The 72,089-nt window shown below is 41.0% G+C and overlaps 5 protein-coding genes and 1 long non-coding RNA gene across 8 annotated transcripts; 4 read left to right on the top strand and 2 right to left on the bottom strand.

Annotated features, from left to right (window-relative positions):
• Nucleotides 1-716: 716 nt before the first annotated feature.
• Nucleotides 717-8,262, top strand: LOC131232637 (maltose excess protein 1-like, chloroplastic). Its single transcript, XM_058229011.1, has 9 exons — nt 717-1,028; nt 1,401-1,565; nt 1,660-1,950; nt 2,053-2,142; nt 4,070-4,171; nt 4,269-4,387; nt 6,121-6,183; nt 6,294-6,355; nt 7,780-8,262. Exons 1-9 carry the CDS (start codon nt 786-788, stop codon nt 7,869-7,871), a joined length of 1,227 nt encoding a protein of 408 aa, XP_058084994.1. The 5' UTR covers nt 717-785; the 3' UTR covers nt 7,872-8,262.
• Nucleotides 8,263-9,493: 1,231 nt separating this feature from the next.
• On the bottom strand, nt 9,494-10,914 carry LOC131232638 (uncharacterized). The gene has a single exon (XM_058229012.1). The coding sequence runs from the start codon at nt 10,779-10,781 to the stop codon at nt 9,984-9,986; it is 798 nt and encodes a 265-aa protein (XP_058084995.1). The 5' UTR covers nt 10,782-10,914; the 3' UTR covers nt 9,494-9,983.
• A 6,474-nt stretch (nt 10,915-17,388) lies between these two features.
• LOC131233677 (aspartic proteinase CDR1-like) lies at nt 17,389-18,705 on the top strand. The gene has a single exon (XM_058230466.1). It carries the CDS (start codon nt 17,389-17,391, stop codon nt 18,703-18,705), a length of 1,317 nt encoding a protein of 438 aa, XP_058086449.1.
• Nucleotides 18,706-28,146: 9,441 nt separating this feature from the next.
• Nucleotides 28,147-29,460, top strand: LOC131233676 (aspartic proteinase CDR1-like). The gene has a single exon (XM_058230465.1). It carries the CDS (start codon nt 28,147-28,149, stop codon nt 29,458-29,460), a length of 1,314 nt encoding a protein of 437 aa, XP_058086448.1.
• An 11,112-nt stretch (nt 29,461-40,572) lies between these two features.
• Nucleotides 40,573-54,707, top strand: LOC131232823 (LRR receptor-like serine/threonine-protein kinase FEI 2). 3 transcript variants are annotated; one of them, XM_058229309.1, is made up of 15 exons: nt 40,573-40,761; nt 40,959-41,017; nt 42,093-42,326; nt 42,421-42,556; nt 43,167-43,238; nt 43,351-43,422; nt 44,498-44,569; nt 45,142-45,213; nt 45,326-45,397; nt 49,500-49,603; nt 51,004-51,177; nt 51,266-51,598; nt 52,776-53,021; nt 53,296-53,429; nt 53,922-54,707. In XM_058229309.1, exons 3-15 carry the CDS (start codon nt 42,230-42,232, stop codon nt 54,138-54,140), a joined length of 1,803 nt encoding a protein of 600 aa, XP_058085292.1. In that variant the 5' UTR covers nt 40,573-40,761; nt 40,959-41,017; nt 42,093-42,229; the 3' UTR covers nt 54,141-54,707. The 3 variants fall into 3 exon arrangements, with proteins under 3 accessions (XP_058085292.1, XP_058085290.1, XP_058085293.1); XM_058229307.1 differs by lacking the exon at nt 40,959-41,017; XM_058229310.1 differs by lacking the exon at nt 40,959-41,017 and having other exon boundaries at nt 40,575-40,761; nt 49,500-49,594.
• LOC131232824 (uncharacterized) lies at nt 41,681-42,328 on the bottom strand. Its single transcript, XR_009164953.1, has 2 exons — nt 42,167-42,328; nt 41,681-41,740 (listed from the first exon to the last, which is right to left on the bottom strand). It is a non-coding gene; the product is annotated as an uncharacterized LOC131232824 (long non-coding RNA).
• Nucleotides 54,708-72,089: the final 17,382 nt, after the last annotated feature.

The following is a 72,089-nucleotide window of genomic DNA, read 5'->3' as shown; positions in this document are numbered from 1 at the left end:
GATACGTCCATAACATCCAGCCGTCCACGTCCAACGCAGATCCGTCCAGCCACGTGTCGTCTCTAGATTCATTGGATTCGCTGCTGGCCCAAACTTCTGTCCCGAACCGGGGGAAGCGGGTTGGCTGGTGTACTACACAGCCGCTATATAGATGCTGTAGGTACGTGTCGTGCGAAGACGAGCACTGACACTCCTCGAGCTGCGAGTTGTACGAACGGTTCAAAGGAGATCAAAGTTACATGGCGCCACAGGGAGGTATTTATTATATCTACACCGTTCATCTATTTTTATAGATCATTTTAGAGCAGTAGTCAAAAAATGAACCATATCCAAAGCTCATATGGACCACACCACAAATAGTAGCGGAGATAATGATTTTCACCGTTAAACAATTCGAGGGCCCACCATAATGTTTATTTTCCATCCAATCTGTTTATAAGGTCACAAAGACCTAAATTAATAGGAAAAACAAATTTCATATCGATCGAAAACTTCTGTGATCCCAAAAAGGGTTTCAATGCTAGAAGTTCAATCTTCCACTGCTTTTTTCATTGTGGTCCAATTGATTGTTAGATCTTTCTTATTTTTCGTTTCAAGCCTTAAGACGAGATCACCAAATGTATGGACGGTTTGGATATAACACATACCACATGATCAGACCCACAGAGCTTGCTGACGTCAATACAGCAGCTTATATAGCGGGTGTGATGTACACTAGACAATCCGCTTCCCAAACCGGTCACCCAAATCTTCGGTTGTGTCAGTAGCTTCGTATCCTACCAGCAATGGTGGGTTCTGCTGCGCCCTCCCTTCGACCCTCCTTTTTCCCAAACTGCCCGTCAACGACCCTTTCCCCTCCTTTGCAGTTACGACCCTCCTTCCCTCTCTTATACCTCCCTCTTCCCAAACTACCCCTACAAAAAACCTCAAAATTCTACTTATCCTCTACCGCCTCTCCCTCCCTCCATCGCCGATCTAACTCAACTCGCCCCGCCCTTGAATCAGACGCTCCTCATCCTACCCACAAGGTGATGCTCCATCTTCCAACTGGGGGCCATAGTTCGGTTAATCCCGACCGTTGGTCCATCACGTCCCGCCGTGGATGGACTCACCCTCGAAAATCTCCTCGATGAGATGATCTTTAGCCTTTCGATTTGGGTCCTGTGTGTAGACGGTTACATAGAGACTTAGAAATGCTGTCCATATCCAAACGAAAATTGGCCGGTACCGGTTGCCGGGATCTTCCAATGTGAGAGGATTTCGGGGAACGGTCTATCCGACTTGAGACTCAACTGACCAATGGTCCAGATTACCGATCTGTGGGACCCACTTGTTCGAACTGAAATGGGCTGCATATCATACAGTGAATCACAATTGCATTTTCTCATTGCATTTTTTAGGGATTGAAGAAGGAGAAGACCTTGGTTGAATGGGATTCCTTAACGGCGAAATTCGCTGGGGCTTCAAACATTCCATTCCTGTTACTCCAGCTCCCTCAGATCACTCTCAATGCCCAAAATCTCATGGCGGGAAACAAAACCGCTCTCTTAGCTGTTCCATGGCTCGTGCGTAATTTCCTGTCTTTTTCCTCCTCTTTTTCAATATTTTCTGAAGGCATATAAGAACAGTGATGGAATGTGCGGTCTGGATCGCTCTCAGGGTATGCTGACCGGCTTGTTGGGGAACCTTTCACTGCTTTCGTACTTTGCTAAGAAGAAGGAGATGGAAGCCATTCTCGTCCAGACATTGGGAGTTGTGTCTATATATGTTGTAATAGTGCAGCTCGCTATGGCGGAAGCCATGCCTATTCCACAGTTCACGGCAGCCTCTGTTGTCGTGGCTTCCGGCCTTGTCCTGAATTTCCTGAACTATTTTAACTTGCTTGATGCCAGGATCTGGCGGTTTTGGGAAGATTTTATTACTGTCGGTGGCCTCTCTATTCTTCCTCAGGTGAATTTATAATGTCCTTTCATTGGGGATTTCATCAGTGGCAATTTCGTTAAAAAAAATTTATAGATTTTTTTTTTTTTTGAAATTTTTGTTGCATTGCAGGTTATGTGGTCGACCTTTGTTCCTTTCATTCCTAACAGCATTTTTCCAGGGACAATTGCTTTTATTGTGGCAGTTGTTGTTGTCGGTATGGTAAGCCTGGTTCTCTAGCTTTGATGTTTTATTCGATTATGATATCATATGTCGGGTCGCATTTAGAAGCACTATTGAATTGAAATGCAATTACGAATCTAATAAAGTGGGAACACCAACTTTCTGTTTCTTTTGCCATTCATAATTCATATATTTCAATTTGGGCTTAACAGAAAAACGATTTGGCTCCAGACACTAGGAAATATCATTAATTCATAGATTGCACTACTGAATGTTCGCAATTCAATTGACCATCCAAACACAGCCTAGATTATGTTGGGATCAAGTCTCATGGGCCATTGGTTGGGTTGTTAAATTCGAACATTGACATCATGGTTTCATTCCTAAGCCCACAAAAGAGAAGAAGATCATTTACGTAGTAACGGTGTATTTGGTTGCAATTTCATGATATTTGGTGCAACTAAATGCTCCTAAAGCATATTCTATGGAGTAATTCATGGAGCATTTCCAAAATTGAATCTGCAATTCTCTTGTTTGGTGTTTCTTTTGTGTCATTTGGCTGTGTAGACTGTTCTTCAGCTTTACACTTGACCAACATGTAGCAAACCCTCTGCTGTAGCATCTATATAGAAGTTCAGAAGGATATAAGGGTAGCAACTCTTAACTTGCAGATTATTAGTGAGTGAAAGATGTATTTGATGGGGAGATGCAAGACTCTCCCCTCTATGTGAATCAATTAGGAAATCAACAAACACAAGGGCTACAAGCAAAAGTATGCAAGCCAATATACATAAACACAACACTTGCTTGAGGAATTTAACAAAGGAAATAAGGAGACGAGCAAGAGAAGAGGGAAAACCTCTTAATCAAAGAGGGAAACACCATGGGGCTGCCGATCAAATCAACTATGCAAGAATGAGATTATGAGCGTTCTCAAGCCAACACTTGCTTGAGGATCACCTTCTTATGTATAAAAGAACTTTTCACTCAAGAAGATAAAGCAAGATCTCTAACTCTCTCAAAGGAATGATTAACTCTCTACACTTGGGTTTTCAGTTTCTAAGGCCACGCTCTCTTTCTTTACACCTTTCTCTTTGCACATTCCATAAAGGGGAAATGATAAGAATGAATGGTACATATGAGATATACTCACCCCCCACACATGTAAAAGAACTTTTTTTTTTTTTAAATGAAAGATATATGTAAAAGAACTTTTTAATCAATAAGAGAAAGCATTTCCCACTCTCTCAAAGGAATGAAGAACTCTCTACAGTCTATACTTGAGTTTTCAGGTTCTAGGGCTCTCTTTCTTTCTCTACACCTTTCTCTCTGTACATCTTATAAAGGAGAAAATAAGAATGAAGGGTACGTATGAGATACACTCACCCCCACATACATGTAAAGGCACATATGTGTGAACGCTACTCAAGACTTGGTCAAATACACCACTCCAGACAAATAAAGTAGGCCATAAACATGAGGATGGACCATCATACCCAATAGTATTCTTTTTATTGAGACAAATGACATACAAACAACTTGAACTTAATCAAGAGAAATGACCTTCTTATGTTGCACAGATGGGAAAAAGGACCAGTTATGATATAATGAGTCATGTTCAAGAAAAGGGTTTATTTTTTGCCTCATCCCCTAATTGCTATCTCAATTGTTCGGTCAGCTGTATGAGAATCAAAGAATTTATGTAATTGGGTTTGACAATTGAACTCTCTCTCTCTCTCTCTCTCTCTCTCTCTCTCTTAGTCTCTTCATCTTTTTTGATTGATACAACCCACCTTTTTTAAATCAACTGAAATTTCTATTTTCTCTATGAGCACAATCCATATTGAGTGTGGTTCTTTTCACAGCAGTCATCCTTTCTTTTTCTTTTTTCTCTGTGCATCTTTAAAGTAATAGGCATTTTGATTCCAGCAATCCTCATTAATTGTGCAGTCACTAAGACTTGCAGGCACGAGCTGGGCAACTTTCAGAGAAAGGCATCAAATTTGTTGGATCAATATCTGGGTGGACTGCCACACTACTTTTCATGTGGATGCCAATTGCGCAAATGGTATGTGTGAAATATGAATGCACCTGGACTTAGAAAATGTGAACTGCTATATCATATTTAATATCGACCTTATACCAAGAATTGTATTTATGTTCAGTGGACTAGTTTTCTCAATCCTGATAACATCAAAGGCTTGTCGGCTTTCTCAATGTTGCTGGCTATGATCGGAAACGGGCTTATGATCCCACGTGCGCTTTTTATTCGTGATCTGATGTGGTATTTCCTCTTTTCCTTGTGCTCTCTCTCTCTCTTACCCCCCCCCCCCCCCCCCCCCACACACACACACACATTCTATTGCAGGCCACTGAAAGAGTAAGATTAAACCTCTTATTTTTAGCATTTGGTCCTTCAATTTTTTTGGTTCCTTCGGTATTATGAAAGACTTCTTGGATCCAAAGACTAACAGAAAGAAAGAAATATGCATTTGAATAGTTTGGAAATCAAGATAAGCACCCCCTGTTTTTTTTTGGTAGGAAAGACTGCAGCTTTTAGAGGTTGGGCAAAACAATCATGGTTAATTTTGTGAGTAGAAGTCAGTGATCAGGTTTCTTACAATGGGTCATTTGGATGTGAGGATATCTCACTTAATACATCTATGTACATGTCCAGAAAATTGAATGTCGGTGTCCAAGCAGGAGGCAGGAATGTCTATCATGGCTACTTTTGTGAACTTTAGAAGTCAGTGATCAGGTATCTTACTATTAGTCGTTTGGATGTGCTGATTTCTCACTTAAAACATCTATCTCCGTGTCCAATCGCATTTGGATGATAGAGTTGTCCATTTGGACAGGGCAGTCCAAAATAAATTGGATATTGTTGTGTCCAAGGGGGAGGCAGGAATGTATTTGGCCAGGACAAAGACTTCTCCAAAAAGAGAAAAAGCTTTCTACTCTACATCTTTATTGCTGCAACTGGACTCCAACAGATGCAACCCAACATCACATGGGGCTCGAATCTTGCACATGCCATAGGTTGCCTCTTCATATATACTCCTGTTGCACATTCTTTAGGAAAAGGACATCCAGGAGGTGTCATCAAAATGAAAAACAGCAACATCCATAAACACTCACCCAAACACCATAGTATCCATGTCTTATATGAGAATGGCGACCTAAGTGTTTTGCACAGTTTCCCAAATTTGATGAGACTGTATGTTCAGAAATGATTGTGTGGAGATATTCGCATCCTTAGTAGTGGGGGAACCTCCGAAATGGTTATAGTCAATTCAATCTCTTAATGATATTAGTGTCCAAAATTTCTTGGCTTCATTGAACGTTTAACTTCCACTTTTTGCAGACCCATTTTTGGTATTGGCTTGGGCATTCTAACTATAATTGCATATGAATGGACATTTCCATTCATTCTCCTTTTTCTTTTTACCTGAACCATTAGAAGCTTTTCAACTAAAAGTTATTCTACTAGTTTTGCAAGCATGGTCGATAAGAAAATACTTTGGTATTGCACATTACCAAAATAAATCTTGTTTTTATTGAAGAAAGAAATAAGAAATAAGAAATAAGAAAAGAAAGAAAAAAAACTTTGATATTGAAATACTTGCACATTCTCAAAATAAATCTTATATGCAAAATACAAAAGATATCTTTTATTTATTGAAAAAAAAAAAAAAAAAACTCCAATATTGAAATACTCCACATCATTAGGTTTTGAAGGAGCCTTTATACCGTGAAGCAGACTCTCCTTACTGCTTCACCTTGGCACTTCAAACTCGTCAGAATGATTACTTGCTAGAATAAAGATCCAATGGACTTCATTTATACATGGATCTCTACCAACCATTCCCATGACAATATCTTCCAAGTTCTATAATGAACTTCTTTTTAATTTCTTTGAACTTGCACGAAGTGAAGTCCAATTAAAGAATCTATTTAGTGAGGTATCTCCATTTACATTAAGAAGGTTTGTCATTTAACCGAAATTTGAAAATGCAGGTTTACTGGTTCATCTTGGGCATCTTTTCTATATGGATGGGGGAACCTCATATGCATGTACTGGTAAGCTATCTCTTGTTTATAAAGCTATATCTGCAAAAACCCATCACACCAGATTCCTTTGAGCTCTGGCATTGTAATGAACTCATCGACACCTTGCATTGTCCTACCAGTTTCAACAACATTAGCAGAGAATTCTTTCTGTTGGCAACCATCAGCTTGTACACATGGACAGGTTATTATTCTATTCTTATATTTCATTGCAAGTTTTTGGAAATCTCCCTGATTTTGGAAATCTCCCTGATTTTGGAAATCTCTCTAGTTATCTAGTTTTCTGTAAATTTTGCATTATTACCATGGAAGCGTAGCCAGAATCTGCATCCTTAAGAAAATTGGTACACCATTATTGGAGTTTCAGATTGATGTGACAAGGGTTTGAGAAACACTGGGGTCGAGTGGGGTGGCCTGTGGGATGCGGGGGCACACTCGGGGTGTCAATTCAAGCTTTTAGAGCAAGTGGTTAGTTGTCCTGCATCAGTTTAATAAATGAGAATTTTGAAGGCTTGCATAACATGAGAAATCTGTGGTGATATGGAGGTTTCGGGCAACTCGTCTTGGCTTGATGATTCTGTTCCTGACCTTCCATTTTTCTGCTAGTCTCTGATGATACCAATTACAAGTCAATGTTACCCAGATACTGATGCTGATAAAAATGCAATATGTGAAGGGAGATACATCTCTCCACTTGTCACAGATCCAAGATACAAATATGGATATGGATATTGTACCCCATTTGTAACAATACATTCATATTTAGTTTTATGATGAAATATGTGACCGATTATATGCACTTTACTAAAAATGTTTTTCCTCCCTAATTTAACATTCTTAATATAATAAACTATTGATGATTACAATTTTACATCACATGTGCATATATCATGACAAGGATGTAAGAAAATTGACAAATTTTCAAATATAACAAATTAAATACAATAGGGTTCAGTTAAACATTTCGTACTAATATCCTAGAGTATCCATTACCAGTATTAGTATCCTACTGTACTGGACATGGTAGGCTGAGCATATGTAAGTATTTAAGGTATGCAAAACATAAGTACTTTACACCAGATGCTATACTAAAAGTGTCCATCATATGTACCCTGGTTCATCTTACAGTTCAATTTTTTGGTACAGGCCACGATAAATTTGAATTGGTAGTGCTTAGTTGGATATGTTTGTTTTCCTAATCTTACGACCATGCATTGGCCTTTGTTATGGTCATAGTGAAAAAGAACAAAGGAAAGAAAAACCGATTATTGTCTTAGCAATTCTTAAATCAACACTTCTAGGTTGAGAGATGACATGGGGAAGTGTCTTTGATTGTTAAAAGAAAAGTGCTGCAGGTGTCTATGATTGGCCCCACACAATGGGACTCTCCCATAAGTAAGCCAAACAAACTGATGTTATGTGGGTGGTCCTATTGTACAGGGTCATTCTGAGAAGGCTGTATAGTTATTTGTTTATTTATTTATAGCTTGTTGTCTCTCCGGAACATGTCACGTTTAGTTTAATGACAACTAAGGATTGTTGGAAAAAATATATGTATATTAGGCCATGGGGAAGTATTTGTAATTGGATTGTTACCTTCTCTAACAGGAATTGCTTTATGGAGAGACTCCAAAGCCTATGGATACAGTTCACCACTGTCATCTTTGAAGGAGTTATTTTTGGGCCCTGACTTCACCTGAGTATTTCTGATATCATGACCCTATTCCACTGGGCCAATTGATTGATGGATCTTGTTTTTGTGCGGTGCTGACGGAGAAAATTCATTCAATTCTAATGCTACAGGATGATGCTCAACCTAGCTTTCAGATATTAGTCATTGTATTGCTCCCAGGAAAGGTGCACAAAGCCAACTGACCACAAAGATTCAATCCCAAATAAGATTCTTCAATGGGAATTATTTACTCATTTCCCATAGTTAAAATTGTAGTACGAAGCACTGCGCTGTTAATAAAACTGTGTAATGCTGAATTATTTCAATTATTACTATTCATTTCCACAGATAACTTGGATTGAATTGTAAGGTGTCTCTATATATTTCTTACATATGCAGCTTTCAGTGGCAGATGGTTATGTCCATGGAGTTAATGGTGTGTGTTTGAGCAATTATTTGATTTTTCTGGAGGAACCATTCACATTCAGTTGTCTCATGTCACCAGCTAAAAGGCTCATAGGCATCGGGTAATCCAGTGGCCTTTAAATGTATAAATTAGTATCTATCTTGAAATGTAGGTTTCTCTCCCTTCTTCTCTACATGGATTCCAATAGCTAGATCTGGTAAAAAATGGATTCCTAATAATCCCTCATATCTCTTTATCCCTCTTCTCTACATGAGCATTGCAAGTGCCATACCCATTTGTATTGCATGACAACTCAATGTATTTGTTGGATATTTTGTGGCCTACTCAAGTTTATATTTGCCTCATTTTTTATCTGATGTTTTAACATGAGCTCGGCGCAATAAATGTACAGAATGGATGTCCAAAGCCATCATGGTGGCCCCCATAACGTTTGTTGCACAGGCTCCCTAGTACTATGTTATTGGTGCAGGCTAAACTCAAAGAGGAGATGGGGGGAGTGGGCTAGTGGCATGAATGAGTTAAAAACAACAAAAATGTCCTCCGATGAAGGACCAAACATGGGAGCAGCTTAGGTGTGGCCCTTACCAAGGTGCCCACCTTGATGTATGTCACACTGTCCATCCATTTTCGAGATCATTTTAGGGCATGATCCCAAAAATGAAGTGGATCCAAATCTCAGGTGGACCATACCATAGGAAATACTGGTGATTGACCATTAAAAACTTTTTGTGGACCACAAAAGCTTTGAATCAAGCTGATATTTGTTTTGTTTTGTTTTTTTGTTTTTTTTTTTTTTTTCCCATTAATCTAGGTTTGTGTGACCTTATCATTAGGATGACAAATAAACATCATGGCAACATTACGTCGGTCCCTAGGAAGTTTTTAATGGTGGGACTTTCAATCACCACTGTTTCCTATAGTTTGGTCCACCTGAGATTTGCATCTGCTTCATTTTTTGACTTGTACCCTAATATTATTTGGAAAAGTGGTGGACGCCGTGGATATAGAATGCATTCATCAAGGTGGGCCCCACGGTAACGGCCACACTGTCTTGGGTGAGGCCGTGGCCGCACCTAATCCCCTCCTGCCAAACACACCCCATCTTCCTTTTCAAAATCAAAAGTTTGTCCCTCCCTGCGACTAATTGCACAGGTAAGATTGGCCAAATGCTATTCATGTTATATATAACAGAAAATTTCTACAACAAAAATACCACAAAGGAGTAGGTAATAATTGAACCATTTATCCTTTATTGAAGAGCTGTTTTGGGATTTAAATCTTAAGACTAACCCATAAGCTTTATATTGGATCTGGCCTCCATAAGCCAAAATATACTTACATAATAATACATTCTTTTTTTTCTGTAAGCTGACATACAGTATTGTATATGGATTTTACTATACTTACCGTTTCTTAAATTTCAGCAAATCAACCACCCTAGTTGGATACATGCATGTAAATACATACCGCACAAATCACGGGCCCCATTGTGAATTTACCATATCCCAAGAGTCACTGATTGGGCAATCCTAACCACCCAATGGTTGCCCATCAAAGGAAGGTCTGGATTTAAGCACTCGTATGCCATGTCCAAGGATGATTGATGCAAACAGGAGTTTTTTCCCCGATGATATTAATGCAAGACTGAGAGTGACAGAGTAGAGCAGAGTTGAACCCCAGCAACCTTCTTTGCTGAGATTAAGAAGACATTCTTCACTTGAACTTTTCTTCATCGCTTGTCGGACTGTCGAGCATGGAAGCATCCATCCTAGCAGAGACCTGCTTCGCCCACTTCACCACCTTCTCAGCCTCCCGATTGACCTTCTCCTCCTCCTTCCACGCTTTCCTCAGTCTCCGCCGCTGCTCTTTCAGCGAGAATGCACTCAAATCTGATAACATCTCATCATCCTTTCCCCAAAATCCATCATCAAGATCAAAACCCGCCATTCCATCTTCCTTGCTCTTCTTTTTGTGGACCTTTTTGGGAGAACGCCAAAAGCAGCAGGTCAGTCGAGGCGGGGAAGAAGGTTCAGCAGACGAACAGGATGAAATCGAAGGTGAAAAAGTAGACCCAGTTCCTGATTTTGGATTTAGACCCTTTACATCTTCGGATTTCACAGGAATAGATGGAAAAGGGCTGCTTCCACATCGATCCAAGCTATCTAATTCGCTTTTCGGAGAAGGAAGTTCAGTGTCTTTGTGGGGAGACGAAGTGTCTTTGTGGGGAGACGAAGTGGGGGATTTTGTTGGTTGATTTTGGCATTTGGGTATCTTGGATTTCTCTGGACTGAGAGAGGGAGGATGGGTTTTGAGATTGGGAACAGATGCCGGAAATGATTTGAGCCTGTGGAATCTGGTTTCAAGGTGAGTAGGAAGAGCAGTATCTGAGGAATGGGGGGAATTGAGAGCTGCAATCTGTTCAAGAACAGAGAGATCTATGGCTTGGGATATTATGTTTTCAATAGCAGAATCGTCGCTTTCTGGAGAAGAGAGAGATGAGAAATCAGCCATGGCAGAAAGACGAGCAGAGAGAGAGAGGGAGAGAGAGTTGGCACTTGATTAGGCTCCAACGGCTACTTCATTCATTTATCCTGTAGAGATTTTTGACCGTTTTGATTATCAATGCTTTACGACTCCTTTTTCACTTTCGGCTCGACGTGAAATCCGGGACAACACCTGTTTTAGCCCGCGTATAAAACGTCCAACTCTTTGGGGTCCACCATGTTAAAATCCATTCCGTCCATCAGCTGCGCTCCTCGAATACAGGCCACTGAACCAAACATCAACCTGAACCAGAAATTACGTGGACCACAATGGGGATGCAACGCCACCTCTAGGTTCTTCTGTGAGGCCGTCATGGTGTGTATCTTTAATCAAACCCGTTCATCAGGTGTGACTCATCAGGATGAATGAGAGATACAAAAATCAGCCTGATCCAAAATTCAGGCGGGACACAGCGTTTGAAGTTAGAGGTTTTCGGTGCAGTTATACGTTACTCCTACTGGTGTGGCCCATCTGAATTTTTGTATTTAAGGTGAAATTTAAGGGTTACCACCCGATGGACGGAGCGGATTTCACATATACGTGGCCCCGAAGACCTTGGACGTTTTACAGTCTACATAAAACAGGTGCTGCAGACGAATCCGGTCCCTTTCGGCTCCACCGAAGAAATCTTCCTCGATGTGAGAAAGACAAGGAGGTGATATAGCGATTCGCGCGCGTCGAGGCATTGAACAGAAAATTTGTAGCACACGTGCAAACGTGCTACACTAGTGAGAGATCTGGTCCATGTACCGTGTTGGGATTGAATGAGCATTCCCTGCTCCAAAATTCCTGCTTATTCCCTTGTCAGATCTGACACACTTTTTAGAAATACGCAGCTGGTGATATTCTAACTGTCCATTAACATCAATGGCCAATATGATGAATGGTTCGGATTTATTTATGGGCTCGGATATTTTGGGCGGCTGTCCCACCAAATGGGCGGCTCGCACTCGACTCACCACTTCAATCTCTCCTCCCGAATAGCACTATTCTGTAATAATACATCTTCGCTTACAACACCTGTATTACTTTTACGTATCTTTTTTATGGAATGCCAGCACAAATCGATTAATTTCAAGAGGCCAATGCCCCGTAATTACAATAAACGGGCAGAACAGTCAAAACTATTTGAGACTAACATGTGAAATCCACTCCGTCCACGTGCAAAAGATATATGGACCACATTAATGAGAAAAAAAATTTAAAACTGCGCCTAGAACTGTCCTGTAACCCGTCTAAAATTTGGATCATACTGATTTTTGTATCTTCCCTTCATCCTTGTGATTCACACGTGATGAACGGCATTGATGAAAGATACCACGGTGGTCCCACACACAAACCTATAGTTGGCATCCCGTCTCTATTGTTCCCTGTGGTGTGTCCCACCTTATTTTTGGATCTTGCTATTTTTGGGCTACATTGCTTGTATCCAGAAGAGAACCTGATGGACGGAGTGGATCTGGTATATACAATGTAGTGAGCCCGAGAGAACTAGGGTATTCTAAGTACCTGGTAAAACAGGTGTTATGGACGATTTAGGTCCCTCCCTCTAGACGCTAAAACATAAGTGCCTGTGTGGGACGTAGAGCTGGGCAGAATTTGACCTGATTTGGTGAATCTGACCGAATCTGAAATGAACCGAAGGCCTGGATAGATGCAGATCGAGTAGGACTACTCAGATCCGATCGTACAATGGATTGAGTTCGGATCGTGGTTAATCCGGACCGATCTGATCCAAAATCTGAACGAACCTTAGCCTTTCTTTCTCTACCCGAAGGAGACGCCGCACTCACCCATCTCTCCTCCTTTCTTTCTCTCTTTCTCTCCCGATTTCCCTCCTCTCTTTCCTTCTCTCCTCCTCTCTCCATCTTTCTCTCCTCCTTTCTCTCCCTCTCTCTACCTAGACTCAATTCGATCCAACTCAATTTGGTTTCCAGAACGAGTCGGACTTGGTTCAGGTCAGGCAAGTAAGGATTCGAATCGGATCGAGTCAGCCTTGCTGGACTCGGTCCCAGATCGAATCAAGTTTGGGTCAGGTTCTTGAAAAATCAAATCAATGCCCACCTCTAGTGGGACGTGCGTAGGTCTGCCAATGGGCCAGGCTAAGTAGATCTCAGCCCGGATTTTGAATTGTTTTGGGCTGGGTCGTCAGGCTGAAGCTATTCAATATCCAGATTTGCCATTCCCGAGCCCGGCCCATTGACAACCCTAGACGTGCGTCGAAGATCCGCTGATCTGCGCTTTCACCAAGTGGGGATGATACATCCCTGGTCAAAACATGGGCCATCGAATGGATCCAATCTCGGACACCATGGAAATGGTATGCGTGTACTCATCTCAAACCGTCCAAATTGTGAACCAAACTTTAGATGGGGCTGATACATAAAGACAGACCGATTGGACGGTCCTAATTTCAGATCACTGGACATCTGTTTGTTGAAGCTGGTTCATTGGCTACATTCCAATTTAACCGTCCATTTCTTAGCCACCATGAAGAATTACGGAAAGTCTGTTCAACATATTCACAGGAGGCGCGATTTGAATAGTTTGGATTGGGGTACATGTATGTCACATGTATTGTATCTGTGTGCATGCGTATGAAGATTCACACTCTGTTAATGCATCGGATATGGAACCCTTATCTTTCTTTCAAGAATATTTGACGGACGATTCAAACTGTCCAGGATCATGGACCGTAGCCCAAACAAAAAAAAAGTCTTATTCGGAGATCTTAGCCATCTGATATTAGCAGTATGATGCAACCGTTGGACATTTTTATTTCAACTGTTCATTTGAGGGTCAGGATCGTCCTATTGGTGTAGTTATGGCAATTAGACTCGGACTAACGGCTATTTCCTTGTCATCTGTTCATTTGAAGGTTAGGATTGTCTCTTAAGTGCAACTTTTGGAATGTAGTCCAGACACGTCGGGTTTGGACGGTCTGGATTGTCGCTTGGATCATTGGCCTGTATACCCTGAAACATGATCTTAACTCTTTTATGCCAGTTATTGTCCTTGGTGGGCCCTTCATATTAATGGTCTAAATCTTATGGTGGGCCCATCACATGCATCCATACATGCCAAGGGAGCATGTGTAGGTTACATCATGGTCGTACATCAGTGGGCCCTACCATGTAGATGACCATGCCTTACAAAGATGGACGGTCCATGCGTGTTCACGCATGAATGTCCCCATGAATTGAAATGACCGATTACTCATCAATAAACACATATCAACGGGCCTGGATCTTGCATTGTTTGAATAACGCCCACGGAACTGGGCCTAATTTAGAAGCTAGATTGGCTTGGGCCGGGGCAACCCCAGTGTCAGCCCTGGAGGGTAGTGCACATCCAACCAACGGAATTTCCCCACCCACCTTTTCCTTTAGCGCGGCCCACTTGAGTCTTGGATCCTGCTCAATTTTCGCATCGTCTCCTGAAATGATCTCATAAAACAGATGGACAGGGTGGATTTCTCACAAACATCAGGGTGGTCCCCACCTAGATTTCAAGCACGGGAAATCCGTCGTCCTTCTGAATTGGCTACTGAGGTGACATTACCAAGTGAACTTGTGGGCCCACCATCATATGTGTTGGATCTAGAGTGTTCGTCCATTCTGAGACATCATTTTAGGGCATCACACAAAGAATGAGGCAGTTCCAAAAGTTCAAATGGACCCCACTCCAAAAAAACAGCCGGGATTGAATGACTACCATTAAAAACTTCCTTGGAGCTACAGAAGTTTTCGATCAAGCTTATATTTTTGTTTTTCCATGTTTGTGTTAACTTATGAACAGCTTGGATCTCAAATAAACATCATGATGGGCCTAAGAATGTTTCAATGGTGGGCATCACAATACTCACTGTTTTATGTGGTGGGTCTACTTAAGTTTTGGATCTGCCTTAGTGTTTGGCACGTGTCCTAAAATCATTTCTTTAAGTAGATGGACGGTGTCGATACAACACATACATCATGGTGGGTCCACAGAACTTGGTGACGTTACTTAGTAGCCAAATTGTGGCCCACAACATTAATTAATGTTTCTAATTATTTCCATATTCATGCAAAGGTTTACTACCGTACATCCGGACCCATTGTTTTCATTGGATCATAGCCGTTGGATATAGGGCCATGTTTCAGTTTTCCAAACAAGGATGGGGTTCGTGGGGATTAACCCCAATAACCAGAACAAAACTCACTTTGTAATATTTCAACCCTTTGATTGTTTAACTCTTTGGCCATTGATCAAAAGTTTAGAAATCCTTCAGTCCAAATACCTCCAAAAATATAACCATCAGCTCTTTATCTCATCAAATCAATGGTTTGGATCACTGAACACGAACACGACCACAGATCCAATGGCCATAAACGTCGTGTAAAAAACCAACAAGGTTACGTTAGAAGCTTTGCTAAACGCAAACACATGTGCAATAAATCTTAGGTACACGCCACACATGTGCCAGCATGGCACATAGGTGTGAGATCCAATCCATCCATCAAGTTGGTCTGACCTTGTACATGTTTTCCGAAAAATAAATCTCTCCTAGTAGACCTAATAATGGAAACAAATAGATAGCTTGGAAAACTTCACCCAAGTTTTCAGAGCCGTACCTTTGTTTTGGTAATTGTGGCCCACATTACCAAGATCTCAACTAAATTTTTGGGCTACAACATTAATACGGTAATTCTGTCATAATGGATGGATTGGATCTCGGACCCATAATTCCATTCTGGTACACGTACGAGTGCAATGAACTTTATTGCACACGCGTGTGCGCTTAGCAAAGCGCCTCAAGCAAACTTCCTTTTTGAATACCACAGGATCACATCCATGCGAGTAGCGCGCGCGTCAATGGCCTGGACAGGATGATCGAGGCAGAACAGAATAAAAGGCAAGATACAGAGAAGCTCGGGCTCATGCTTGACGGCTTTCATTAGATCTCTGTCGGACCTAAGTGTTGTGGTCCACTCGTCACTTCCATAAGCTGGTCCCTGGCCTGAGTTTTAGGCTCCATGGTCTAGCATTCTATCGGGCACAAATGATAAACGGTCAAAAACTCAGGCTTACAATGGCTCACCCATCAAAAGATTCATTAGAAATTGCCAACTCACGGTTACAAATTTGGTAATCGAAGAAATAAAATTTCTAATCATTCTCCATATATAGATTCTCAACCCTTCATCTTTGAAAGACTTTAAAGAAATAATTAATTAGGTTTGCTAAGAGCTCACGCGTGTGGAGCCACGCCCAGACATAAGCAGCACATGTTCCAAAGATGTAACTTTTGTGCAAGAATCTGGCCTTTCACTCTGGTGGGTCACCTTATTTATATATTCTCTTCCAAGAACCAGTAGATTTCGCTCATCAGTTTGGCCAGATGATCAGCTACCATCCGTCTGTTCTGTAAATTCTCACCCAACTGATCGAAGTCAGATGGCTTGAACTCGACGCCAGAATATCTAAAAATTGGGACCCACCTGATGGAATGCTCGCATCATGCACACGTGTAGCATATCACCATGCATGCCTGCCTGTCGTTGGGAAGGGGTCCACATGCATTTGGGATTAGCGAATTGAATGAGAAAAACTTTGATACTCGGGCGAAGCGTGACGGATGACACGCGGGCACTTAGAAATTACATACGTGGCATAAAAATAATTTTAAATTGAACTGTCAAGATTATAGATGAATCGCATACGAAAAATCATGCTTGTCATATCGGTTGACTATCCGATAGTGGACATTTATCCACAAGTTATAAATGAAAATATCCAACGGTCATACTTCAACATACATAAAAAAAAAAAAAAGTGTCCACTAATCAAAGGTTATGAGATCTCAAATAATATGATTTTGAGATTTTATTTAGCTACAGAGGAATTCACAAGGTAGTCGGTTTAATTTGAGCTAATGCATGACTTGTTTACAATTTCAAACTGACTGCGTATGAAGCTGCATACGCTGCCAGAGTATTAAATAACGCCATTACAAGGAAAGATTCGTTGCTGGAAGATTTCGCAGCCGTGAAAGTGGATACGCATCTCACCGTATTAACCAAAGAGATTTGCTGGAATACATCCCGACATACTACAATACGACACATGGTGACCATATCAGTTGGATCTGAGGCCGTTTTCGGTGATCTAAACCGTTTAAAAGATTGGAAACTCCAGATTTGAATATTTAAGAACTTTTTTATTTGATTTTTTTCATATAAAGAATACAGATCGCTACCTTGACCGTTTCTCAGTGGGCCATTGATATAAATGTCTAAGAATTTACTAATCTTAAATATTTTCAATTAAGCCAATTAGAGGGTCGTATTTCATCTGATCAACGGCTTGCATCACAAAGAAGGCCCCAGATCCAACGGATATAGTACCGACGTATTGTTTTGTTACAATACATCAGGATGCATTTGAGCAAACTTCTTTAAAAAACTCCATAAATCTTTTTCAAATCTAGTCATTCCATTCTCTATAAAAAGATATGCACCCAAACACTCCTCTCATTCACATCTCCTCTTTTCTTGTGTTGTTTTTTATTTACTTCTATCACATATATATAAGCATGGCTGTCGTCCATGCTTTCATCCTCGTCTCTTTAACCACCTTCTCCCTTCATTTCTTTCAAAATTCTTTCGTCGAAGCCGGCAGAGGCGGTTTCAGTGTCGATCTAATTCATCGAGATTCTCCTCAGAGTCCCTTCTACAACCCGTCCGATACCCTCTCAGACCGTGTATCGAAAGCAATCCGCCGTTCAAGTTCTCGGGTCGACTACTTCCGTTCTCTGTTGAAATCTTCTACCTCCATTAACACCACCTCCATCCAATCAGAGGTGCTCCCCAACGGTGGAGAGTATCTCATGTCGCTTTCCATCGGCACCCCTCCAGTCAAGCTCCTCGCCATCGCAGACACTGGAAGTGATCTTATCTGGACACAGTGCAAGCCCTGCGAACAATGCTATCATCAAACCACCCCCCTCTTCGATCCGTCTAAATCTTCTACTTACCGTGACCTCTCTTGCGAATCGAATACATGTGCAGCTCTTCCGCAAGCTTCATGCAGTGATAGTAGGAAGTGTGAGTACTCTTACAGCTATGGAGATAAGTCATATACTAATGGACTTCTTGCGGTAGAAACCCTCACGTTTGCCTCCAGTTCCAGAGCTAGATCCAGCATCAAAATTCCAAAGATCTCATTTGGGTGTGGCCACAACAATGATGGGACTTTCAATAGCCATGGAGCTGGATTGGTTGGACTCGGAGGTGGCCAGCTTTCTCTCATCTCTCAGTTGGGTTCTTCAATTAATGGGAAGTTCTCCTACTGCTTAGTGCCGCTACAGAAGACCACCTCCAGCAGCCAAATGATTTTTGGCGATAGTGCAACCGTCTCTATCTCTGGTGTCGTATCCACACCTTTGATTCCTAAGGAGCCAGATACATTTTACTATCTAAACTTGGAAGCTATCAGTATTGGGACGAAGAAGGTGGAGTTTCCGTCGGTGGATGAAGGCAACATCATCATCGACTCTGGCACGACTCTTACGTACCTTGAGACTAGTATTTTTAATAAATTGGAATCGGCATTGAAGGGAGTGATCACTCTTCCGCCGGCTGAGGACCCAACTAGGACGTTGGATGTTTGCTACCAGTTGGGATCTGATGCTGAATTACCTAATATGAAGTTCAGCTTCACCGGCGCCGACCTTGTCCTTCCTCCATTGAACACGTTCATTCAAGTTTCTGACGATGTGGTTTGTCTGGCTATTGTTGCTTCGGATAGCTTTTCCATCTTTGGCAACATAGCGCAGCAGAACATTGAGGTTGGATATGATCTTGTTGGGAAGACGGTCTCCTTCGCTAAAACTGACTGCACCAAGCATTAGGGTTTTTCAACAAGCTTTTTTTTTTTCCTCATATTATAAGAGAATATCTTGGATTGAATTCTTGGGTTTTTATTGAAGTGAATGAATGTTTGGTTTTTTCTATCGTTTGAATTATGTTTAGTATGAGATTTGAAAATTTTGGTCTTATGTGAATGATTATCTCTCAAGGATTGAGCGCTGAAGTATCCTTTGTTTATGGTAGAACTGATGAGTGCGGATAGTCTGTGCTGAAAGCACTGGAAATTCCAGTGCTGGCGCTTCTCATTCGTCCATGTCATTTTCCATGACTGCAGCTACAAAACACACGGAATTTCACGGACGCGGGTTTCCGGCGATAGCCTTCCGCACGAAGTTCCTGCGCCTGGGATGCTAGGTGGGGCCTACTGTGGTGTTAGGGAGAAATCCACCCCGTCCATCCGTTTTGCGTGATCATTTTATGACATGACCAAAAATTCTGCGGATCCAAAATTCAGTGTTCTACCTGAGAGAGTGGGGATTCAATGTGACAACCGTTGAAACATTCATGCTGCCAAAAAAATTGCCGTATTAGGGCTGAAAGTCAGGCGGGTTGGGCCGGGTTGGTGCTCAACCCTAACCCAACCCAAGGTTCCTATACCTCAATCCTAACCCAACCCAACCCAATCTCAAGTTGGGAATTCTCAACCCAAGCCCAACCCAAGGGGTCTCGGTCAGGTTGATCGGGTGTATACCTACTAATATTTTTATTATTACATTAGTTTATTATATTTTAATATAAGACTTATTTTTTGTATCTATAATTTTATTAATTATATATATATATATATGTGATTATTCATCATAAAGAACTTCTTTTTTTTCTTAAAAAAAACAAGCTAAAATATAGGACAACTACTCCTTTAAAAGTCATGTAGCATAGCACACAATCTATTTGGGAGAGAGAAATCCGGCATATCTTGTTGGCTTGAGTCCTTGGAAATGACGTGGGCAAATGAGACCCGACATCACTAGTGTGTCTTCGACACAAACGATCCACACTCAATTATAATTTATAAGTAACTAATATATTGATCGGGTTCGGGTTGGGTCGGACAACCCGAGACCTCAACCCCAGCCCAACCCAAGTTTTATCTAGTTGGTGTTTGTATAGCCCAAGCTTGAGATCGTACCCGATATATCATGCCCGAGCCCAACCCAATGTCGGGTTGGTCACGGCTCGGTCGGGTTGAACCCGCCCAACTTTCAGCCCTACTTCGTATCAAGCAAAGTTTTTATGATTTTACTTCATCCAAGTGGGAATGATCGGGTTCGGGTTGGGTCGGGCAACCTGAGACCTCAACCTGAGCCCAACCCAAGTTTATCGGGTTGGTGTTTGTATAGCCCAAGCTTGAGATCGGACCCGATATATCCTGCCCGAAACCAACCTAATGTCAGGTCGGTCACAACTCGGCCGGGTTGAACCCGCCCAACTTTCAGCCCTACTTCGTATCAAGCAAAGTTTTTATGATTTTACTTCATCCAAGTGGGAATGACCTTATAAATGGTTTTGATGGTATGTAAACATCACGGTGGAGCTCATTAAAGTTTCAATGGTAAGAAACTCTTTCCCCGGTTTTCCCTCTCATATGGCCCACTTGAGTTTTAGATTTGCATTATTTTTTATCACATGATCTACAATGATCTTGAAAAATAGATGGACGTGGTGGATTTCTCACAAACATCACGGTGGGTCCCACCTAGCATCCCAGCCTAGGAACATCCTGGGAAAGGCTTTAGCAGAAAACCGCGTCCGAATTTCACAACCTTCCGGCGCTTCTCATTGGTTCATGTTAATTTCCACTCTCCAGGCTCACCATGATTTTTTTATTAGAACCACACCGTCTATCAAATTTTCCAGATACTTTTAGATCATGAGCTCAAAAATGAGTTACATCCAAAGCTCAAGTGGATCTGTTTGAAATGGCAAACTTTTGATTTTCTCCAATGCAAATCCATGACTTTGAGAAGTCCATTCATTTACTAAAGTTCACATTTTCATTTCCATTTTCGCAAATTAGAAATGTCTAAACATTGTTATTTTTGGACCATTGACCAAATGCTATTGGAAGCATGAAATGAACGGTTTTGATTTGATCCAAGTGGGACATGCATTTAAAATGTCATGGAGGCCCGGATAATGTCTCCACACATGCTGCACCTTTTGACATGCGTATCCAGTTTTATGAGAGGAAAACTTTGATAATCTGGAAGAGTATCATTGATGATACACATGTATTTAGAAATTACTTAAAAATTCATATTAAGGATATGGGAAAGTATAATCAAATTGTTACAATCGTTGAGACACATATATATATATATATATGGGAAAAGGTACTATGCGCTCGACCTCACGATAAGCTCCCGTGAGGTCGAGCTGTGTGGGCCCCACCGTGATGTGTGTTGACCATCAACACCGTGCATTTGATGGGTCCCCTTTAAATTATGGGATATCCCAAAAATCAGCCGTATACGGAACTCAGGTGGGCCATACCATCTAAAATCATGTGAAGACACTGTTAAAACATACAAAAGCACTTGGTGGGGCCCACTTGAAATTTGCATGCATCTGAAACTTGGTCCGAACCCTTATCCAAGTGGGACACACATAATGGATGGGCTGGATTTGCAAACCACATCTCGGTGGGCCCAAAAAATGATTATGAATGTTTTAATGGTGCACGACCCCTCTCCACTTCTGTATGTGGTGTGGCCCACACAAGTCACGGATTGACTTGATTTTTGAGACCTAGGCCCACGATGGAATGGTGCATCTGACTGATGGGGTAGATGTTTGAAACGCATCACGGTGGGGCCCACACAGCTCGACCTCATGGGACGGACACATGAGGTCGAGCGCATAATTTTCATATATTCATATATATATATATATATATATATATATATTATAGACAAATACTTAAGCTTGTTTGATTATGCATTAGTGTACATATAATGAAGGGATGAAAATGAAAAATATCCAATCCTAATATTTCAATGAATCCGTGGTTAGCATTGCACAACTAACCTGATTTTAGGGGTAGAACTTAGGCTCTGTTTGTTAAATCTAAAGCCTAAAAAGCGAATCTAAAATATGAAGCCTAAATATGAAATCTAAAGCCTAAATCTGAAATCTGAAGTAAAAAAAAGTTGTTTGATAATTATGGCTAAAGTCTAAAAATTAAGTACTGAATCTGAAAGAAATTGTTTATTAACAAACATCTTAAACATCTGAAATATGTTAATTTGACACATTTGTCCTTATCTCTCCTTTGGAAATGTTTTACATTATAAAGAAATTATTTTTTATTAAATAAAAATAAAATCATTCTATTTAATTCAAATAAACTTAAATACTTAATAAAAAACTAAAATATCATCATAAGACCCTTAACTCCTCTTAGCAGGAAGATTGTCACTATGTGTTGTATAGGATTGAACACTAGCAGTAACAAAACCTTCAAATAAGCCCCACCTTATATTTATTTGCTATTCAAACCGTTTATAAGGTCATTTCCAATTGTATGAGGTGAAAACATATTCATCCAAACCTTCTGTAGCCTATTTAAGTTTATTTTCCATCCAATATGTTCATAAGGTCATAAATACTTGTATGAAGAGGGAAAAAAAATCATACTGATCCAAAACTTCTGTGACCCGAAAAAAGGTTTCAATGGTAAAAGTTCAATCCCCTATTGCTTTTTGTAGCTTATTTTTCGTCTCAAGTTTTAATACGAGCTCGCCAAATGGATGAATGGTTTGGATATAACACATACCTCATGATGGGAACCACAGAACTTACGTCAATATAGCAGCTACATAGCTGGTGTGAGGTACACCAACCAATCCACATCTTACTTGGACGCGGATTAGCTACTGATGGGTTGAATAGCGCTACCAAAGTGACGTCATCAGTTTACATGGGCCCACTATGATGTATGTGGGCCCACTATAATGTATATGCTTTATCTACACCGTCCATCTATTTGAAAATTTAATTTTAGAGCATGAATTAAAAAACAAGGCATATCCAAATATGTAGTTGACCCCACCATAAAAAACACTGGCGAGATTGATGCCTACCGTTAAAACCTTCCTAAGGCTCACTTCGATTTTTATTTGAAATCCAACCTATTCACAAGTTAACATGGACATAACAGAAGGGAAAAAACAAATAACAGCTTGATCAAAAACTTTTGTAGTAGTTGAAACACTAATTGATAAGAGTTTTGCACCAGCACTTATATGTTGCCGCTTTTCAAGTGCTTTTCATCTACTCTTTATTTTCATTACTCTTAGTTAGAGCTGGGCATCGGACCGAGTCGGATCGGATTCGGTCCAACCCGACCCTAATCGAAGTCTGCATAGCTTGACCCGAACTCGAACAGATCCGGTACCGGATTTGAGTCATCTAACTCAAACAGATCCGAATCCCTAGTAGTCTGAACCAATCCGATTCCGACTCGGTCAGAAAAACTTAGTCGGATCCGATTGGGCGAGGTTCGATCGTCCATTTTTTCAATGGTGTGGAAATTTAGCGTCAACCACTCAAATGATCTGAAAAAACTGATGGACGGTGTGGATAAACTAAAAAAAGATTTAAAACGGTCCCAAGTAGTTTACCAAATGGAATAAAAAATCTCACCGCAAAAGCTTCCTGAAGAAGCTTTACTTCATGACGGCAAGCAGATTGCCTAGTCTGTACAGTAAGCGTACTGAGTAAACTCAGTGGGCCCTAGTGACATTCATGCATTGTATCCACTCCGTCTATCTCTTTTGAAACGTAATTTGAGGGCATTATCCCAAAGTACAAACCTCAAATGGACCACACCACCAGAAACAGTGTGAATTGAACATCGACCGTTGAAAAATTCCATGAGGCCAAAGAAGTTCTAGATCAATCTGTTATTTGTGTTTTTCCTTCATCCATGTCTTTGTGATCTTATGAACAGGTTGGATGACAAATAAACATCATTGAGGGCCTTAAAAATTTTCAAAACGGTTGAAATCAATACTTCCACTTTTTCTAGTGGTATGGTGCACTTGAGCTTTGTATATACATCAATTTTGGGTTGAACCCATAAAATAATCTGGAAAAACGAATGGACGGCGTGGATGAACTACATGCATTCGCGGTGGGCCCAACCGAGTTTACTCAGTACGATAAGAGCGTACGAGTAACTCAGTACGCAAGTACTGCCTATGTTCTTAGCTCACGCTAGCTATATAATAGCTTTGGGTACGTGTTGTGCGAAGACGAGCACTGACGGTCATTGAGCTCCGTGTTGTACGAACGGTTCAAAGGAGATCAAAGTTACATGGCCCCACAGTGATGTATTTATTATATCTATACCGTTCATCTATTTTTAGAGATCATTTTAGGGCATTATCCAAAAAAATGAATCAGATCCAAAGATCATCTGGACCACACCATAAATAGCAGCAGAGATGATGATTTTCACCGTTAAACAATTTGTAGGCCCACCATAATGTTTATTTTCCATCCAATCTATTCATAAGGTCACAAAGACCTGAATGAAGTGGAAAAACAAATTTCATGTTGATCCAGAACTTCTGTGAACCCAACAAGGGTTTCAGTGGTAGACGTTCAAACCCCTGCGGCTTTCCGTAGTGTGGTCCACTTAATAGTTCATCTATCTTATTTTTGTCTTAAGCCTTAATAAAATATTGCCAAATGGATGGACGGTTTGGATATAACACATACCTCGTGATTAGACCCACAGAACTTGCTAACGCCCGCTTTCGTCTCTGAATCTGACCGTCACGCGTCTCTGAATCTGACCGTCACGCTTGTAAACACCGTATGCAAATCTTCTTCTTCTTCGACCAATCCCTGCTGCGTCGTTCTTTCTCTCTCTCTTCCGTAAACAGCTATCCACCGTATAGCAGTGTATATCTCTTCGACAGAGAATTCTCTGAAACTCAACTGCAGAAAAAAAGGTATTTAATCTACCGTAGGATATGTAAGTAGTTTTTTTCTTGCCTTAATCTTCAAGAGAAAGGGAGAGAGAGAGATAAACAGAGATAAAGCGAGATAGAGAAAGATAGAGTTTGGGGCTCAAGTGTATATTGAGCGGGTTTTTTTTGGCGCCAAATGAAAAGCCAAAGATACGGAGATATTTTGTAAAATAGAGGGCTATTGACATTCCGGGTCGGGTCGGGTCGGGTCGGGTCGGATCATTTCGGTCCGGATTTTCGGATCGGTTCTGTCCGGATACACCACTATCCGAATTCGACCCGAAAAATGATCGGATCTGGATGGACATACTCGATCAGGGCCGATCTAGGCCGTCGGTTCTGTTCGGAACGGTACGTGGTGAGGTCGACTGGAGCTTTGGATTTGGTACTCATTCTTTGGATCTTTACCTAAAATTATATTTCCAAATGAGTGGACGGTGTGGATACAAAACATGCATCATGATGGGGCCCACATAACTTGGTGACTTAACTTCGGTAGCGAGTCGAATCTTACTACTCAACCTATCAGTATCCAATCTGCGTCCGTGGAAACAGATCGGCTACTCCCCTGCCACCAGCCAATGGCTAATGGTCGGTGCTATGTGGGCCCTACCATGATGTATGTGTTTCGTCCATGCCATCCATCTATGTTTCTAGATCATTTTAAATATGAGACAAAAAATGAGGTATATCCCAATCTCAAGTGGACCATATTATAGGAAAAAAGTATTGAATGAATGTTGACCATTAAAAACTTTTTGGGGGCTATAAAAGTTTTGGATCAAGTTGATCTTTGTTTTTTTCATTCATCTAGGTCTATATGACCTAATCAACAAATTAGATGTCAAATAAACAGTACATTGGGTCTTGGGAGAATTTTAATGGTAGATATCCAATCACTATTGTTTTCCTGTGGTATCGTTCACTTGAGATTTGTATTCTTCTCATTTTTGGTATTAACCCCTAAAATGATCTTTAAAAATGGATAAATCACAAATATCATGGTGGGGCATAAAGAAGTTTCACAGGTTAAAAGTTATTTTGTATTGCACAAACAATTTAAAAAGAAAAAATTGCCGTTGTAACTTGAAAAAGGATAATTTTGGAAACAAAGTTTTTTGTTTAATGAAAAATTCATTGAGCGCATTCCGCATAAGGCAGACATTTATCACCGAAAGAATTCAGTAGAAAACTATCTTTCCTTCTTCCGCAACAGCGACGCATTAACAAACACCACTAACCACACAACATTTTCCCAATTCCATGTTAAGTGCAAAAATTCAGCATTAACAAACAAGCCCTCGGTGAGACATGTATCCACAAGTTAGTAGGTTTAATTAAGTTACTGTATGCCACGTGTACATTCGCTGAGTACCGTGTATCAAGCGTCATCCGTTGCCGGAGTAGCCCAGACTCTCTGCTAATGTTATAAAGTATTGGCATTTACGGAAGCAACATCATAAATCAACTTTATTAGGACAATGTAAAAGAGATTATATGGCACACGACATCCATTAAAATTTCTAATTATTGCAAAATTCATTCAAAGGTTGGCTATGGTACATCCGGACCCTATGGTTGTTATTGGATTATAGCCGTTGGATATGGGGCCAACTGCTTATATGAGGGCCTTCACTGGATGGGGTCCATGGGATAAACCCTTTGATTGTTTATAACTCTTTTACTTTGAACGTGGGCCATTGATCGAAAGTTTAAGATTTCCATAAGACTTTCAAGGCATCACCAGCAGCTCTTTATCTCGTCGTATCAATGGTTTGGATCACCACGGGTGTGTAATAAAGCTCATGTACATGCAGCAGATGTGTCGACAGCACTTCGATCTTTATTTATCACATTAATACGAGTAGGCCAGGTGGACACGTTAATGGCCTGGGCCAGGGTGAACGAGGCAGGCCAGATGTCGAGGCAAGATCTAAAGAGGCTCGGGCCCATGTTTGAGGACTTTCATTAGATCTCGGTCGGACCCATGTGTTCCGGTCCACTCATCTCTTCCACAAGCTGGTATTTGGCCTGAGATTAGGCTCCATATGGTCCGGAATAGTATCGGGTCCAAATGATAAACGGCGAAAACCTCGGGCTTACAAAGGCCCACCCTAACAATATATTTATTTAAGCTTGAAATTTGAAATCGCCAACTCAGTGCGGCTACAATTTTGGTATTTAAAAAAAGAAAAATCTAATCATCCCCCATATATAGATTCTCAGCCCTTCATCTTTGGAAACTTTAAAGAAGTAGGTTGGCTACGAGCTCACGCATGGTCAACGATAACGGTTCTGACGTCAGCATAAAAAAGGACAAATATTCTCTATAGACAAGGAAATTTTTTGAGACGTGATCTTCTGTGGGCCCTATCATGATGTGAGTGTAAGATCCACACCGTCTATCCATTTTTCCAGATTGGTCTAGGACATGAACCCGAAAAACAGGCAGATACATAACTATGTGGCCCGCAGGATCACGACGTTTATTTGACATCCAAACTGTTTTTGAAGTCGCACAGAACTCTGTGGCCCGCAGAAGTTTTCAACAATTACCACTTTTTACTTTTTTGTGGTTCACTTGGGCTTTGAATCTGCTTAGTTTTTGGGCTCATGGTTTAAAATGATCTAGAAATATGGATGGATGGTGTCGATCTAACACATAGATCATGGCGGGGCACAAACGAACGTTACACGCATTTAAACATATCTTTGTCATCGAATGCGTTTCTTCGCAATAACCTCGAAGGAGGGAAAGCTAAGGGGGCTGACCGTGATGTTTGTGAGAAATCCACTCCATCCATCCGTTTTTTCCAGATCGTGATAGGACAAGGGCCCAAAAATGATGTGGATCCAAAACTAAAGTGGGCCGTACAACAGGAAACAGTGAGGATTGAACGTCCACCTTTGAAACATTCGTGGGGCCACAAAAGTTTTGGATCAGGATAATAGTAATTTTTATTTTTCATTTCATCCTAGCTGAAATGATCTTATTAACGGTAAGGATGGCAGAAAAACAACACGGTGGACCCTAGGGAGGTTTCATCTTTAGGCATTTCCCAACCCACTTTTTCCTCAAGTGCGGCCCACTTGAGTCATGGATCTGCTTATATTTTGGGCTCATTCCCAAATATGATCTGGAAAAATCTGATGAACGTGGTGGATTTCTCACAAACATCACGTGGGCCCACTTAGCTTGCCGTTGCTCTACGTTAATGCGAAACGCATTCTCTCTCAATCCAGCGGAGGTTTCGGAGGGAAACGACGTCCATTGCGTTGGGAAGTAAGAAATTACGGACCTGTTTAGAGAGTTGAACTTCTACGGCACCATCTAAGCTGTTTCTTCCAATCCCTATAAATACAGCCAACCATACCCTTCTATCCTTCACAACTCCTCCTTTACTGTGTTGTCTTCTTTTCTCTTCTCTTCTGTTGCATATAATCATGGATACCGTTCATGCTCTCATCCTCCTCTCTTTCATCACCTTCCTTCATCTCTCTCAGAATCTTTTAGTTGAAGCCGCCAATGGTGGTTTCAGCGTCGATCTCATTCACCGCGATTCCCCTCAGAGTCCCTTCTACAACCCATCTGACACCATCTACGACCGCCTGTCGAAAACACTCCGCCGTTCGAGCTCTCGTATCAATTACTTCCGTTCTCTCTCCAAGTCATCTTCCTCTTTTAACACCACCTTCATTCGATCGGAGGTGATCCCCAATGGTGGAGAATATCTCATGTCGCTCTCCATCGGTACACCTCCAGTCAAGCTCCTCGCTATCGCTGACACTGGAAGTGATCTTATCTGGACACAGTGCAAGCCCTGCGAACAATGCTATCGTCAAACCACCCCTCTCTTCGATCCGTCCGAATCTTCTACTTACCGCGACCTCTCTTGCGAATCAAATCCATGCACAGCTCTTCCGCAAGCTTCATGCAGTGATAGTAGGAAGTGTGAGTACTCTTACAGCTATGGAGATAAGTCATACACTAATGGAGTTCTTGCAGTAGAAACACTCACCTTTGCCTCCAGTGCCAGAGCTAGATCGAGTGTTAAAATTCCCAAAATCTCATTTGGGTGTGGCCACAACAATGATGGGACTTTCGATAGCCATGGAGCTGGATTGATTGGACTTGGAGGCGGCCCACTTTCTCTCATCTCTCAATTGGGTTCTTCCATTGATGGGAAGTTCTCCTACTGCTTAGTGCCGCTACAGAAGACCACCTCCAGCAGCCAAATGGATTTTGGCGATAGTGCAACCGTCTCCACCCCTGGTGTCGTATCTACACCTTTGATTCCTAAGGACCCAGATACATTTTACTATCTAAACTTGGAATCTATCTCTGTTGGTGAGGAGAAGGTGGAGCTTCCATCGTTGGAAGAGGGTAACATCATCATCGACTCCGGCACGACTCTTACATTCCTTGAGACCAACACTTTCAGTCAATTGGAATCGGCATTGAGGGCAGTGATTAATCTTCCTCCGGCCGAGGACCCAACTGGGACTTTGCAGGTTTGCTACCAGTTGGGCTCTGATGCTGAACTACCTGAGCTGAAGTTCAGCTTCACCGACGCTGTTATCATCCTTCCTCCCTTGAACACTTTCATTCAAGTTTCTGATGATGTTGTTTGTCTGGCGATTATTGCTTCGGACAGCTTTTCCATCTTTGGCAACATAGCTCAACAGAACTTCAAGGTTGGATATGATCTTGTTGGGAAAAAGGTCTCCTTCGCTCAAACTGACTGCACCAAGAGTTAGGGTTTTGCAATGAGCTTTTTTTCGTATTATAAGATAATATGTTGGATTGAATTCTTGGATTTTAGTGAAGTGAATCTATCATTTGGTTTATGTTTTATGACGTTGTAATTCCATTTAATGAAATTAGTATGAGATTTGAAAACTTCTGTCTTATGTGAATGGTTATCCTTCACGGATTTAGTATTCAACTATAGCTTGTTTATGGTAGCATTGAGAAGATGAACCGTTCAAATCAGACCATCCGTTTGGCTAATATGGTTTATATTTTAAGCTTAACGGTATTTTCCTTGTGAAGATGGCGGAAGCGGATTGGCTGGTGTACCACACATCAGCTATATAGCTGATGTATTGAGGTCAGCAAGTTCTGTGGGTCCCATCATGAGGTATTTGTTATATCCAAACTGTCCATCCATTTTGCGAGTTCGTCTTAATGCTTGAGCCAAAAGCTAAGACAGATATAACGATGAAGTGGACCACACTGAAAAAAGAAGTGGGGGATTGAACGTATACCATTGAAACCCTTTTGGGATTCACAGAAGTTTTGGATCAATATGAAATTTGTTTTTCCTGTTAGTCTAGGTATTTGTGATCTTATGAACAGATTAGATGGAAACTAAACATTATGGTGGGCCTACAAAATTTTTAACGGTGAAAATCATTATCTCTGCTGCTATTTGTGGTGTGGTCCACTTGATCTTTGCATATTATTCATTTTTTTTATACTACTCTAGAATGATTTCTAAAATTGGATGAACGGTGTGGATATAATAAATACATCATTGTGGGCCCATGTAACATTGATATCCTTTGAACCGTTCGTGCAACTTCGCCTGGAGGAAGCGGATTGGCTTTTTTACCACACACCTAATTGGTGTGGTTACGTGTCGTGCGAAGCCGAGCGCTGACTCTCCTTGAGCTCTGAGTCATACGAGCAATTAAAAGGAGATCAAAGTTACATCGGCCTCACAATGATATATTTATCATATCTATACCGTTCATCCATTTTAAAGGTCATTTTAGATCTTTGTCCCGAAAATGAGTAATTTCCAAGCTTGATGTGGACCACACCACAAATAGAAGTGGGACAATGATTCTCACTGTTAAAACATTCGTAGGGCCCACCGTAACGTTTACTTTTCATCCAGTATATTCCTAAGGTTACACAGACCTTCACCACGATAAAAATGAAATCATAGTAATCCTAAATTTCTGTGACCCCAGAAGGGTTTCAATGGCAGACGTTCAATCTTTCACTGCCCTTTACTGTGTGGTCCACTTGATTTTTGGATCCGTCTTATTTTTTGGCACAAGCCTTACGACGAGATCACTACGTGGATGGACGGTTTGGATATAACTCATACCTCATGATGGGACCCACAGAACTTGGTGACGTCAACACACTAGCTAGGTTGCTGGTGTGTGGTACACCAGCCAATCCGCTTCCCATATTACAGTGGGACACATTCCAAACATAGCATCCGAATTGTTTGTTATTTGTGACGTGGCCCACTACCGGGATGGTTTGAATCATTTTGGGAGTTCCATGTGGAAAATTCAAAACTGCATATATACCATGATTATATGTGCACTTTTCGTTTCAAATCTTTTGGAGGATTTCACGGAATAGTGAACAACGACGAGCTTTGTCTTCACAGTCAGTGCTCACACAGTCACACGTGGGGATGTGAGATACGTGTGAGTGATCTGAGGTGATGATCATGTGGGACGTTTGTAGGTGGTCTGTTCTAAAGATAGGCTGGTCCCTCCAGGTGATTTCATTGGCCTCACAAATCACAAGGCTCGGGTTTTGGCCCACCACGTGATGATCCATACCGTTCACCTAGAAACTCTTGTGGTATATGGTCAATCTGTAAAGAGTCTCTGATCATAGATTATCGTGCTCGTGCCAAAGTCAGTTAGAATTGCTTTTTCTGGACCATTGTTTTTAAGTCAATTTCTGCGGATGAACAGATTTACGATGAGTGATCGTTTTCTTCCTGTACGAACCATACACGTTTTGTGTGGAATTAGAGGGTGGTTGGTTCCATTCCCCGATTGCTTCTTAAATGATGATCTGAACCGTTCATGGAGTACTGCCATCTATGCTACAGATGGCATAAATATAGTATCATTGCTTCGGTATGGTAATATTTAGAATATGAACGGTTCAGATCAATCTAAGGATCTCCAACGCAAGGTTTTCAGTTTTGACAAGTGGGGCCCAAGATTTGGCAATGCATGCCATTGGTCCGTTCAACCCACCACCATAGATATGCGTCGAAACTCGTAATTAACATTGTTTTAGATTCACGTTGAATTTAATGTTCCAGGCTCCGAATTTTAATGGCTCACCTCATCAAAAGATTCGGTTAACCTCGAAAAATGGAGATGGCCCTAAGTGTATCATCACTCACGGCTACAAAATTTGCTATTCAAAGATGGAAAATTTCCACCTATTATCCTTGTACGTACCGTACTAGATCGCACCTGCATATTTGCCATGTCTATCAACACGTGTCAATATCTCACGTGTGTGTGAGATCTGACCTTACCACAAGGTGGGTCACACTAGATCTCGTGGCCCAATTGTCAAGTGATTTGGTACTTCAGATGGACCACAGCGTTTACAACCAATAGATCGACTGAACTTCAGGTCAGAGGATATCCACACTGGCCCATCTGATGGAAAGGTGGGACCTTGCTCACGTGCGTCATAGGCAGTGTTCACGTGCGATTGGGTTAGCTAAACAAATACAATAAAGAGGCATGCTAATTCCCCACGTGTGATAGCCCTTCACATCACATGCGTGCCCATTTGCCGCGCACGGTTTGGCTAGTGACCTAACACCAGCCAGCTAGATGGTGTCAAAGCTCTTTGGGCCCACCGTGATGTATCTGTTCTATCAACACCGCCCTTCCAATTTTTTGAAGGATATCATTTTAGGGCATGAAATGAGGTAAATTCATATCTCAGGTGGCCCACACCACAGAAAACAGTGGATCCTTCCATTTTGCCAATCATTTTAGGGCATGAGCCCATAAATGAGGTAGATTCGTATCTCAGGTGTACCACATCACATAAAACAATGGTAATTGAATGCTCATTGTTGAAACTTTAATTGAGGGTCATAAAAGTTTTGAATCAAGTTGATATTTGTGTTTTTTTTGACCTTATCAATAAATTAGATGGCAAATAAACATTTGGTTGAACTCTGTAAAGATTTTAATGTGGACATTCCATCAATACTATTTTTATTTTCTATTTTCTTGTGATGTGGATGTGGTCCACCTGAGATCTGTCTGTATCTTAATTTTACACTTATGCCCTAAAAATGATATAAAAAATGGGCTTATCGACCACATTTTTGGATATTACAGATGCATCATGGTGGGGCCACAAAGCTTTGACACTAGCTAGCCGGCTGGCGTAGGGGCCACTGGCCAAACTGCGTCCCTATTTGCCTAAATGTGACGAGTGAGTGAGATTTCAGCTTTTCCACCAGGTGAACTGTGCGGACTAAAAACGTAGGCCACCCAGGGGAGCGGCTTTGGTGGATTCCTGATTGTGGGGGCCACCTTATGTATGTGCCTTACATTCACACTGTTCATTTATTTTGACAGCTAATTTTAAGGCAAAATCTAAAAAATTAAGCAGATCTAAATCTCAAGCAGATCATACAATAGGAAACAGTGATGATTGACTATTAAAAACTTCATGTGACCTTATCAACAGGTTGGGTGGCAAATAGACATTCCAGTGGCCCCCAAGAAGTTTAAATGGTGGGTATTCAACTACCACTATTTATTTTGGTATAGTCCACTTGAGCTTTGGATCTGCTTAATTTTTTGGATCATTTCCTAAAATGAGGTCTCATCAAAATGGTTCGATAGAATGGATGTAAGGCACATACATGACGATGGCCCCACAATCAAGATTCCACCAAATTCATGCGCAGCCACTCCACTCCTCGCATGGGCCATACCATATTAAAACAAATGAATGGCCACAAAAATAATAATAATAATAATAGAGACCATCCATTTTCTTTTTTTCATTGTAACTATTTGAGGACTGAAACTGCTGGATTTTTCAGGCAGAACATTTAGGCATAATTTTCTATATATGTTCAGAGCTTAGATCTTGCACACTTGTTTTATATCTGTACGTGTGACTTTGTATGCATGTGTATGGGTCTTCGCGCAGGTGTGTAATCAACAAACCCGTGAGAGAGTATTTTATTCATATATCATGTCATGATAACCAAAACGTACTCCTTCCATTCCATGTAAACACTATTGTAAAACATGATTTGGGAAAGAAGAGGCTTGTATGCTTAGAGCCGCACACAACCAGTATTTATACATGAATGGGGAGGATCTACAGAGATTACAAAGAAGAGATTAGGATCTACAGAGATTACAGAGAAGATTACATGATTATAGAGGAGAGATTTCTGCTGCAGATGAGCTGGCTGGACGCGTTCCTTCAACAAACATGGGCTCCTTCGCATTCCCTCTCTCCTCGTCTCCTTGTGATGTATTCACTTCATGGCTGCTCTCCTTCTCCCTTTAGCTATTTTCTTTCATCTACCTAACGAGTCTCTCGTAGAAGCAGGTAAAAACTGCTCCAACATCCATCTTGTCCACCATGATTCTGATTGAGATTCGAACATCATAATAAACTCAGATCAACCCTAAGTATATCTCATTCTGAATCTCAACTAGTCTCATGTTAGACAAGATGGATGCTAAAGTAATTTTCGCTAGCTTCTATAAGAGAGACTTGTTAGGTAAATGAAAGAAGATAGCTAAAGGGAGGATGAGAGCATGGACAATAGCCATGGAGTTAATACATCATAAGGAGATTGGGTACAAGCGGTTCAATTCCTACACGATAGAGATTAGGTATATTAACCGCGAGTATGATTACTGTGTATATTACATGGTACTTAAAGAGGAGTATACATTCTATTGATACTTTACGTTGATGATATATTAATTGCTACAAAGGACAAGAATGAAACACACTTGCTTAAGTCTCCATGTTAAGCTCGTACAACAAAGATAGAATAATTAAATAAAGTAAAATAACTAAGTAATAAAGCAATTAACAACAAAACACATATTTTACGTGAAGAACCTTGCAGAAAAAGTCACAACACAAAAACAACGATAAAGATCAACTATAATAAAAACCTTAGAGTTTATATACTTATCCTGTTCAATTACAGAAGCACCCGATCCCTCTTTACAATGCACAACCCATTGAGAAAAAACCTTTCAAAGTCTTTCCAAGTGTTTAGAAGCCCCCTCACATCGCAAACCCTTTTCCTTAGAAAGAAAACACTCATATTAACAAGCTTTAATAATGATCATACTTAAATACCCTAATTTGCACAAATCTACGTAACATGTTGATTGGATCGAATGGAACCTTTGGTTGGACCGAACCAATTCCAATAGCACTTTTCGCTTAAATTATAAATGTATGCAAAAAAATTCTTACACACACACACACACACACACACACAATTTTGAACCAAAAAAGTAGAAATTATCACAACATGCAACTTGAGAGTTCACCAATTTTCAGTTGAACCAAATCAGACTTTAGTTGAGCCGAACTAGGACATCTCTGCATGATAAATTGGCATAATCCAAGGCATTCTCTATAACAATTCCCCTTAGCCTTTGTCCTGGAACTTGGTGGACACCCTCTCTAACCGCATTTTAAAAGGGTCCACCGTAGAAGGTCCCCAGGTTGACTACTTCTTTTCTAAACTAAATCATTCTCTCGTCGTTTCCACCATGTCCATCGGATCGAGGGTGATCCACAGCTGTGGGGAGTATTTGTTTGCAGAGTATCTCATGGAGCTGTCCATCGAGATGCTTGCATTCAAGTTCCTCGCAATCGCCAACACTGGAAGTAATCTTATATGGATCTAGTGTCAGCCCTACGATGGATACTTTAAACAAAAGGACCCCCTCTTCGATCTCGCTAAATCTTCCACCTATGGAAACCTCTTATGCAAATTGAATACATGCCAAGATCTTCATCCGGACTTTTCTTGTAGCAAGAGTAAGAAGTGTGAGTACACTTAAACTAATGGCGGCTTGCAGCAGAGATACTTACATTCAACTCTGCCAAGAGATCAAGCGTTTAAATTCCAAAGATCTAATTTGGATGTCAACCCAATCACAATAGAATTTTCCATAACTAAGAGGCTGGACTAGTGGGCCTCGGATACAGTCCTCTTTCACTCCTCTCTCAAATGGGTTCTTCAGTTGATGCGATGTTCTTCTACTGCTTAGTGCCCTTTGAGATGACCACATAGAACCACACGCACAAGGATTTGAATCGGCATTGAAGGATGTAATTGATTTTCCGTTAACCAAGGCTTGGCTATTGAGAACATGTAACTTTGCTGCAAGGTCGGTTGTGATATAGATATCCTTGACTTGATGGCTTCGTCGATACCAAACTGGTTCGTCTTGTTGGGAGAACTGTGGAAGCACATGGAGATGAATCAAGGATAGCTATCCAAAAGCACCAGGCAAAAGGGAGAAGAACACAACGATTTAACATGAAAGAACTCTTTCGAGAAAAAACCACGACACAAAGCGACAAATGATCACTATGAAATTAGAATTATGAAGCGTAGAGCTTACCCGATTCGAACAACCTTGAATCTCATCTTTGCTACACTTTTTGAAATCTTTGGACGATTTGAAAACCCTAACACAATTACATACCCTCCCAATTTTGATTGCACTCCAATATATAACCTTTGGAGGAAACCCAATTAGAAAAGGAAATAAATCCCGCAAAATTACAACTTTGCGAAAATCTGCACTAATCGGTTTGATGGCATCGAACATCCTCCAATGTCATCGAAACTTATCCTTCGATGACATCAAAACTTATCATTCAATGACATCAAAGCCTGATCGATGACATCGAACTAACACCCAAACTGACTAGAGACAAAACCCGATTTTTGGAAATATCTCGATTGCATCGAGATATGTTCGATTTCATCAAAGGTGCAATTGAACACCCTTCGATGACATCGAAAAAATGCCCAGATAGGTCATCGACCAATTGTAGAAAATCCGAAAAAACTCAATGGGATTCAGCGTTGTTCGACAGTCTGTTGATGGCATTAATAGGCCTAGTAACATATTCAATTTAAGACATTTATTACAACACATCTTCCAGTTGACACATTCATTTGAATGTGGGATGGTGCTGTTTATCTTACCATGGCTCCTTAGAATTTGCATCTTACGATTTTTGGCAACATAGAGCTTAGTGGAACTTCCATGGTTGGATATGACCTTGTTGGGAAGGTCTCTTAATTTTGCTGCAGCTGACTTCACTAGCCATTAGGGTTTTGCAATGAGATTTATGTTCCAACTGAATGTTGGATTGTCGTGGGTGTCATTGAACTTAGGGTTCGGTCTGGGATCGTTTACTACCAGTTATGGCAAGTGCAACTAAAATACAGTGAGAGAGCTAGATAGGATACTAGTTATATATATATATATATATATATATATATATATATATATATATATATATATATATATATATATATATATATATATATAAGATCCCACTTGTTGCAATCTGATTGGACTGCATCATCACACAATTAATGCATTTAATGCACTAGTACTGAGATGACGTGGACCAATCAAGATGTAGGAAGACAGTATTCTCTGACTTGTGACAATAAGATGATTCAAATTCAAAAAGAAAAAAAATACAGGTTATCTACATATAAATAAATTTAAAAAAAAAAAAAAAAAAAAAACTGACTTAAAAAAAGTTGCTAGTTAGAGAAAGAAAGCAAGAAAAAGTACATGGTCCAATTTTAAAAAAAGAGAAAAAAAGGTGCTAGCTAAGAATGTGAATTACCTTGTATCACAGGTGAATCCTATGTAGCCTTATTATGGTTGAACGAAAGAGTACCACAAGCCATTTGTGTGCAGAGCTGCAAAGCAGGCACCAATTGCTTGTAACTATGGATCAAAGGAATCCCCTTATTCCTCTACAAGGCTGCTCAATGACGCACTGCAAGCACCTATCTAATGCAGGCTGCCGTGAAAAAAAAGAAAAAGAAAAAAAGAAAGAAGAAAAGCTTTCCAATATGGGTCCACATCTAACATGCGCGTGCGCGCTGTGCTTTTTCAATGGGTCAACCTTAATTAAAGGCAATTCATGTATGTGAAACGCAGATGTTTCCAAGAAGCATTAATGACCTTTTTCACCCTTATAGCCGTGAGCCCTCCGCATGAGGGTAATAGGAGATTTTTGTGAGTTATAGAAAGGGAAGGTGCGGGCTAGCTGTCGTAAGAGTGTCTCATAATGCCCTACCCAATAACAATTCAATATCACCATTTGTCTTTTGTTTTTATTTAGGAAAGCGGCACATATGGCTACTGTTGTTGCATTAGTGTGAATTTTGATTGCATTAGTGTGAATTTTGAACTATGTGCCATCCTCGTTAGGGCCCCACTACGAACGGTCTTGGTTGAACTTCCCCTTTGCCTCCTACTTGGGGAGGTAGGAGATTAGGTGCGGCCTCATATGTAGGGTTCGCTTTGATGCATGTATTCTATATTATTTTAGAGGATCTTTTTAGCTTTTCAGGGCATAAGCCAAAAATGAAGCAGATCAAAATAACAGTACTTATTAAATGCCCCGTCGTTAAAAGCTCCTGAAGGCCTACCTTAATATTTACATAATGCTTGTTCACCATCTAACTTGATAATAAGGTCATATAAACCTGGATGAAAGGGTAAAAATAAATATAATAATTAATCACCTCTGTTTCCTAAGGTATTGTTAACCTAAGATTTCTATCAACTTTATTTTTGGCTGAAAACAGAGAGAATCGGATGGATGGATGACATAGATATATATACAATAAATGCATCAAGGTGGGCTCCATAGTAAGAGCCGCACGTCTTGGGTGAGACCATGGCCACACCTAATCCGTTCCTCGAGTCCAACGGAAGCGAATTTCCTGCGAAGGCTTCTAGAAGTTCCTGCGCTAGGAGCTTAGGTGGGCCCTGTCCATGCGTTTTTTGAGATCATTTTAGAACTCAATATCAAAAGTGAGAAGGATCTAAGCTCAGGTGAGTAAAGAAATTCCTGCTGTTGAAACCTCCCTGGGTCAACAGTGATGTTTATATGGCATCCATACTGTTTATAACGTCATTCCTAATGGGATGAGCTGAAAACACGAATATTAGCCTGATTTAAAACTTCTATGGCCCCACAAATATTTCAACTGTGTACATTCAATCCGCATGTTTGCGGCCTACTTTAGTATCGGGTCCAGCTCATTTTTGGCCAAAGGCCCTAAAATGATATTAAAAAACGGCTGGACGTTGTGGATTTCTCACAAACATAATGGTGTGCCCACCTATGTTCCAAGCGCCGGAACTTCCTGGGAAAGGCTTCCGCGGGAGATCCGCTTCCCACGTCCAACACTGGATCACTCCACCGCAGCCAATGAAAATATTCGGAGTTGGGACATTTTAAATAAGGGGAGAATCTTCCAAGGGATTTGTCATTTCTTGATTTATTAGAGACATTCAAGTTTCTTTAAGACCGTGGGATGCTGGTGAACTCGAGTGCATGGCACGTGTGAGAGAGAGATCCAAGATACTCATCAGGTGTAGCTAAAGAAATATAATGGAAGCAGCAACCACTTTTTTTGCCGCCCGACGTGTCATATGTGTAGAACATCAGTTCCTGAAAATGGTGGGCCACACCAGGATATCAATTGGTACTGAAATCAGAGCCATCTACTTATTACTGGGTTGCACTAGCACACTAAGCTGTATAATCTGTGAATCATTTTGAAGTTGTATTACTTGAGCAGTTGGGTTGATTTTTGTTGGGAAAAAAATTGGACAAGTTGATCGAGTCGGCTTATGGAATAGACCAATTCTACTGACGTAGCATGAGCCCATCGGGCACCGAGCCTAAACAAGACTCATATATGTCCAGAGGGCGAAGCCTCTAAGGAGATCAATGCAACCTTAAGGACACTCAAAGAGCCCTTCAGTGACCATGTACTACTGACCTAGCCCTTAGATTGATTATAGGTCAATTATAGATCGACCATATCCCAAATTGACTTACCCCATAGGTTGGCAATAAGTTGGTAATGGGTCAATTATGGATCGACCATACCTCAGCCGATGAGCCTTCTAACTCAAACGATGCTCCTGACTTGATTGACGATCGAGAATAGTAAATGCTGATCTATCGGGCGAAGCAATACCAATTGTTTCTAGCAAAGCACCCGCCTTAAGATCCGACCTAGAGACAGCTATGAACTTCGGATGAATGTCTTTCGTCATCTCCAAAAGATAATAGTAGGTCCCAAGACTCGCGGAGAACTATAATCTTGGGATTATCTTGGATCAAGATAAATCATCAAAGTATCAAGAAAGGATCCCCATCTCATAGGACCCTTTCTCTTATAAATAGAAGAGATGCTAAATGTGAAAGGTACACAAATTCTCTCACTCAAACCTCCTAAACACCGTTAGACTCAGATTCTAGGCTTGATTTTGGCATCAGATGATCCCTTGCTTTAGCCAAATTCTCCTTAATCTTTTTCCTGTGCATGTACTTGAAAGTAGTGAAAGGAATGAGCCAAATTTTACGTCAACAATTTTTATACTGGACTACGGTCATGATATGGCCGACCTTCCGGGTAGATATCATATTCCACCCGAACACTTGTTAGCTATAAATAACTGATGACAATCAACAAGGACAGGAATTGCAATCCATCAAAAGCTTAGCAGACCACGACTCGAGGGAAAGTGAGAGAAACGGATTAACAATCACGTCCTGATTAATGTCCTCATCCTTCACACGCGCGCCTCCCCGTCCATGTCAGTGAGGAGCCACTGTTTTTAATTTTGTCTTCCACAGCTGTCAACACACGCCACATCATCATCGCCCGTGCATAAGTCGTGCTCGCTTGTTGCATCATCGCCCGTACATAAGTCGGTCGCACGTGCGGAATGTGGCACTCTCACGTGAGAAATTCCCTTCACTCCGATTGGTGGAAGCAATGACCTTTTGATACACTCCTGCCCCTCTTTCTTCACGCTTCTTCTCTCCCAAATCATTCGTCAGCTCTTTTTCTCCCTGCATTAGACACTCAAATCTCATCAATCGAAGGCGAATTTTTTTTTTTGTTTTCTTTTTCTTTCTTTTCTTCTCCTTTCACATACATTTCTTTGTAACTGCCCGTAGATCGAATCGTGGTACGCATGCTTCTTTTCTCAATCTGAATTTCCTCTTTTTCTCTGTATTTTTCTGCAGTTCATCAGTGAAATATCATGAAAATGCTAAAAGTGCTGTCATGTTTAGTATTCTTTCTACTTTAATTTAGTATCTAGCACTGATTACGCCGCACATTGGTCTAAATTGTCTGTAAATGCATGAAATCTGTTTATTGAAGCCCTTGAAGTGAAGATTCTGCAGTTTCGAGGTGGAATTTTGGGGAAAATTTTGGAAAAGGTGACAACCGATCATTCTTAGGGCTTTTTCTCCTTGAATTTCAGTTTTTTAGATAGAATCGCTCGGAAAATTTCAAAATAAGGATGGAATGCTCATTTATGAAATTTGAGTGATGGGGTTAGAAACCTGTGCTGTTTATCGGGTTGGACAGAACTCAGGAAGTGAAATTTGTTGAGAATGAGGCAGTGAGATGTGTGTATTAATCAGCCATGACTTTGGACGACATGGTTCACTCACTTACATAAGTTCATAAGTGACTAATAAATGAATAAGTACTTAAAATGATCGTCTTTACTGAAATATAGAACCTGCTGTGTGGAAAAGAAGCTCCCGACTCTGAACTATGGCCATTGAATTTGGAGGATTTTAAGATGTAATTGAGATAAACAGACAGGTATTTATGTTGCAGTGAAGTTGTGAGGCTATCATGTGATGGTGTGGACTGAAAAAGTGCCATTCTTTCCTTTATTTTTGCTATCCATATAAAAACCACTCTCCCCATGCAACTTTACATTTGGTACACATGCCAACCTGATTCATTTCTGGGACATCCGATCTGTGCACAATGTGAGCCTAGCTGCGAAGATTATTTGGAGCAAAAGCTGGGCCAGTCCAATCATTGGGTGGGCCACACCTGTATGATGAATGCACGCGCGGATGGCATTTTTCTTTTGTCCATTCTTTTGATACAGGGGTGGCTATCTGATGACTGGATTGGCCTGACTTTTTGCAGTTTGCATCAGATCGGCATCACATGAGGTCCACCTAATTCACTACTCAGATGTTAATTCACTACTCAGATGTCCCATGAATGTGCCATGTTGGAATGCTTCATGAGCATGAGTGTGCTGATGATCGGTGACACAAATTGCAACATTGCATGCCTCTCTTGCGTTCTTTTTTATTAAGATGCATCTGAGATGTGAATCCATGAGCCCATCATTTGGTTCTTAAGAATTTGGTTGACATCTTTTTCATCTAACAATTGCACGTCGAAGATTTGAAAATTTTCAGTTATGTGCATTTACTTTGATTATGCTTCTAATGTGGCTGGTCATTTGCTTGTTTCTTGCAGACAACTAGTGTTTTCTTTCTCATCCTGCTGCTGGTTGACATCTCTCAGCAGATAACAATATGTTCAAGAGTAACATTTCTGGAGTTTGGTCCATCAGATGATTTACAATAATTTTAATATGCTTGGTGTGCATCACAATGGTCTTCTTCCCGATGAAAGATCAAATGCAAATGCTTCTTTCCTTTCTGCTGGTGTATGTTCTGATGAATAGAAATGCTGCTCTCAGTCCTGATGGTATGGCAAGATATTTATGCAATTCATAAAATTTTAGTATGATATTTTTCTTTGTTTGGTGGACTTTTCTGAAGCCTAACCTTTTGGTTTCTAGGAGAGGTGCTTTTGAGTTTTAAGATGGCAATCATTAGTTCAGATGGTGTCCTTCTGCAATGGAGACAGGAGGATCCGGACCCTTGTGGCTGGAAAGGAGTGACTTGTGACAACCAAACCAAGAGCGTGATTTACCTGTGAGTTTAAAATAACCTCACGATTGAGTTCAGAGCTTATGTGTCAAGGATCTACATTAGAACTGCCCAGTTTGACAGGGTTAACGACTAATGCAAGTTTTACTCAATTGTGAATGCTTGATGTGTTCAATATATTGTACAGAGTATTTTTGGAGCCTTTTACTTTTTACTGTATGTATGGGACCCATTCTTCCAGGAAGAGTAAAGTTATGGAAAATGAAAAGCAGGAAGTAGTGTTTCCTCTTGATGGTTGTGAGGGATACCGTAACTGGTTGCTTTTAGAAAGTTCTAGTGAATTGTTTGAAATGCAAGTTTGTCTACAATGCAAATGTCCTTTGTGGAGATTCTTTTTGAAGATGAAATATCTGGCTAATCACAGGGAGCTCATACGGGAAATTTGGGCATTGGTTTGACAGTTGTGGACCATTTGAGTAATGAATATACAATATTGTGGTTCTCCATAGGCCTTTCTTATGCTTTGACACAACATCTAATCTAGCTTGTGAATAAGTTCTATAGCTTCTTTTCCTTTTCCCTTTTATATTTGGAAGGAGAATTTTCCCTCTGATAGATCTAATGCTGAATTTACAGATGATAACTTATCTTTCAGGAGTCTTTCTTTTCACAAATTGAGTGGATCCATATCACCTGACATTGGGAAGTTAAAGCACCTGAAGCTTCTGTATGTATTTCCTGACAAGGTTTCTTAGGGTCTTTTGGTTCTAAATAATTTTGCATGATTGCTTTGACAGAATCTGCTTCTGATAATTCTGTGTACGGTTTTTGTGTCAAAGAGCCCTTCATGACAACAACTTCTATGGAACAATTCCTTCGGAGTTAGGCAACTGCTCAGAGTTACGAGCTTTGTAAGTGTTGATACTAGTATTCTAGCAACAGAATTATGCTTCAGTTAGTTTCTGATAAGCATGTGATCCCTGTCGTCCAATTAGCATGTTTGAAAGTTTTCGTATTTGATTCCTATCACAATCACATAGACAAACACACAGACACACATCTGCCCACACACACCCACACACAAACTAACAAACACACGTGTGCAACAACCATGCAGGCACACACACATACAAAGAAATGCATGCATGCATGCATCATAATGTATATGTGGAGTCCAACTGGTTGGACCATGAGTTTTTGTCCACACACTGGATAACTTCCAACCTGTCCAATACATTGGCCCCACCACAAGGATCACCTTGTGCAAAAATCAGCCCCATCCGTTCATCAGGTGGGCCACATCATAGAAAGTAATGTCTAGCTGAATAACAAACTGCACGTAGATGTGGGTAATTTTTTTCACAAGGTGATTGTTGTGATTGTACCAACCTATAGGACAAGGTGGATGTTGATTGTCGCAGACTCGCATGCACCTGACAGGTTGGAATTTGTCTGCTGCGTGGATGGTAGCTTATGGTCAAAGCCATCCATCCATTTGGTGGGTCCAACCATGTAGATGTTGTCACCCAAAAACAAAAGTGGTCCATTGCTTTTGGCTATCTCTTGCTAGCTTTTTACTTTGGCCCATTGGGCAATTTAATGAAATTCCGTTGCTTGCTTAAAAAAAATAAAATAAATAAATAAATAAAAATAAAAAAGGAGAAAAAGAAGAAGAAGAAACTTGTCCCTGTTGTTTGTAGGACACGACTTCAGAAACAAGTGAATGCATTACAGTTCCAGAACCTTCCCTAGTTTTTCTCAGCAATACAATTGTTTCTTAAACCATGACCCATCTAACAGTGGATCAACCTGATTCTTGAGGCAGGGCATCAACATAGTGGTACTCTGAACGGATTGGATCTCGTATGTATGCACATGTGTGGCATGTACTCAACTTGTGTGCATGTGCTTATGTGCGTGTGTGCATGAGGATCTGTTTCTTTTACCTTGCTGTAGGAACATGAACTAACACATCTTGTTTTGCAGATACTTGCAGGGTAATTATTTAAGTGGTTTCATTCCTGCAGAGTTGGGAAACCTTTCAAACCTTGATATCCTGTGAGTTATTTTTCTTAGCAGTTATCCAATTTTGCATTCGAAAGGCTTCTCAGTCAGGTGACATGCTGAAATACTGAAAGCTAAGAGCTAGAGAGTTGCATGTTATTGATTTGAACTTCTGCTTTCCATTCTAAAATTACTTCTGCCAAATAAATTTAAAATTGCATCATCACCATCATAATCGATTCATCATAGTGTTCTCTCTTTCATTTGGGGCAGCTTTATAAATCCTATCAGTTAAAATAAGTCATTCGTCTTGACATAAATGCATTCATTTGTTCTTCATTCGACTTTTGCGCAATCTACGTCCAGGGATAACATTTTTAATCATTTACAACTTCACTTTTCTTTTAGTTGTATTTTTATTGTTGTGTCATTGATGTGTTTCAACTTTCACCTGGTTCTGATGGAACTGGTTCATGCCCTGCCTATTCAGCGTGTGGTTAGAATTTTTATTAGTTTCTAATGCGTTTTGGGACATGTTATTCAGTTCCTGGCTATTTCTATGTAGCAAATTTTGTGGAAAGCGAAGGACTTGCATTTATTTTTTACGTTCCATGCTTATTCCTCAGGGATATCTCCAGCAATTCTCTAAGTGGAGCGATACCTCCATCACTTGAGGGGTTGGCAAAACTTTCAGCATTGTGAGTGGCTGCCTACTTACACTTAGCATGTTAATTGTTAACTATATGTATCAAACAAAGAATTACTCTGATTTCCAGCTAAAAGATTGGATTTGTCTATGTTTCTTTGAAGCAATGCATCATTCAACTTTTTGGTCGGAAAGATACCATCTGAGGGCGCTCTTGCAAAATTTACAGGAGATTCGTGAGTACTATTTTCTACATACTATTTTTATGCATAGTAAGCATTAGGTCATCTAGAGGCTTATTTATTTTATGACTGAAAAATAACATGTCAGCTGCTATCTCTGATTGTGCTACAGTTACTTGTTTGCCAAATTCTTATGGATTTGCAACTATCAAATTGCAGTTCAAGATGCAGTTGCTTAGAAATTTAATGGTGATGGTTGCATCTAACATGATCCAAGTTCCTACTCTTCTTCTCTCATTTTTACAAGTTTGAAGACATCTTTCTCCCCATTCTATTGTAAAGATCATCATAAGCCTTTAATTCAGCCTCACTGTTTTCTTAGCAATCTTTTTGGCATTTCTATATTTTTCTATATTTTTATTGTTTATAATCCCTTGTTAGGCTTTGAAACAAGAATGTTTCTCATTAATAGCTTTTGTACATTGTCATTCCACCACCAAGTTTCCTTATATGATTGGCTTTTCCCTCTAGACCCCTTCTACCATCATTTTTTTTAAATATCATTGTTATCTCCTTTTAAATTCCACCACATAGTTTTTGGATACCTATTAATTTCATTTTTCCCCCTCCCATCTCTTAATGTAAACATCCATAACCATTAACCTACGTTGTGTTGTCAAGCTCTGTCAAACTCTCTCCAAGTATCACCTTTCAATCCTTACATATTGATCGTTTCTTCTTTCTAAGTAAGAAGAAATCTATTTGGCTTGTATATGATCCATTTTTTAAAGTTATTAGATGTTCAACTCTCTTTTGAAAGTGTGTTTGCTAGAGCTAGATTGTATGGCATAGCAAAATCAAGGATAGCTTCCCTCATTTCATTTTCTTCTCCCAAAACCATATCCCGCATGTACCTTCTCATATCCGCTACTTTCTTTTCCTACACGATTATGTAAGTCTCCTCCTACAAATATTCTCACGCCATTCGGAATTTCTTGGATTAGCCCATTTATATCCTTCCAGAATATTCTCTTGATTCTATCCTCTAACCCTACCTACAACACATATGCACTAATGACATTGATTATCTCATCTCCGAACACAAGTGTTATTAATAAATCCTATTACGTACTCTCTTAACATTTATAACTTTATCCTTTAATTCTTTATGTAAGGGCCGTGAATAATTTAATAATATTAATTAAAAAAAATATTTTTATATCTTATCTTTATTATTATTTATTTATTTTAAATCTACCTTATCTCTTATTCTATCTAAATCTTTAACTCGTTTAGTTTAAATATACCTCTAAACCCTCCCCGCATCTCTCAAGATAAAAAGAGTTCTAGTCAAACTTAAATATTAACAAAAAGGCTACCTGCGACAACAGAGAAAGGGAGAAAGAAAACTTTGGAGTGCTTACATCGGGTATGTATATCGTCCTCATTCTAGTATTTTTATATATCTAATATAATTTGATTCGGTGAATGCAATGAACGGTGTGGATTGGTCACACGTTCATTGTATTGGATTATGGGTGAAGGCCCTTTAAAGGTGAGGTGAACCTAAAATTATGTAATTGTAGTTGGTGTGCATCTGATCAAATTAGATTTGGTCTGTACGGATCATATGATCCCTAAGACCAAAATATACAAGGGCCCTAATATTCAGATCAATCTAACCATCAGATGGGCCACATTAGTTAGACCTAGAAGTTTTTGATAAAGGAATCTTAGATATTTTGCGCGAGTGTTGCTATCACTTGGCGTAGAAGGTCAAGATGGGCCATTGGTGAATGTGTGGTTAGATCCACACCACTCCTCAAATGCATAGAGGTAAAACATGACAAGACCTCAAGAATCTGAATGATCTGACCATCCGATGGACCACCCCGATTAAGTAATTATCATTCAATTTTAAAATCTTATAAAGGAGAAAAAAATAGAATAGAAATTTGAATTATTTAATTATTTTGGATCTGGCCACATAGGATGTTAATCAAAGGTGGGCCCCACCATGTAATACAAATAAATGAATAATAATACCGTTGATATAATTGATAGGACCTCGACATTCAAATCAACCTAATTACATTGCAGAGTCAATACTACCAAACTCAGGTGAGTGACCCAACTTGTCTCATAATTCATTAAAAATAAAATAAATCATTGTGATTGTTTGATTGATTTACTGGTTTGAATATTTTGATATGATAATTGTACGATAAATTTATATATGAATATTTTAATCGAGACAACTATGCTAAATATGAAAAATATGCATTTATATATCATCCCTCATTCATTGCATTGCATAATGCATGGTCGATCCTAGGAGCCCTCCCTGGAAGAAATGTCGATCCTGGTAGAACGTTACCAGATGCGGGCTATGTCCAAGCCTACCGAAAGGTGGAAGCCTACCCAACGGGTGGATGCGGGTTGACGACCTCCAACCCAAGCAGATGGACGATCACCCCATCTGATGCATTCATACCCCATTTTACATTCATATCTTTGTACATGTATTTATGCATTATTTTAATTGCTATGATTATGAACCATGCTGGGTTATATCACTAAGCCTGGCCAGCTTACATTTTTTATTGATGGAAAAACCATACAGAGGAGCCATTAGCAGATGACGTGGCGCAAGAACCGGAAGGATCTACTGTACCTGAACACGACCCACCTGAAACATGGCCATACTTATCTGAGGATGAAGTGGCTGCATTAGAAAATTTTTGATTATATGTTTTATTTTGTTAGCACAGCTTAATTAACGAATAATGCATATTGGTATTTATTTTGAGACTTTAAGGAATTATTTAGCTTTATTTCTTTGGACCAATATTAGCATGGAATAAATATCATTATAGTATAATGGTATAATAAATGAATGATTTTAAAGTTTATTTTATTTTAAGTGTTATCAAGATTTATAAATGCTTAGTTGATTGGTGTTATGTATTATGTATGTGTGATTGAGATTATGGTGGACTTTATATTGAATGTAAATATCACATGCGATTAAACTGATTAAAGAATTAAGTTAGTATACTTTGTGTATAAGTTACGAAACAAAACTCGGGTCTGAGGGTGCACACTCTGTACCCGAAATTTGGGGCGTGACACTTTATCTACCACTACCCCTACCCCATTTCCGTAATTTGGTGTTTCCCTGATGTGGGGCCTACCTTGATGTATGTATTCTATATCCTCACCGTCCATTCGTTTTTCCAAATCATTTTGGGGGCATGGACCCAAACATTAAGCAAATACAAATCTCAAATGGACCAAAACACATGAAATAGTGGTGTTTGACCATTAAAAAGTTTTTGAGAGCCATACAAATTTTGGATCAAGATTATATTTGTTCTTCCCCTAATCCAGGTCTTTGTGACCTTATCAAAAGGTTGGACGGCATGGATATACAATACATGCATCAAGGTGGGCTCCACTATCAGGGTTGCACCATGTTTGGTGAGGCCAGGGTCGCACCTACTCTGCTACCTAGACTTGGTCGAAAGCTAGGTGGGGCCCACCATGGGCGTTTGTGAAAAATCTACATTGTCCATCCATTTTTCCAAATTATTTTAGTGCATGATCCGAAAAATGAGGCAAATGCAATGTTCAAGTGGACCACACAAGATAGATCTATTTCATGGTCTAAAGATTGACCTTGTTGAAACCTTCCTATATACCTCACTTGCAATTCAGATATGCGTCATTTTTTGAGCTCAGGGCCTAAGATGGGCTTACGAAACAGATGGATGGCATCGATCACTTGTATCAGTAAAGGTGGGCCCCATAAACTCTCACGAATGCTTGCCCCGAACAATGGGGGTATAATTGTGAATATGAATGGCGGCATGAGCAAAATGGAGTTTTCCAGGCCTTATCGGCGCGTTTCCGTCTCCAGTAGTTAGTCAAAGTAAAAAAAGGCTGGTTCTTAACCGTCGTTTTAAAAGGCAGGCAAGTTTTGATGGGTATTTTGAACTCAGGTGTATATTTGAAAACGGCTCTAAAGGCAGGCATGTTTTCATAAATAACTCAAAATTAATTTTATTAAAGAAATCAAACGGATAACACAACTTTATTAATAGAACATCAAACATCTTATGTTGTTTATATATTAACATGATGCACATCTATGCAGCTTTGGTGGAAACCGTGACTTGTGTGGGAAGCAAATGAAAATATCTTGCAGGGATGATATTCCCGGACCTTCGAATTCTCCACCTCCACAATCAGGTAAATCGGGTATATAGTAAACAGGGATCAACATTGATGGCTTCACTGCTCTTGTTAATAACAGTAAAACTGTAAATATCGCAACTCCTAATAGCTGTTTAGAGTGGATTATTTCTAATTTTGGTACACTAGGGTTTCCAGCAATCATATAGAAAACAAATATTGTGATTTTTATATGAATATATCATCTGCAGTTTCAAAAGACGCTTTGAGACATGGTTAATTGTGTTGGTACTGTAAAGCTTTGGGGTATGGCTGTGATAATTTGGAGATTGGAAGAAATAACAATGGGAATTTTGGAAACAAGACTACTGCAAATGGCTATTGATTTAGTAAGTAATTCTTAACAATACAAAAAGGCTAAAGCCCTAGAGAAGGCATGGGCTCCTCTAAACTGTCAGTGACTTCCAATAGCGATGTTTCTAAATCTTATGACTTGGTTAATTAACATTCGAAGTGCTCTATGAGTATGAATTTCACAAGAACTCTAATAAGCAGGGGACTAAATCCATTTAATATTAAATTTAAGGTTCATAAGCACAACTATGTGATAAACAGCAACTTGACCCAAAAGTTGTTATTTCTGATGCTTTGTATATGTTTATGATACTCTGTATTTGTATTAATAATAGCTAAACCAGGAATACAAAACTCAAGACCAAACAGCAGATAAGGCTAAAGTACAATTAGCAATGGAATTGATAGACGCAACCTAGAACATTTCATCCAATTTTTCCTTTTCCTTCTGAACATCTCATCCTGTGCCCTACACTGATTCCTAAAACATCTATCATTCCTTATGCCCAAATGGGCCCAAAGACCAGCAAGGAGGAAAGGCTTCCATAGCTTCCTTTAATATCGACATATCAACACCACCCCCATGCCAAGCAAGAAGCAAGTCCTCAATTGATCACCCAATAGTACTGAAATAGGCTGAGTAATCAAACCTAGACTTCCTTGGCACAGGTTCAATGCAGAAATAGATGGCAATAGATTCTGCATCCTACATATAGATTATACAGACATTGGAAAAGATCATGTGCCTTTTCTGTAAGCCACCCACTCTGAGGACCAGCTCCTTGTTGGCCAGGCAAACGCTAAAACCTTCGGAAACACCTTGTTAGCAGACCAAATAAACTTGGTTGGAGCTTTCAATGTCCTCTAAACAAAAGTGTGGATACCCTGTAGAAGGATCTGAAAACCTTTTAGGCTTCTCCCATTTACCACACCCAAGATCACTTCTAAATTCTAATAACTGAGACATTGAATATAATACAAATTATTTTATAAAAAAATATTAGATATAATACTATGATCCCTTAAATAGGAGTTTATTAATAGTTTATGATCACTTAGATTGATTTGGTGATACTAATTTTATCTCAATTTCCGTAAACATTGTGCATCAGAAAATCAAGGTGGAAAGAAAAAGTCTGGAAAGAACTCCACTAGGCTTCTAATAAGTGCCTTCGCAACTGTGGGTGCTTTACTTCTGGTAGCACTAATGTGCTTCTGGGGCTGCTTTCTTTATAAGAAGTTCGGCAAAAGTGACAGCCAAGGACTTGCAATGGATGTCAGTGGAGGTATTTTTTTTTGGTTCTTTTCCCGTTAGGCATTCATTGGACAAATGTTCCTTATTCATACCAATCTTACACGGGCTTATTGTTTCAGGTGCATCCATTGTGATGTTTCATGGAGACTTGCCCTACTCTACAAAGGATATCATTAAAAAACTCGAGACTTTGAGTGAAGAACATATCATAGGATCTGGGGGCTTTGGAACAGTATACAGGCTTGCAATGGATGATGGGAATGTCTTTGCATTGAAAAGAATCATGAAGACAAATGAAGGGTTGGATCGCTTTTTTGAAAGGGAGCTGGAAATTCTTGGGAGCATAAAACATCGATATCTGGTGAATTTACGTGGATATTGCAATTCTCCTTCTTCTAAGTTGTTAATCTATGATTTCTTACCAGGCGGAAGCCTGGATGAAGTACTGCATGGTGAGTGTTTTTCCTTTTATCACTGTTTTTCTTATTTTTCCAGAATCTCTTTTTCTTTAAATAACATTCTTTCTTTAACAATCAAAGGTTTGCCATCCCACCCGTACCCTCACTCATCTCACTCATAAAAACCATTTGTCTCTAGATGGTAAAAAGAGGCTTTCAAATAATTTTGCAGAGCATCCCTTGTTTTCATACATTTATTGCCTGACAACTGACAGTTGAGCAACCTGAGTTTTTGCCAGATGATCTGAACTGTTCCATCTTATACACTATGTTTGGAATCTGATACATGGCTACACAAGCGCCAGGTTGGCACATGCCCGAGTGTGGACAGGTGCATGTGGGTCTAGGCTACCTCTAATAACAATCGGTACTTTTTCCTGGACGTGTTGGAATTTGTTCTATCTGAGATTTTAACCGAAGACAAATCAGTTCTATGTGCTAGATTGGTTCTAGTTTAGGCCTTCATTCAGATATAGAATTGCACAACTGCATGCAATGCCAATGCAGCAACATCATAGCTTTCAAATGTTGCTGTGCTTTATGAATCTCTAGCGTGGTGCAGCAATCAAAGCAAAACGCTCACTCTGTCCGATGCCACTTTCTGGGGCCCATCTATTTCCTTCTTTTTTTTTTCAAATCGTCCTATTAGCTCTAGTCATCCCAAACAGGTATCTTCCAAATTGGGAATATTAATGAAGCCCCGTCCTTTATTAGCCCATTCATTTCATAATGTGAATGAGAGTCCAGTTATTCTGAATCCTATTCATCTAGAACAGAAGGTAGAAAGATTGAAGCTGCCGTTTAGTTTAAGCATGTTGTCAGGCTTCCATCCATGTACTAAGGAAATTAGTGAGAATTTTCTCAGTCTTTTTCCTACTTGATTATGCTCCCATGTCGCGGCTCGCATGAGATGAATAGAATATTGACTATGGCTTAACCTTGTGTAGCTTTTGTGCATGACACCAGGAGCATGAATACATCAGTTGTTTGGGATACAACTGGGCCAGCATGATATGTATACATTTTTTTTTTAATCAATATGGGACTTGCTAGATATAGTAACTGGATGTCATTATATCTTTTATTTTCTTAGGATACATAAAAGAATATTGCTAGTTGTACCAAGCTTTATTATCCTGTTAATAATGTAAAACATTGTTCCATTGTATAGAGAGATCTGAGCAACTGGATTGGGATGCACGTGTAAATATCATCCTGGGAGCTGCAAAAGGACTGGCATACTTGCATCATGATTGTTCCCCACGAATCATACATCGTGACATAAAATCAAGCAACATATTACTTGATGGAAACTTCGAAGCCCGTGTATCTGATTTCGGACTTGCAAAACTGTTGGAGGATGAAGAATCACATATCACAACCATTGTCGCTGGAACATTTGGTTATCTGGCTCCAGGTATGCTGTGTGAGATGTAACAGAGCTCAGAATTTCTCTCAGAAATTTTGTATGGGTTCCTTGTGTGTCTCTAAATTTATTTATTTTTAGTATTATTGCAATTGTTTCCCAAAACAAATTTCTATTTTTTTCTGTCTTATGTTTCACTCCACATAAAGGCACGGGTGCTGAAAGTTAAAATATCCATTGATCCCTGGACATTCTCAGCATAAAACATGTAAGAGCTTTAATATATTGTGTACTTAGTATTCTTTGTTGACAACTATATCTGCAGAGTACATGCAAAGTGGCCGAGCAACAGAAAAGACTGATGTATATAGTTTTGGAGTTTTGGTGCTTGAAGTACTAAGTGGAAAGCGACCCACTGATTCATTGTTCATTGAGAAAGGCTTTAACATTGTTGGCTGGGTATGTCCCCTTTCCCATATAGATTATGGTCCTGAAGATAGATTTTGTCAGTAGCACTGTTGGTGCGATAGGGTGTGTTTAATTCAGATTCCCCGTGTTTAATCCCCCCCCCCCCCTCTCATGAATTTTGGAATGCATGACTTGAACTCATGGATTCTTTTTAGCTCATCCTATTGCATTGTGGGTTAAGAAACTTCCTATCAACCAAACGAATTGGAAATGAGTGGAGGGGGACCTTGCTCAAGTTCAGTTGTTCTGAAGTAGTTTTATGAAGATGCTGAAAGAATATTATCTTATTTATAAAAAAATCAAATTGAGTAAGACCGATTTTACTTGTTTATTTTCTTATCTTGAATGGCTTAATATATTCTCACTATTGATTCATCCTTGTTGTGAATTGTGCTTTCTTGCTCGACCTTTTTTTTTTTTTTTTTTTAATATATATATATATATATACACCTGCATTATGCAAGTCCCCCTGTTTCCTTGCAGTTGAATTTCCTTGTAGTGGAGAACAGACAGAGAGAAATGGTTGATCTGCACTGTGAAGGAGTGCAAGTTGAGAGCCTGGACGCTTTGCTTTCAGTTGCTATCCAGTGCATATCATCTAGCCCGGAGGACCGGCCCACGATGCACAGGGTGGTTCAAGTACTGGAATCCGAGGTTATGACTCCATGCCCAAGTGATTTCTATGATTCGAACTCGGAGTAAAGATCAGAAGAAGCTGCTCGTGTGTGTGTTGTGTAGTTGTGATTCCCATGAGAACGAAGAAAATGGTGCCAAGCTGCGGGAGGTCCATGCTCTGTCACTCTCATCTTTTCATTCTTTAATTCTTTTTTGCTGATCCTGATCACCAAGATGCCTGATTTTGTTGTCATTTACATGGAAATTATTTCTGAGTATTTACTGCCATTCGAGGGAGATTGGGAATGTAAATGTTGATACTCTCTACTTGTAGTCCCTACCTGCACGTGGGTGTTTGCATTGTACTTGTGTGCTTGTGTGCGCACACTTGCTCTGCCTGAGGGGAATTTACCTTTTCTTTTTTAAATTTCATTTTCATTTTTCATTTTTCATTTTTGTCTCCACACTAGTGCACATTGCAGATATTAGTGGTCGTCTCTGCCCGCCACTGTATGTGTCAGGGCTCTTGTCACCCATGCAATTTCTATGTAAGGGCCTGTTTGGTTTTCCAATTAAAACAGTAAATGGGTGTAAATGGGTAATGATTATTTACTCTTGTAATTGTGTGACGACATCACTTACATTTGACTGTTATGATTTTGCTACATTTTTTGTTTCACCCGGACTTCACTGTGAAGTGGTAGCTTTATAATGAGAAATTGTAATGATTACAATATACTTTACCTACTTCCTTTACCAGTGTATTTTGACTCTTGATTTACTAATTCCAGTTTAAACAAACACCTGGAAATGATAATGATGGCCCATTTACTTTGCATTTAATGGAAAATTGAAAAGCCAAACAGGCATTAAAATGTAAATTTACAACCTATTGCAATAAACAGTTGAGGGAATGTAGCTCTCTTGCAACCCCTAAGCTGTTAATACTGGAACCCTGGCGAGATTTTAGAAGTCTTTTTTGCGTCTATCAGGTGCAAGGTCTGGTTGTGCCATTCATTTCCAGCCAGAAATTCTATGCAGGTGTTCACGGATTTCATGTGGTTTAGATCATTCATCTGGTTAATTCTGGAACCATCCGACGTTGAAAACACTGCTAAAAATCGTACTGATCTCAAGATATGGCCCACACATGACACTTTTATGTCGGAGTTGGTAATGTGCCACTACCACGACACAGTAGTCATTGTGTCTTGCCTCCGGCATTTTGGTTAGGCAGTGGCCCTTACATTTAGGGGGCGTTTGGATTGTAAGTTACTTAAATAAGCTACTTATGCCTTAAGTAGCTTATCTTGATTTTTACTTATTAAACTGAAGTGATTTAGTAACTTTAAATAAATAAACCAAACTTACTTATCTTTAGTATGTTACTTATCTACTGCCTGTAAGTAGAAAAAGTAACTTATTTGGTGGTATCCAAACGGGCCCTTACCAAAAAGATGATAGCTTTATTTTTTATTTTATTTTTATTTTTTAAAAATGCAAAGGAAAAAGAGACGTAGAAAATGTTTATTTTTTTTTATCTATATATTTTTGGTTAGCTTTTTTAGTACACACCCACTGTCAGTACACACTCCACTGAATCTGATCCATTTGTATAGAATGTGGGCGTGGATGAGAGAGTAACGGTAGTTCGGTCTGAGGCACTGAGCATGGAGCGTTGAACTGAGACTTCCATACTGACGTCGACTTCAAAAAATTATATGGGAATATCGAGTTATTCGAATGTCTGAGGAAGAAATTCATGTGCAAGATTGGTGGTTCATATTAAGTGGAAATGGATGGCCAAACTGATGACCCGATCAATTTGATTTTTTGGTTCACATATACAGTTGGTCTTACCCCCTAAACGGCGAAGATTTCGTGTATATGTGCCACACTGGCAGTCGTGCAAATCAAGCGGTCACCTGTTGCCAATGTATCCACTTGTTGAAAGGGACCACTTGAATGAACTTTTTTTTTTTTTTTTTACCGGATTAATTTCTGCTTGGCTTAATCAATGGCCAAAATTCTTCCAACATGTCGCTATGATCATCTGATGGCCACCTCGTGGTGGAATGAAGTGGGGTGCAATAGATGAACATTGGAATTAGACGGGTCACATCTTGCCCTGATTATGGATTTTTTTTTTTAAAAAAAAAAAAATTGGTGGCCAGGGATGGCGATGGGTTGGATGGAACTGGCCGAGTTTAATGTGTTTTGAGTTGGGCTTGGGTCAGGAAAGGGCCTATTTAAGTAAACCGCTAGGCTTGGGTTGACCTTGGCCGGACCCACACACTAATGTAGTGTGCTCTGGGTGCGCTCGAACATATGTCCATAACACAATGGGATTAATTCCTCACAATGACAAACTGGAATTCAGGAAGAGTTTTTTTTTTTTTTAATTGAAATATCCCAAATGGCCTCATCTTTTTCTTCTTTTTTTCCCCTATAAGAAAGTCGAGAATTGTGATGTCCACATGGTATGTGTTGACATCTATCCCGTCCAATAGATGTACTTCCACCTTGATGATAGTACCAAATAAAAATCAGCCCAATCGAATCATTATATTGGCCACAGGTGAAATTGGATTTTTTTTGGTCTGCAGTACATTGTTTTTCTTTTACAGTGTGGCCCATTCGATCATGAGATCGGCTTGAGTTTTTGTTATTCTAACCATCATGCTTGGATCCATCTACTGGACGGGTTGGATGTCATACATGCAACACGTTAGCTCCACAATATCTCAAAGAAAACTCTCTTTAGATAGTAAACAATATTTTGGGCTGGACAATTTTAGCCCGTCACAGACCTGGGCCGAGTTTGGGTCTACCGTCTACATGAAACAATGTGGGCTGACCCTAGCCCAAACCCGGCCGGGGCTGCCATCCAACAGCCTATATTTTAGCCGCTTCATGGGACTTTTATGTCTTTGGTAAGCCCACACGTGTGTGCAATACAGCTAACGTGCACACCACATGTGTCTCAACATAACATGTAGGTCTCATATCTAATCTATCCATCATAAGGGCACCACTATATTGATACCCTAACCCAAGAATGAGATTGATCCACTGGGTCAGGTGGGCCACCGTTTGCAAAACAAATGCAAGCTGTGAAAAACCCTAGAACGTGCACCTGTTTCCAACAGTGGAGCCCCACCTGCTGAGTGGACTGGATATATTTTGGTAGAACATGTACAAGGTCGGACCCACCTGATGGATGGATTGGATGAGGGCCGTGTGGTGTTTACATGAGCTGTCTTGCCCAAGCGCTTGGGCTTCTTCCACGCTCTCCGATGACGCACTCCAAAACCAACTCGGATTGCGTAGCGTAGAACACAGCAGTAGTGTGTATGCGTGGCAGAACTGTGTGGGCCCCACCATGATGTATCTGTTTTATCCATGCCGTCCATTCCTCCAAAGGCGAGCATATAAGCTTTAGACTAATTGAAGAATGGCTTTAAGACTCGAATTGTTCGATAGCAGGAGTCACCCCTGAGTTGAGTGAGTCTAGTTAATACACCCCCTGACTCGGGTGAGTCACAACTCGACTCGAGACGGACGGTGCAGGTCAGATTTCATTTTCTACGGCGTACGCCCATATTGCATATTTGCATTTGACCGCGTTATGTAGCTTCATCCCTCTATTTCTTCCTCTCTCTCTCTCTATACACACATCCACACGCGTGAGAATTGTTTACACACAACTGGTCGTTCGTACAACTAGTTGTCATGTAAGACCCACCATGTTGTTGGTACGACATCTCGCTTTTTTCTTTTATTTTTTTTCACTGTCATTTTACACTTCAGTGTTAGCCACCCCCACCAAGGGATCGATACCAACACCTCTGTGTTAAAACGAGGTATCTTTCACTCAGTCTACCACTTGCCCTGTAGATTTGGGTGTTAATAGTACTACCATGAGAATAGTCCACCCAAAAGTTTTAAAGGATCTAACTACCATGGAATAGGCGGCTAAGATAGGCAATATATCGATTCATTCATATATTATGATATATTTTCGGGTCATGGAAAACCCGAGGATATTATGCATATCCTCTGGTGGAGGATCGAGTAGCATAGGACAGATACGCATGACACGGTCGCTGCCAACACCCGCAACGTCCTTGGGTTCTCCTCGAAGCTGACTTTGGTTCTTATCGAATTTTGCTTTTTTCACACGCATGTACACTTGGACACGTGCGCCACGTGTACTATATCTGAGGCGCTCATCGGAGGGGGGGAATGGGAAACCTTGTTGAGGAAATATCCAATAATCAGGTGGTCCTCTTGAAGAAATGGTTCATGTTCTACAATTCAAGTTGCCAGTAGCTTCTCGCCCATCTGATGAGCGTCTCAGATCAGATCTAGTAAACGTGGCGCGTGTTGGCACCTGCGTTTTGAGTAAAGGTCCATGCGAAACTAGCCAAAAGTCCTAAGTACGGCTTTAACAGTCAGCATAGGACTTGGAAAACCAAACAGAAGTGATAGGTCGGATAATCTGAGTCGTGGGTTGTCAAAAGTCAGACCATATACAGCGGGGTCTATTAGATGGACCGTCCCGATTCATAGATCCCCATTGCATTATAATGATCGAAGTTGAGGGTCTGTCAGGAGCATCCGTGGCCAAGTAACTGACACGTGGAAGTTGATCTGGTGGATCCAGACCGTCCATTTACTGGTACTTGTCATGAAGGAAGGGCAACCAAACAGACGGATTCAAATGACGGTTAGGATCGTCCTTTAGGTGCGATCTTCAGCTAAAGGCCATGCAATGAGAAGAAAAACTAGATGAATTGTTGAATTACTGCATGTCAGTTCCTTACAGGTGGGCCTTATCATAACAACCAACTTGGAGAAGGAAAGTCTTCCTGACCGGTTTTTACGTGATTGGCTTCTCTGACAGACTGATCCAACACTCAAGTGGACCACAATACATAGAAAAATGTGAGAGGGAATGCCCACCGTTGATTCCCACAGGGGCCAACAGAAATTTTGAAACAGCCTGAATACCAGCTTGACTGTTCATCTAAAGCCACGTGAAGGGTCTGAATAGCCTGATTTTATATATACAACACTGTAACACTGTAGGCCCTCCACCCAAATCCCACCTGCCCTGGTAAATTCAATAAATGATGGTAACCACCTGTCTTGTCCTTGAAATTCCCACAACTTAGAATTAGCTTTTAACGGTCCATTTCACAAATGGTATAAAGCATCTGGGGATAAGAACCTACGCTCAAAGCCAACCATTAATTGGATGGATAATATTTCTTCATCCATAGAGATAAGATCCATCCACAACGTGTGAGGAAAGTAAATGGATCTTCACATGCAAAAGTGGCTCGTGCAAGGTCCAGCAGGTGGTCGGCGGTCCGTGTGTCTTGGCACGTATGGGCAGGTGGTCCCAATATTTATACGTGCATAAGCACAAAATCAGCTGGTTGCCCCGGTGTGCAAGGGGTATGTTCAAGTAGATTACGCTTATGCATAATTCAGTTTGGGCCTGTTAGAATCCATCACACCATTATTCGAACTGTCCAATGGTTTTGGTCTACTCTTTTATGGCCTGACTTAAAAGAAGAAAAAAATTCAATGGTAAAATAATTTAAACTTTCAAGTTGGTGGGTGTATATGTATATATGATCTAACAGTGTTAGATCTAATGACTTAGATGATACCTGACAGTGAAATTTCAATAAAAAAACCAATGGAAGATCTCTCTAGCTGTCTTGATAGCTGAATATGATCAAATTTTAAAGAGTTATAAGTAACCCAATAATGATAAGTTCAACTGACTACTGTCATGATCCAAATATACCACGTATCTCATTCACATGGCAAAGCTAATTATATATCATAATAGTCTCATGGCTGAAAATGAGTAACAACCAAACATGGTCATATTAACTTGTCACATTTTCCCCCAACAGTAAGCCCCCTTACTCCTTGTGTCAATCGCAGTGACGCTGAGGAGTAACAAATCTCTTTCTAGCTCGGTTTGCACTAGAGACCATGGTTATGATGGAGCATTTAATACTCTTTAGGTCGTCCTTAACGTACATCGGTTCGTTGCTCGAGGTCGCATGTGCGGACAGTCGTCGAAACGCTTTGCCCGCTTATGAACGTCGGACGCGTGGCGAGAGCATTACTTGCGTCACTTGGTGTGCGCCACGTGTAGGGTGGGGGAGTCGAAATAGACGCCGTTTCAACTCTTCCTTAAATGCCATTACCACGTGGCAGGGTTATAAAAGGAGGAGTGGGATTCATTTTTCCATTTTCGCGCATCCTTCTTCTTTTTTCCTTTTTCTCCTCCTCTCTCCCTTTCTCCCTTGCCCGTCTTCATTATCCTCGCGTTTCGCCATTTTCTCCACTGTCTCCATCTTCCTTTTTCCTTTTGCTTCCCCGTCTGTGTATTTTTCGCCTCTCTGGTGAGTTTTCTCTCCCTCCCTTTCCTTTTTAATCTTAATGGCAATGCATTCTTCAAGTCCCTGGGAGGGAATTTTCGGTGATGAGGACGAAACGAGACATCTTTATAATGCCTTGGAATCGCCCTCATTGCTGACGGAGATGGCGATTGGTGCCGATGAAGCTTTTCAGTTTTTCGAAAGAATTTCTGAGGAGCGTCTCTGGTGACTGCCCCAGACAGACCTAACCCTTATTTTCCTGGGGATGAACTGGAAGAAGAGGATAATGAGTTTGAGGAAACCACGAAGTCGGTTCCTCTTAGGAGATTGGCACGGGCCGTTGAATCGGCAGACGAATAAGGGGAGGCTGCCAAGGGAAGGGATGCTGGAGATGAGCAGAAGGATCCGGTCCCCTCGGTTTTAACTGAGGCAGACTTAGACAGAATTCAAGTCGGGTACCATATCCCCGACTCAGTTATTTTCATCTTCCCCTCCCAAGTGAATTACCCGACCATCCTCCTCCTGAGATGGTTGCGATTTTCCAAGTCGCTATGCAATATGGCTTACATCTGCCCCTTCAACCCGTTGCTTGGGATTTCCTTTCCCGACTCTGAATTGCTCCTGGGCAGATAGTTTCGAACGAGTGGAGGAACTTTTTCAGATGTTTAGTGTTGTGGGTTGAGGCAGAGCAACCCCCACTGACTATTGACGAGTTCTTCTATCTGTACCAAGTACGACCAAACCCTCAGTAGCCCGGCTGAGACTTTTTTAGCGCTTGGCAGAATAAGGGTGGCTCTTTAATAACCGACCCTCCTACGTGCCTCCAACAAGCACTAGAGAGAGAGGTGGTTCTGAGTGTGCGGCCGCTGGGAGACTGCCGAGCCTAGGCTTTTTGAATCTCGCGTTCTTCGAGCGTTCTCTGAAGCAGGTGACTCGGCGTGTCATTTCCTTGTCTTTTCTTGCTATGATATTTCTGAGTTTGACTGTATGTATTCTGCAGAGACTCCTAAGAAAAGACCGAAGCTAAAAGCCAACGCTCTAACTCGGATCAAGGATTTGAGGGCGATAAGTCCAGAGGATCGGTCTTGGAAGAATCTTCTTCAGCTAGAGCGTCTTCTTCTCTCGGGCCTAGACTCGACCGTGACAGGTATCCTCTGATTATTCTGACACATTTTCCTTGAATTTTATTCTAACCTTGTGCTTTGTCTGATACAGAGATGACTGAAGCTCGGCTCCTTTTGAAACCAGCTTCCAAGATGAAGGCTCCTCCGAGGTCGGCGTTTCTATCGGAAACGCGGCCTTTGAAGAAGCCAAAGATAGCTCCAAAGGTTAGGGAGCCATCTGCCCCAGCTGTTGTCATACTCTCTGACACAGAGGAGAGGGCGAAAGAGGTGGACGCGGTTCCTGCCGAGTCTCAAGTGGCTCCTGAGCCAGGGCCCGTTGCAGAGCGGATCTCAGAACTGAGAGGGGAGACCTCTAGGTCAGAGTTAGAGCAATGTAATGCTAAAGCAAGATGTAACTCAATATCACAAACATACTAATAAATGAACACATTTAGTGTTCTTTTATTCATCTTAACTCAGTTTACATGCTTGTCGTCTTTGAGTCTTCCCAGTGTTTAACTAATCCGAGCTAAGGGTAGTAGATTTTTAGATGCTCGGCATTCCACAGATGAGGCAGCAATCACCCGGTTAGGTCTTCCAACTGGTACGTTCCTGGTCGGATGATGCTTGAGACAACATAGGGTCCTTTTCAATTAGGTCCCAGTGTGCCCGCACTAACTTCCTTGGTATTGAGGAATGTTTTTTGGAGGACCATGTCCCCTACTCGAAAACGCCTGACCTTGACTTGGGCATTGTAGAATCGAGCCACCTGTTGCTGCCGAGTTACCATTCGTAGCCGAGCTTTTTCCCTTTATTCGTCTACGAGATCAAGTCCGAGGGCTAAGAGCTCTTCATTATCTTCTTCATTAAACGAATTGACTCAGGTTGAAGGTAACCCGATCTCGACTGGAGTGACAGCTTTCGAGCCATAAGCAAGGGAGAAAGGAGTCTCTCCTTTAGCTGTTCGGGACGTGGTTCGGTAGGCTCATAATATTTTCGAGAGTTCTTCAGCCCATGCTCCTTTGGCTCGGTCGAGCTTGGTTCGGAGATGCTGTTTGTTGATCTTATTGACCGCCTCAACCTGTCCATTCGTTTGAGGATGATGGGGCGATGAATATACATTTCTGATCCCGAGATTATCACACATTTCTTGATAGCTCCTATTATCAAACTGCTTCCCGTTGTCAGAAATAATAGCCCGGGGTATCCCGATCCGCCTGACAATATTTTTCCAAACAAAATCCGTGATCTTCTGTTCGATTATCTTCGCTAATGGCTCTGCCTCGTCCCACTTTATAAAGTAGTCCACTGCTACGACAGCAAACTTGGTATGGCCTTTTCCCATAGGAAGCGGCCCAATAATGTCAATTCCCCATTGCGCAAAGGGCCAAGGACCGGTTATAGAAATCAGCTCCTCCAGGGGTTGCCTCGGAATGGCCGCGAACCATTGGCATTTGTTACATCTTTGGACGAACTTACGAGTGTCATGCTGGATGGTCGGCCAGTAATATCCTTGACGTAAGACCTTGTGTGCGAGCGATGGCCCTCCTGAGTGGTTTCCACATATCCCCTCGTAGATCTCTCGCAGTACGTAATCGGCTTCGTCGGGATTTAAGCATCGTAGTAACGGAGCATAACAACCCTTTTTATATAACATCCCGTTAAGTATGGTATAGCGGGAAGCTCAGATCTTTAATCGTCGAGCATCGGCATGATCTTCGGGCAACTCTCCATTGTCGAGATATCGGACAATCGGATCAAGCCAGGTAGGTTCCGAATCAATTGTGTGTACGGTTGGATTAACCGGGCCAGTGATACTCGGCTTAGCAATGTATTCGATTGGAACAGACCTGGGTATATCGTCTTCGTCGACAGAGGCAAGCTTTGCTAGTAGATTGGCTTTAGCATTTTCCATCCGAGGGATCCGAGTGACAACACAAAGCAGAAAGCTGCCGATCAATTCTTTGGCTTTCTCCATGTATGCTTTCAGTTGTTCTTTTCGTGTTTGGTACATGCTGGTAACTTGATTGACAACTAGTTGTGAATCGTTGAAGACGTTGAGATGCGTAACGCCCAAACTGGCCGCAAGTCGGAGGCCGAGCAATAAAGCTTCATATTCTGTTGTATTGTTCGAGGCTTGAAATCCAAGTCTTAAGGCATACTGTATGTAGGTTTGATCGAAAGTTTTCAAGACGACTCCTGCCCCGCTTGCCTTAGAGTTGGAGGAGCCATCGACATACAGCTTCAAGGGGATTGGGACGGGTTCTGACTGGGAGAAGCGATCCTCGATTTATCAGTAGGCTTGGTAGCACGCTTAGTCATTAGATCGGCTTGTGGTCTCACTTCAGCAATGAAGTTGGCCACGGCTTGCCCTTTGATTGCTATTCTCGGCTTGTACTGAATGTCAAATTGGCTGAGTTCAATCGCCCACTTCGTAAGTCCACCGAATGCTTCCGGTTTCTGTAGAATCAGACGCAGTGGTAGGTCGGTCATAACGACAATGGTATGAGCTTGAAAGTATGGCCGAAGTAGTCGCGACGAGACTACCAGGACTAAGGCCACTTTTTTCAGGAGTGGATACCTTGTCTCTGCTGGTAATAGTATTTTGCTGACGTAATAGACCGGTAGTTGCTTTCCTTCGTGCTCCCATATCAGAGCCGAGCTAGCCGCTGCCTCAGACACTGCGAGATACAACAGGAAAGTTTCCCCTAGTTCGGGTTTCGATAAGAGAGGTAGAGATCCGAGATAAGATTTCAATTGCTGGAACGCAGCTTCGCACTCTTCCGTCTAATCCACCGTTTGTCGTCCCTTCAGTTGTTTGAAGAATGAGAGACATTTATCGGTAGCTCGGAAAAGGAAGCGGTTGAGTGTGGCTACTCGTTCGGTCAACCTTTGTATGTCTTTGATTATTTTCGGAGACTCCATATCAAGCAATGCCTTGATTTTCTCTGTATTTTCCTCGATCCCTCGCTGGCTGATCAGGAATCCGAGGAACTTTCCCGAGCTCACGTCAAAGGCACACTTGCTTGAATTCAACTTCATTTGGAACTTGCATAAGATCAGGAACATTTCTTCTAAGTCGGCTATATGGTTGGCTGCGTGTATACTTTTGACGAGCATGTCGTCAATGTATACTTTCATGGTTTAGCCGATTTGCAGAGCAAATATTTTGTTCACTAATCTTTGATAAGTTGCCCCATCGTTTTTCAAACCCAACGGCATCACTCGGTAACAATAAAAACCTTTGTCAGTAATAAATGTGGTCTTAGATTTATCAGATCGATGCATTACAATTTGATTGTATCCTGAATAAGCATCCATAAAATTAAGAAGTTCGTGCCCCGCAGTGCTATCCACCAACTGATCAATCCTTGGAAGAAGAAAACTGTCATTTGGGCAGACTTTGTTTAGGTCGGTATAGTCAATACAGACTCGTCATTTTCCATTAGCTTTCTTCATAAGTATGACATTAGCTACCCAGTTTGGGTAGTATATCTCTTCTATGAATTTGGCCTTGAGGAGCTTGCTGACCTCTTTTTCAATGATAGCGTACCTTTCAGGGCTGAGCGGGCGTCGCTTCTGTCAAATCGGCCGGTAGGTTGGATCGATGTTGAGTCGGTGAGTCATTACTGAAGGGTCGACCCCTAGCATATCCTCATGACTCCATGTAAATACATCAGCGTATCGTCGGAGCAGGACTATCAGGTCGTCTTTCATGGGAGATCGCAAGGATGAGCCAATTTGCACCGTTTTGGAGTCATCTGTCTCGACCAAAGGTACCGAGATAAGGTCTTCCACCGGTTGTCCACGTTCATCAGTTTTGACCCGAGGATCCAGTGACTCGATCATGGATATCTCGGCCAGAGCTTTTACGGCTGTTGCATAACAACGTCTTGCGTCTTACTGCTCTCCTTTGACGACTCCTACTCCCGACTCAGTCGAAAATTTCATGGAGAGGTGGTATGTAGATACCACTGCTTGGAGGAGACTCAGAGAAGGTCGGCCAAAGATAGTGGTGTAAACAGACTACTAATCAACTATCAGAAAGTCGACCATTACTGTCACTTGATGTAGAGGGTTTCCAGTTGTAAGTGGCAGTAAAATGATTCCTTCTAAGAATGTCTGTCCTCCTGAGAATCCGATCAATGGGGTACGAACCGGCCGTAATGCCGATCGTTCAACACCCATTTTGTCGAACGCTTGAGTGAGCAGCACGTCAGCAGACGATCCTGTATCGACGAGTATGTGGAACACCCTACGGTTCGCGATGGTGAGACCGATGGCCAATGCATCATCGTAGGGGTGATGAATACCCCAAGCATCTTCATTAGTGAATGAAATGCAGTATTTTTCCTTCTTCTTTTCTTTAGAAGGCCAAGCTATGATTATGATCTCGGATTCGGGTCGACTGATGCTCCTGTCATGATTTTTCTGAGCATTGTTTGAGTCGCCTCCGTCTCGGGGACCACCGACGATAGTTCGGATTTCCTCCGTGGGTCAGTTGTCACCCGGATGTTTCCCGGTTCTTTCAACGTATTCTCTGAGTCGACCATCTCGGATGAGCCTTTCGATCTCTTCTTTCAAATGAAAACAATCATTTGTATTATGCCTATAATCGCGATGATAGTGGTAATACTTATTCTTACTTCGTTGATTGTGATTGCTTCGAAGTTTGTCTGGCCAGTTCACGAATCTTTTAGCCTTAATTTCCATCAACACTTGCTCTTGGGGTTTATTGTGTGTAGAAAATTTTTGATCAGGTCGCTTACCCGACTTGCACTCTTCGCGCGTTTGGTCGTCCTTGCGCTTCTTCCCTCCGACCGAGTCAACTTCTTTTTTAGCTGACTCTTTGGCTGGGGCTTTTGCGTTTTGGGCGGCCTCGAGCATAATTCGCGTTTTCTCGGCATCCACGTACTTATCCGATCGAGTCATAACTCGGCCAGAGTCATAGGTGGATTCTTATCCAGGGATGCTAGAAACGGTTTATCCCTAACGCCTTGCATGATTGAATTGAGTGTTGTCTCCTTTGAATGTTTTCGAACTTGGAGCGACTCAAAATTGAAACGCTTGATGTAGTCTTTCAGTAACTCTCCCTCCTTCTGAACTATGTTGTTTAGATGCGTAGGGGGCTTCAACTTCTTCTTTCCACTAATGAAGTTGGTGAGGAACGCATCACTGAGCTCCGCAAACGAGCTAATGGACTTTGGTTTCAGCTGTTTGAACCAAAGTCGAGTTACGTCGGCTAAGGTGAGGGAGAAAGCTCGACACATCACTGCATCCGAGGCATTGTGCAATTCCATGTATGTTCGAAAGCATTCGATATGTTCAGTTGGGTCAGTTTTACTAGTGAAAGGTGTAATCTGTGGAAGACGAAACCGTTCCGGTAGCCAAACCTGCATTACTTATTCCACAAATTGGGATGCCTTTGTTTCGGGCCTGTTTTGATGTGCATCTCGACTCTACTTCATGTCCGCAATCTCTTCTCGAACTTCTTTCCCGAAGTCCTAGAGGTCGGCTTTCTGCCATCCCTTCAACTGGAGGCCGGCTGCGCCTCCACCGATCTATCTCGTGTCGGAGATCAGTGGGGGGCAGCACGGTAGTCGTGGAATGAGCGGGCGCTGGCTCGGACGGACCGTGGGGCTAACTTTGCTGAGGGACTGATCGCGTAGCGATAGGCTCAGGGTTGATAGGCTCAGGGTTGGCTACTTGTCGTGGGACGTTTGTTGTCTGACCATAAGGCTGAACTTGCTGCCGATGTATTTGCTCCAACATTTGTTTCATAACGTTTATGTCGAATCTGAGTTCCTGGACTTCTTTATCCAATCGCTCATTGCCTCGGTTCCGCTAGGTATTTCTTGTCGCAGCAGAGGCCGCTGGACGAGCAGCAGAATCTCAGCGGTTGTCGGGTTGATTCTGAATTCCTTGGGCTACGCTCCCACCTGGCGGTCCAGTGACAGCGGCCTCATTTGGCTCTTCTTGGACCGTTCTTCTAGTTATCACCATTATAACGCGTTCACAGTTTCTGGGTAGAGCGGGAAAAATGACTTTTTGTACAGAATCCTACATACGGCGCCAAACTATTGATGCAAAAATCTGGTCCACCCTCTTTAGACCTTCGAGTACCTGCATAGGAAGAAGACAAAGGAGACCCTGGCTAGAGCAAGGGACCCTCCGATGCCAAAGTCAGGCTAGGAATCTGGGTCTTATAATATTGAGGGGGTTTGGGAGAGAGTTTTTGCGTACCTTTATCTTGGAGATGTCCTCCTTTTATAGGATTAGGAGGTCCCACCGTGTAGGGATTCTCTTCCAAATATCTCGGAGATTTGATTTGATTACAATCTGTTTACGGATGCTTTCCGATCCCGAGATTTTCGGAGTCAGGAATCCTTTTATAAGATTTTCAGGATGGTGTTTATACTTACACTGTCTCTTCCTCGTTCGGCTCGGCCTTAACCGACTCTAATGAAAGATGAGTCTAGGTTGGCTGCAAGGAAAAGACTTTTTGCCTTCTGTCAGACGAAATAGAGTTGGCTCATGGTCGATGTCCTTCATCAATCCGATAGCCGACACTATAACCGGACCAATATGACTCGATTTTATAGTCGGTCAAGTGACTTCTAGCGTTCGGATCTTAATTGGCCCTTTTTGACATTGTTGTCTCGTTAATTGAGTCAACTTTTGCGTCTCATATATTTTGCCTATGGCTCTTGACTCTTTAAATTTCGGTCGGATTTCATTTCCTACAAATCCGAGCTAAGTTCTCCTTTAGGCTTTGTCTTGTCTCAGTCCGACCTGTTGCCTCAGGCTCTCGGGCCGTGTCAGTAGAGTTGGTCCATTCTATAACCGGGTCTCCGAACTTGTCACATTTTCCCCCAACAGATACCAAGACCTCTGTGTTGAAACGAGGTACCTTTCACTTAGCAGTCTACCACTTGAGCTATAGATATGGGTGTTAATAGTCCCACCATGGAGAATAGTCCACCCAAAAGTTTTACAGGATCGAACTACCAGGTATGCCACACACAAATATTATGTATAACCACCTAAAAGCCTCTAGTTAATAGTCCAATCAACCTGATTTTTGGGCCATCTCTCATGGTGGGACAATCTTCCTAGATAGGTACACCTAACTCTAAGATAATCATGATTTTTATAGTCTCAATGGTTAAAATGAGACAGCATACCTGATGGACAGATTGGACGTCATGAAAGTTTCACTCTCACTGGTAAGTTAGTGACACACCTCTTTCTGAAGTGTAGGGAGGAATCCCATGTATGTGAAAGAATGTATGCCCTCCCTCGGGGGGCACTAACTCGGATAGTTTTTAATTGTAGCTGCCACCTTTTCTTGAACCGAATAAAATCTGCTTTATGAATCTAGACTTCTACCTGTACGGACACTTTAACCATAAAATTAAAATACTTTTGTCTAAGACCCTTTTTCCGTATCTAAAAAAACCTTCTTTCTTAACATAAATAATAATAATAAAAAAAACACATAAAAGATAAGCGTCTACGGTGCTAATTTTTTCGCCCTCATGTCTTGGTATCATGTACATCGCCTTCTATGAAAACTAGGACCACCCACTCAATGGGTGAATCACACCTGTGCGTCAACCATACCGACGGATGCTTATTTATTAAAACAATGTCCCAATGCAATGAGTGAATCATCAAGACTTTCGCATAAGTGATCTTCATGACTCGGTGCATCTTTTGCACGGACCAGACATTCAACATGCACCGCATATCAGCAGAAAAAAAACAAGGGCTGTACGTGAAATTTCACATACACCTGCTGCGTCTGTTCGTTTCTCTGTGTAGTAGTGACTACAAAGAGATAAATAGGCAAAAGGTATGCTCCAGCTGGGAGAGATCCCATCTCTGACTTATGGGAAACGGATTCGCTACTCCCCCTAACACCAGCCCCGGAGCTGGTTGTCAGTGCTCTGTGTGCTCCACCATGATGTATGTGTTTCATCCATTCCGTTCATCCATTTTTAAATATCATTTTAAGTCTTCATATCAAAAAATGATAGGGATATAAATCTCAGGTGGACCACACCACAAGAAAACAATAGTGATTGGATATCCATCATTTAAATCCTCCTAAGGCCCACTGTACTGTTTATCTGACATCCAATCCGTTGATTAGCTCATAAAGACCCAGATTAAGGGAAAAAAAAAAAAGATCAACTTGATCCAATACTTTTATGGCCCCCAAAAAGTTTTTAATGGTCGAAGTTCATTCAACACTGTTTCCTGTAATGTGGTCCATTTGAGGCCGGGATATACCTAATTTTTTGAGCATTGGCATAAATTTATCTAGAAAAATAAATGGACGGAATGGATGAAACACATACATAATGATGGGGCTCACAGAGCACCGACCACCCGCCATTGGCTGGAGGCAGGGGGAGTAGCCAATCCGTTTCCGACTTATGAAGGTTCCTCTCCCCGACGCCCATTATATTGTCTACTCTATCCCGATCCAACGATCCAAACCGTTGAGTCGGTGGCCCCGTGGTGGATGGACCACATTCTAGAAGTGTTTCTGATGAGAAAATTCTGACCCGTCCGTTGGTGGCCATGGAATAGACAGCTAAGATAGGCAATATATCGATTCATTCATATATTATGATACATTTTCGGGTCATGGAAAACCCGAGGATATTATGCATATCCTCCGGTGGAGGATCGAGTAGCATAGGGCAGATACGTATGACACGGTCGCTGCCAACACCTGCAACGTCCTTGGGTATTCCTCGAAGCTGACTTTGGTTCTTATCGAATTTTGCTATTTTCACACGCATGTACACTTGGACACGTGTGCCACGCGTACTATATCTGAGGCGCTCATAGGAGGGGGGGAATGGGAAACCTTGTTGAGGAAATATCCAATAATCGGGTTGGAAAACGTCAGACCATATACAGCGGGGACGGTCCCGATTCATAGATCCCCATTGCATTGTAATGATCGAAGGTGCGTACCTCTCCTCTCCTTTCCCTTAGGTCTGTCAGGAGCATCCGTGGCCAAGTAACTGACACGTGGAAGTTGATCTGGTGGATCCAGACCGTCCATCTACTGGTACTTGTCATGAAGGAAGGGCAACCAAACAGATGGATTCAAATGACGGTTAGGATCGTCCGTTAGGTGCGATCATCAGCTAAAGGCCATGCACTGAGAAGAAAAACGAGATGAATTGTTGAATTACTGCATGTCAGTTCCTTACAGGTGGGCCTTATCATAACAACCAACTTGCAGAAGGAAAGTCTTCCTGACCGGTTTTTACGTGATTGGCTTCTCTGACAGACTGATCCAACACTCAAGTGGGCCACAATACATAGAAAAATGTGAGAGGGAATGCCCACCGTTGATTCCCACAGGGGCCAACTGAAATTTTGAAACAGCCTGAATACCAGCTTGACTGTTCATCTAAAGCCACGTGAAGGGTCTGAATAGCCTGATTTTATATATACAACACTGTAACACTGTAGGCCCTCCACCCAAATCCCACCTGCCCTGGTAAATTCAATAAATGATGGTAACCACCTGTCTTGTCCTTGAAATTCCCACAACTTAGATTTAGCTTTTAACGGTCCATTTCACAAATGGTATAAAGCATCTGGGGATAAGAAGCTACGCTCAAAGCCAACCATTAATTGGATGGATAATATTTCTTCATCAATAGAGATAAGATCCATCCACAACGTGTGAGGAAAGTAAATGGATCTTCACATGCAAAAGTGGCTTGTGCAAGGTCCAGCAGGTGGTCGGCGGTCCGTGTGTCTTGGCACATATGGTCAGGTGGTCCCAATATTTATTACGTGCATATAGGCACAAAATCAGCTGGTTGCCCCGGTGTGCAAGGGGTATTTGTTCAAGTAGATTACGCTTATGCATAATTCAGTTTGGACCTGTTGGAATCCATCACACCATTATTCCAACTGTCCAATGGTTTTGGTCTACTCTTTTATGGCCTGACTTAAAAGAAGAAAAAAATTCAATGGTAAAATAATTTAAACTTTCAAGTTGGTGGGTGTATATGTATATATGATCTAACAGTGTTAGATCTAATGACTTAGATGATACCTGACAGTGAAATTTCAATAAAAAAACCAATGGAAGATCTCTCTAGCTGTCTTGATAGCTGAATATGATCAAATTTTAAAGAGTTATAAGTAACCCAATAATGATAAGTTCAACTGACTACTGTCATGATCCAAATATACCACGTATCTCATTCACATGGCAAAGCTAATTATATATCATAATAGTCTCATGGCTGAAAATGAGTAACAACCAAACATGGTCATATTAAGTGGCAAATTCAGCCGCTGCCCTATAGCATGCACAATAGAATTTCTTAGGGCTAAAATCACTTAAAGAGCAAAGTAACACAGTTGCTAAGTTAAGTTTTATAGCACACTATATATATATATATATATATATATATATATATATATATATATATATATATATGGAGAAAGAGATAATGATCTCCAATACACGACTTCACAAGAAG

This window comes from Magnolia sinica, chromosome 18 (assembly GCF_029962835.1).
Source record: "Magnolia sinica isolate HGM2019 chromosome 18, MsV1, whole genome shotgun sequence".
Taxonomy (NCBI): domain Eukaryota; kingdom Viridiplantae; phylum Streptophyta; class Magnoliopsida; order Magnoliales; family Magnoliaceae; genus Magnolia; species Magnolia sinica.
Note: the sequence above shows the minus strand (reverse complement) of the source record. Positions and strands in the feature narration are given on the sequence as shown.

Excerpts from the sequence above, each read along its gene's own strand:
- LOC131232637 (XM_058229011.1), top strand. The coding sequence starts at position 786 with ATGGTGGGTTCTGCTGCGCCCTCCCTTCGACCCTCCTTTTTCCCAAAC. Across the intron at positions 1,951-2,052 it reads GCCTCTCTATTCTTCCTCAG|GTTATGTGGTCGACCTTTGT; the intron begins GTGAATTTATAA and ends GTTGCATTGCAG. Across the intron at positions 6,356-7,779 it reads CAGCTTGTACACATGGACAG|GAATTGCTTTATGGAGAGAC; the intron begins GTTATTATTCTA and ends CTTCTCTAACAG.
- LOC131232638 (XM_058229012.1), bottom strand. The coding sequence starts at position 10,781 with ATGGCTGATTTCTCATCTCTCTCTTCTCCAGAAAGCGACGATTCTGCT.
- LOC131233677 (XM_058230466.1), top strand. The coding sequence starts at position 17,389 with ATGGCTGTCGTCCATGCTTTCATCCTCGTCTCTTTAACCACCTTCTCC.
- LOC131233676 (XM_058230465.1), top strand. The coding sequence starts at position 28,147 with ATGGATACCGTTCATGCTCTCATCCTCCTCTCTTTCATCACCTTCCTT.
- LOC131232823 (XM_058229307.1), top strand. The coding sequence starts at position 42,230 with ATGGTCTTCTTCCCGATGAAAGATCAAATGCAAATGCTTCTTTCCTTT. Across the intron at positions 42,327-42,420 it reads TGCTGCTCTCAGTCCTGATG|GAGAGGTGCTTTTGAGTTTT; the intron begins GTATGGCAAGAT and ends TTTGGTTTCTAG. Across the intron at positions 42,557-43,166 it reads ACCAAGAGCGTGATTTACCT|GAGTCTTTCTTTTCACAAAT; the intron begins GTGAGTTTAAAA and ends CTTATCTTTCAG.